Raw genomic sequence first — 72,089 nt, 5'->3', positions numbered from 1 at the left:
AAGGGCTGGTATTTGTGTTTTTTTTATATATATATATATATATATATATATATATATATACCTAGCGTCCCCAAAAGCCCTTTTAAGGGCTGGTAATTGAGTTGTTTCTTCTTATATATATATATATCTATATCTATCTAGTGTCCCCAAAAGCCCTTTTAAGGGCTGGTAATTGAGGATTTTTTTTATTTACATATATACATATATATATATATATATATATAGTGTCCCCAAAAGCCCTTTTAAGGGCTGGTAAGGTAATAGAGTTTTTTCTTTATATATATATATCTATATATATCTATTGTACACTGCAGTTGCCTGCCCGCTGTGTGTGAGAGGCCACAGACCTACCACAGACTGTACTGTGTGCACACCACACTCATTTCGGGTGGCACAGGCACAGTACCTGGCATTTTAAAAAATATTTTTTTTTCCTCTGTCATAATTGCAGTGAGTGCTGTGTCAGGTCCACCGAGTGTACTGTACCCACTGCAGTGCACTGCCCACCACTGATATATATACGGTGGCACAGCATCTTGTTGCAATAAATTGAAAAAAAAAAATATTTTTTATTATTGCAGTTGCCTGGGCTGCCAGTTACTGTCAGGTCCACAGAGTGTACTGTGCCCACTGCAGTGCCACTGTGTGCCCACCCACCACTGATATATAAGGTGGCACAGCAGCTTGCAAAGTAAAAAAAAATATATATATTTTTTAATTGCAGTTGCCTGGGTGCCAGTGACTGCTGTCAGGTCCACAGAGAGTGTACTGTGCCACTGCCCACCCACCACTGATATATAAGGTGGCACAGCAGCTTGCAAAGTAAAATAAAATATATTTTTTTAAAATTGCAGTTGCCTGGGTGCCAGTGACTGCTGTCAGGTCCACAGAGAGTGTACTGTGCCACTGCCCACCCACCACTGATATATAAGGTGGCACAGCAGCTTGCAAAGTAAAATAAAATATATATTTTTTAAAATTGCAGTTGCCTGGGTGCCAGTGACTGCTGTCAGGTCCACAGAGAGTGTACTGTGCCACTGCCCACCCACCACTGATATATAAGGTGGCACAGCAGCTTGCAAAGTAAAATAAAATATATATTTTTTAAAATTGCAGTTGCCTGGGTGCCAGTGACTGCTGTCAGGTCCACAGAGAGTGTACTGTGCCACTGCCCACCCACCACTGATATATAAGGTGGCACAGCAGCTTGCAAAGTAAAATAAAATATATATTTTTTAAAATTGCAGTTGCCTGGGTGCCAATGACTGCTGTCAGGTCCACAGAGAGTGTACTGTGCCACTGCCCACCCACCACTGATATATAAGGTGGCACAGCAGCTTGCCAAGTAAAAAAAATATATATATTTTTTAATTGCAGTTGCCTGAGTGCCAGTGACTGTCAGGTCCACAGAGTGTACTGTACCCACTGCCCAACACTCCTATAGGGTGGCACAGCACCTTGCACTCATAGTACACAACACATTAAAAAAGAAAATGACAGGCAGAGGCAGGCCACCCCGCAAGGGCCGTCGTGGTCGTGGTGCTGTGATTTCCTTAGGCCCTAGAATAATGCCCAGTGTTCAGAGGCCACCACAGACCCTGAACTCAAAAAATTCTGAGGCCATAGTTGACTGGCTTACACAAGACACCCAATCGTCTACAGCTTCCGCTCGGAACCCTAATGCACCATCCTCCTCCAGCTCAGCTTCGGGCACCTCTCAATTTACCACTCGCCAGCCCGCCGGCACCACCACCAACACTAGCACCACAGCCGCTTCACTTGATCCGTCAGAGTTATTTTCACATCAGTTGGAAGAAATAAGTGATGCGCAACTATTAGTGCCAGAGGATGTAGATAACGGGGATATGTCTCAGTCAGGCAGCATTATACACATGGACGTACATTGTGATGATGATGATGTTGTACCTGCTGCTGCTGCCTTTGCTGAGTTGTCAAGTGAAGCGGCTGATGATGACGATGTGTCTGTGGATGTCACCTGGGTGCCTGCTCGAAGAGCAGAAGAAGAGGGGGAAAGTTCAGATGGGGAGACAGAGAGGAGGAGGAGACGAGTTGGAAGCAGGGGGAGGAGGTCATCGCAAGGAGCTAGTGGCGCAGTCAGACAGCATGTAGATTCGGCACCCGGGGTCAGCCAGACAGCACGCCAATCAACGCAAGCTGTTGCCACCACCAGAATGCCGTCCTTGCAAAGCTCAGCAGTGTGGCATTTTTTTTGTGTGTCTGCCTCTGATATCAGCGATGCCATTTGTAACCTGTGCCAAAAGAAACTGAGTCGTGGGAAGTCCAACACCCACCTAGGTACAACTGCTTTGCGAAGGCACATGATCTCACATCACAAACGCCTATGGGATCAACACATGAGTAAAAGCAGCACACAAACTGAAAGCCACCATCCTCCTCCTGGTCCAGCATCTTCAGCCACGTCAACCACTGCTGTCCTCCATGCCCCCTATCAACAACCCGCCCCTCCGCCTCTCACCTTCAGCAGTTCCTGCTCGTCACCTGCCCACAGTCAGGTGTCTGTCAAGGAAATGTTTGAGCGTAAAAAGCCAATCTCGCAGAGTCACCCCCTTGCCCGGCGTCTGACAGCTGGCTTGTCGGAACTCTTAGCCCGCCAGCTTTTACCATACAAGCTGGTGGAGTCTGAGGCCTTCAAAAAATTTGTCGCTATTGGGACACCGCAGTGGAAGGTACCCGGCCGAAATTATTTTTCACAAAAGGCAATCCCCAACCTGTACTCTATTGTGGAAACGGAAATCATGTCACGTCTGGCACACAGTGTTGGGGCAAGGGTCCATCTGACCACTGATAGCTGGTCTGCAAAGCACGGTCAGGGCAGGTATATAACGTACACTGCGCATTGGGTAAACCTGCTGGCGGCTGCCAAGCATGGAATGCGTGGCTCTGCTGCAGAGGAGTTGGTGACACCGCCATGACTTGCAGGCAGGCCTGCTGCCACCTCCTCTACTCCTCCTACTCCATCCTCTTTGCTAACCTCCTCGGCTGAGTCCTCTTCTGCTGTTGCGTCTTGCTCCACACCAACTGCACCCCCCCAGCTCCCCAGGGGCTATTCCACATGCCGGATACGACAGTGTCACGCTGTCTTGGGGTTGACTTGCCTGAAAGCAGAGAGTCACACCGGACCAGCACTACTGTCCGCCCTGAACGCACAGGTGGATCAGTGGCTGACCCCGCACCAACTGGAGATCGGCAAAGTGGTGTGTGACAACGGGAAAAATTTGTTGGCGGCATTGAATTTGGGCAAGTTGACACATGTGCCGTGCATGGCACATGTGTTGAATCTGATTGTGCAACGTTTTGTGCAGAAGTACCCAGGCTTACAGGACGTCCTCAAGCAGGCCAGGAAGGTGTGTGGCCATTTCAGGCGTTCCTACACGGCCATGGCGCACTTTGCAGATATTCAGCGGCGAAACAACATGCCAGTGAGGCGCTTGATTTGTGACAGCCCGACACGTTGGAATTCAACACTGCTAATGTTCGACCGCCTGCTCCAACAAGAAAAAGCGGTCAACGAGTATTTGTATGACCGGGGTGCTAGGACAGCCTCTGCGGAGCTGGGTATTTTTTTGCCACGTTACTGGACGCTCATGCGCAATGCCTGTAGGCTCATGCGTCCTTTTGAGGAGGTGACAAACCTAGTGAGTCGCACTGAAGGCACCATCAGCGACATCATCCCATATGTTTTTTTCCTGGAGCGTGCCCTGCGAAGAGTGCTGGATCAGGCCGTAGATGAGCGTGAAGAGGAAGAGGAAGAGTTGTGGTCACCATCACCACCACCAGAAACAGCCTTACCATCGATTGCTGGACCTGCGGCAACACTGGAGGAGTGTGAGGAAGAGGAGTCAGAGGAGGAATGTGGCTTTGAGGAGGAGGAACACCAACCACAGCAGGCATCCCAGGGTGCTCGTTGTCACCTATCTGGTACCCGTGGTGTTGTACGTGGCTGGGGGGAAGAACACACCTTCAATGACATCAGTGAGGACGAGGAATTGGACATGAGTAGCTCGGCATCCAACCTTGTGCAAATGGGGTCTTTCATGCTGTCATGCCTGTTGAGAGACCCTCGTATAAAAAGGCTGAAGGAGAACGACCTGTACTGGGTGGCCACACTACTAGACCCCCGGTATAAGCAGAAAGTCTGTGATATGTTACCCAATTACCGGCAGTCGCAAAGGATGCAGCAGCTACAAAATAAGTTAAAAACTATGCTTTACACAGCGTATAAGGGTGATGTCACAGCACAACGGGAATCCAACAGGGGAAGAGGTGAAAGTAATCCTCCTCCTACCACCACAACCACGCCGGCAAGGACAGGACGCTTTACAGACGTCTTGTTGATGGAGGACATGCGGAGCTTTTTTAGTCCTATGCATCGCCACAGCCCTTCGGGGTCCACCCTCAGAGAACGACTCGACCGACAGGTAGCAGACTACCTTGCCTTAACTGCAGATATCGACACTCTGAGGAGCGATGAACCCCTTGACTACTGGGTGTGCAGGCTTGACCTGTGGCCTGAGCTATCCCAATTTGCCATTGAACTTCTGGCCTGCCCCGCTTCAAGTGTGCTGTCAGAAAGGACCTTCAGCGCAGCAGGAGGTATTGTCACTGAGAAGAGAAGTCGCCTAGGTCAAAAAAGTCTTGATTACCTCACGTTTATTAAGATGAATGAGGCATGGATCCCGAAGGGACTGACAGTGGGGGATGCATTTGACTAAAAAAGGCCTGGTGATGACTGAGATGCCTTGGCCTAAAAATGGTCCACACGCTGCTGTATATAATCATTCTCTGCATGCCGGATGACTTACGTGACGTCTCCGCCACCAACTACGGTTCAAGCCACAATGTTTTAGTGCACTTTCTGCCTTAAAACCTCAATTTTTCAGGCCGCTGCTACAGCAGCGGCTGCAACAATACCTACTTTTTCATGCATGTGTACATGCCTAATTTTTCTGGCCTCTGGTGCTACACTGTGGCTGCAAAAAAACAAAAAACAAAAAAAAAGGCACATACATGTGTCAATTCCCCTTCGTGATCATTACCTTGTCGTGGTGAAGGGGCTTGCGTATCACAATGAAGCGATCACCTCTAGGATTGTGTTGGCACACCCCAGATGATAAGGTCGTTGCTTCATTGTGTACAGACCAAAAGCGATCCGCAGGATAATTTTTCATAAAAAAAACCATTCATTTTCTTTCATTCTTTCTGCGGAGCTGGGTATTTTTTGGCCGCGTTACTGAATGCTCATGAACAATGGCTGTAGGCTCATGCGTCCTTTTGCGGAGATGACAACCCTGGTGGTCAGTCGAACCCAAGGCAACATCATCGACCTCATCCCATATGCGTTTTTTCTGGAGCGTGCCCTGCGAAGAGTACTGGATCAGGCTGTAGATGAGCATGAAGAGGAAGAGTTGTGGTCCTCATCACCACCAGAAGCAGCCTTGTCGTTGTCAATTGCTGGACCTGTGGCAACGCAGAGAGAGGAGTCTGAAGAAGAGAAGTCAGAGGAGGAAGGTGGCTTTGAGGAGGTGGAATACCAGCCACAGCAGGCGTCCCAGGGGGCTTGTTCTCACCTTTCGGGGACCCTTGGTGTTGTATGTGGCTGGGTGGAGGAAGAGACCTTCAATGATGTCAGTGAGGACAAGGAACGGGACATGGCTAGCTTGGTATCCAACCTTGTGCAAATGGGGAGTTTGCAGTTGTGCAAATGGACTGACTGACTGTTAAACGGGGAGTTTGGTCTGTCAGAGTTTGGTCTGTCACTGTGAAGCGGGCGACGGGCGTAACCCTTACACTACTTGACCGATAAAACATCATACCTGATCGTATTCACACACTGGATGTTTTAGTGCTGGTTTACACTGCCGCTACCACTAAAGTAGCGTCGCTTCCAGTAAGACTTTGGCGCGACTTAGCGCGACTTTGGCGCGACCTCATCGCGAGGCGACTTTTTATTTGGCCAATCACAATATCATGTTTTGTGACCGTCACCTAATTTCCTTTTCCTGTTTTTTGTTTTACATATTTCCCCATGTGTGCAGTGTTGTCTGTGTCATAGCTCAACTGATAGGCATGTTAGGCTAAATGCCTGCAAGAAAAAAAGCCAGCCGCAGAGAAGCCATATTCCTGAAAATATAAGAAAAATGCTGTTTTTTAGGGGTTCTGGACATGCTACAGAGCTGAAACTTGACAGGTACACTTTTTAGACCCCCCACCCAGACACTAAATACAAAAAATGACATGCCTGCCTAAAAAAATGCCCGCTAAATGCCTGCAAGAGAAAAAGCCAGCCGCAGAGAAGCCGTATTACTGAAAATATAAGATAAATGCTGTTTTTTAGGGGTTCTGGACATGCTACAGAGCTGAAACTTGACAGGTACACTTTTTAGACCCCCCAGACACTAAATACAAAAAATGACATGCCTGCCTAAAAAAATGCCCGATAAATGCCTGCAAGAGAAAAAGCCAGCCGCAGAGAAGCCGTATTCCTGGAAATATAATAAAAATGCTGTTTTTTAGGGGTTCTGGACATGCTACAGAGCTGAAACTTGACAGGTACACTTTTTAGACCCCCCAGACACTAAATACAAAAAATGACATGCCTGCCTAAAAAAATGCCCGATAAATGCCTGCAAGAGAAAAAGCCAGCCGCAGAGAAGCCGTATTCCTGAAAATATAAGAAAAATGCTGTTTTTTAGGGGTTCTGGACATGCTACAGAGCTGAAACTTGACAGGTACACTTTTTAGACCCCCCAGACACTAAATACAAAAAATGACATGCCTGCCTAAAAAAATGCCCGATAAATGCCTGCAAGAGAAAAAGCCAGCCGCAGAGAAGCCGTATTACTGAAAATATAATAAAAATGCTGTTTTTTAGGGGTTCTGGACATGCTACAGAGCTGAAACTTGACAGGTACACTTTTTAGACCCCCCAGACACTAAATACAAAAAATGACATGCCTGCCTAAAAAAATGCCCGCTAAATGCCTGCAAGAGAAAAAGCCAGCCGCAGAGAAGCCGTATTCCTGAAAATATAAGAAAAATGCTGTTTTTTAGGGGTTCTGGACATGCTACAGAGCTGAAACTTGACAGGTACACTTTTTAGACCCCCCAGACACTAAATACAAAAAATGACATGCCTGCCTAAAAAAATGCCCGATAAATGCCTGCAAGAGAAAAAGCCAGCCGCAGAGAAGCCGTATTACTGAAAATATAATAAAAATGCTGTTTTTTAGGGGTTCTGGACATGCTACAGAGCTGAAACTTGACAGGTACACTTTTTAGACCCCCCAGACACTAAATACAAAAAATGACATGCCTGCCTAAAAAAATGCCCGCTAAATGCCTGCAAGAGAAAAAGCCAGCCGCAGAGAAGCCGTATTCCTGAAAATATAAGAAAAATGCTGTTTTTTAGGGGTTCTGGACATGCTACAGAGCTGAAACTTGACAGGTACACTTTTTAGACCCCCCAGACACTAAATACAAAAAATGACATGCCTGCCTAAAAAAATGCCCGATAAATGCCTGCAAGAGAAAAAGCCAGCCGCAGAGAAGCCGTATTACTGAAAATATAATAAAAATGCTGTTTTTTAGGGGTTCTGGACATGCTACAGAGCTGAAACTTGACAGGTACACTTTTTAGACCCCCCAGACACTGAATACAAAAAAATGACATGCCTGCCTAAAAAAATGCCCGCTAAATGCCTGCAAGAAAAAAAGCCAGCCGCAGAGAAGCCATATTCCTGAAAATATAAGAAAAATGCTGTTTTTTAGGGGTTCTGGACATGCTACAGAGCTGAAACTTGACAGGTACACTTTTTAGACCCCCCAGACACTAAATACAAAAAATTACATGCCTGCCTAAAAAAATGCCCGCTAAATGCCTGCAAGAGAAAAAGCCAGCCGCAGAGAAGCCATATTCCTGAAAATATAATAAAAATGCTGTTTTTTAGGGGTTCTGGACATGCTACAGAGCTGAAACTTGACAGGTACACTTTTTAGACCCCCCAGACACTAAATGCAAAAAATGACATGCCTGCCTAAAAAAATGCCCGATAAATGCCTGCAAGAGAAAAAGCCAGCCGCAGAGAAGCCATATTCCTGAAAATATAATAAAAATGCTGTTTTTTAGGGGTTCTGGACATGCTACAGAGCTGAAACTTGACAGGTACACTTTTTAGACCCCCCAGACACTAAATACAAAAAATGACATGCCTGCCTAAAAAAATGCCCGATAAATGCCTGCAAGAGAAAAAGCCAGCCGCAGAGAAGCCGTATTACTGAAAATATAATAAAAATGCTGTTTTTTAGGGGTTCTGGACATGCTACAGAGCTGAAACTTGACAGGTACACTTTTTAGACCCCCCAGACACTAAATACAAAAAATGACATGCCTGCCTAAAAAAATGCCCGCTAAATGCCTGCAAGAGAAAAAGCCAGCCGCAGAGAAGCCGTATTCCTGAAAATATAATAAAAATGCTGTTTTTTCGGGGTTCTGGACATGCTACAGAGCTGAAACTTGACAGGTACACTTTTTAGACCCCCCAAACACTAAATACAAAAAATGACATGCCTGCCTAAAAAAATGCCCGATAAATGCCTGCAAGAGAAAAAGCCAGCCGCAGAGAAGCCGTATTACTGAAAATATAATAAAAATGCTGTTTTTTAGGGGTTCTGGACATGCTACAGAGCTGAAACTTGACAGGTACACTTTTTAGACCCCCCAGACACTAAATACAAAAAATTACATGCCTGCCTAAAAAAATGCCCGCTAAATGCCTGCAAGATAAAAAGCCAGCCGCAGAGAAGCCGTATTCCTGAAAATATAAGAAAAATGCTGTTTTTTAGGGGTTCTGGACATGCTACAGAGCTGAAACTTGACAGGTACACTTTTTAGACCCCCCAGACACTAAATACAAAAAATGACATGCCTGCCTAAAAAAATGCCCGATAAATGCCTGCAAGAGAAAAAGCCAGCCGCAGAGAAGCCGTATTACTGAAAATATAATAAAAATGCTGTTTTTTAGGGGTTCTGGACATGCTACAGAGCTGAAACTTGACAGGTACACTTTTTAGACCCCCCAGACACTGAATACAAAAAAATGACATGCCTGCCTAAAAAAATGCCCGCTAAATGCCTGCAAAAAAAAAAGCCAGCCGCAGAGAAGCCATATTCCTGAAAATATAAGAAAAATGCTGTTTTTTAGGGGTTCTGGACATGCTACAGAGCTGAAACTTGACAGGTACACTTTTTAGACCCCCCAGACACTAAATACAAAAAATTACATGCCTGCCTAAAAAAATGCCCGCTAAATGCCTGCAAGAGAAAAAGCCAGCCGCAGAGAAGCCATATTCCTGAAAATATAAGAAAAATGCTGTTTTTTAGGGGTTCTGGACATGCTACAGAGCTGAAACTTGACAGGTACACTTTTTAGACCCCCCCAGACACTAAATACAAAAAATGACATGCCTGCCTAAAAAAATGCCCGATAAATGCCTGCAAGAGAAAAAGCCAGCCGCAGAGAAGCCATATTCCTGAAAATATAATAAAAATGCTGTTTTTTAGGGGTTCTGGACATGCTACAGAGCTGAAACTTCACAGGTACACTTTTTAGACCCCCCAGATGCTAAATCCAAAGAAATTTTTTATTTTTATTTTTTTTTAATTTTTCCAATAATTGGCTCAAATTTTTAAGAACTTTTTTTTGCGTGATCCCCCTCCGGCATGCCACAGTCCAGGTGTTAGTCCCCTTGAAACAACTTTTCCATCACTATTGTGGCCAGAAAGAGTCCCTGTGTGTTTTAAAATTCGCCTGCCTATTGAAGTCTATGGCGGTTCGCCCGGTTCGCCGGTTCGCGAACATTTGCCGATGTTCGCGTTCGCCGTTCGCGAACGGCGAATTTTAGGTTCGCGACATCACTACTCATATAGTGTTTAATACAATACTGGAACTGGCTGCATACTCTTGCCACATGAATGTATTGTCTTGCACCAGGAGGAACCCAGGACCCACTGCACCAGCGTAGGGTCTGACAATGGGTCCAAGGATTTCATCCAGATACCTAATGGCATTAGGGTTGCCATTGTCTAGCCTGAAGAGGTCTGTGTGTCCCTCCATGGATATGCCTCCCAAGACCATCACTGACCCACCACCAAATTGTTCATGCTGAATGATGTTACAGACAGCATAACATTCTCCATGGCTTCTCCAGACCCTTTCACGTCGGTCACATGTGCTCAGGGTAAACCTGCTCTCATCTGTGAAAAGCACAGGGTGCCTGTGGAAGACCTGCCAATTCTGGTGTTCAATGGCAAATGCCAATCAAGCTCCAATGGTGCTAGGCAGTGAGCACAGGGACCACTAGAGGACATCGGACCCTCAGGCCAACCTCATGAAGTCTGTTTCTTTTTCAATTGTTTGGTCGGAGACATTCACGCCAGTGGCCTGCTGGAGGTCATTTTGTAGGGCTCTGGCAGTGCTCCTCCTGTTGCTCCTTGCAAAAAGGAGTAGATACCGGTCCTGCTGATGGGTTAAGGACTTTCTATGGTCCTGTCAAGCCCTCCTAGACTAACTGCCTGTGTCCTGGAATTTCCTCTATGCTTTTGAGACTGTGCTGGGAGTTACAGCAAACTTTCTGGCAAAGGCATGTATTAAAGTGCCATCCTGGAGGAGTTGGACTGCCTGTGCAACCTCTATAGAGTCCAGCTGTCACCTCATGCTACCAGTAGGTCCCTAGTGAAAAACAGTCAGAAAAGATGAGTAGATAAAAAAAAAATGTCAATGGCGTCCACCTGTAAAACCATTCCTGTTTTGGAGGTTGTCTCATTGTTGCCCATCTAGTGTACCAGTTGTTAATTTAATTCAAACCAAAGCAGCTGAAACTGATTAACAACCCCCTCTTCAACTTAACTGATTAGATGAATATCCCAGGAGTTTAATTGACTTGATGCTATACTCTGATTAAAAAGTGTTCCTTTAATCTGTTGGAGCAGTGTACAGTATAGACATCAATATAATTTCGGTCATGGAAATGCAAATCTTACATTTTTAATGGCTTAATCTGTCAGTTTCACAATGGTTCAGTCAACAAATTTGTTAGCTTGTTACGTGCTAGGTTCAGTTCTTATACTTATTTCAATTCCCACTGGGTCATGTGAGTCTTACTTTGCATGGGATTCTTAATCAAAGTTAAGGGGTCTAATCAGTAATACTGATATTTTATTTAAAAATATATGAGTCTGCTTCTTTCATAGAATATTAATATACTCTGCCAAGGGGTCTGATATTCCAAGAAATGCAGTATAACATGTTTGAGTAATATAAATAAAAACTGATTAATGCAGTCTGGCAGATGTATAAAACTGTGTGGTCTTAGTATCCACAACTTTCATTAGTGAGTCATTTCAATGAAGTACTGTATAATGCAACAATTTACATATATTTTTATACAGAGGAAATTTCAAATGCATATGTCTGGTTTTACAAAACAACATCCCCTTTTTCAATCCATTATCTTGGCTAATGCAAAATATTGCTTTTCTATGACATACATATTGACAAAGTGTAGGTAGTTAGGTAAACCGAGCATAGTATGTATTCTGGTAAATACTAACAATACAGTGAAAACTTCTCTTTCACAATGATTGATGCAAATGTTTTTACTGTATGTAGTCTACAAAGCCATCCACTGTATCTATTATACATTCCCCCTTGCCAGCTTCAGGATGCATCTCCAGTATACCTCCACTCCCCATTTCCAAAATGTCTTCGTTCCCATTCTGTAAAATTAAGGTTTTATTACATTTATTAAATATTACCAATGCGTAGTACGTCAATCTTTTGGACAGCCTGCATGAGAAACTGTGTGTCCTAGAGCTACAGAGGAAATACAAATGTCTATGGCTGTTTTATTTCCAGCAATAGAGACACTCATTGAACTGTTAACAAAGCAGTCAGTGAGAGCTGCACCAGATTTTGCACTCTCCAGTTAACCCCATAGGATATTTTTATTTAGCCCTTGTAATCAATTGATTCTGTGTGAGAGACGGCCAGCAGGGCTACCCAAGTATCACATTTCGGGCAGTCAGGAACTAGCTGAAATTTGTATAGTGTGTATGCATAGTATGTTAGAACAAAAGATGGCTGCCATACTATTGTAGCCCTTCAAAAAAAATATTCTTATTAAAAATAAAACAGCACAAAGGACAGTACTTACAGGCAATGTGGTGTGTTTATATATGCTGCTGGCTCCTGATTCAGTAGAGATCTTGCTCCTCTAATCTCCCCTCCAAAACCGCCATAATTTTGTGGAGAATATGCACTTTTCAAGTGTGCCAACTAAGTTTGCACTTTCAGCCCCTCTCCTCCATTCATAGAAGCTGTACTATAACTTCTATGAATTAAAAATGATCAATGAATGAAGGACATGTGGATAAATGGAAGGTTAGCCTCCTGTATTCATAGATCCCATTTGATTCATAAAAGCTATAATACAGCTTCTATTAAGGGCCTCTATTCATAGATCACATTTCGCTCATAGAAGCTATAGTACAGGGCCATGTTTTGGATGGCCTCGGGAGCAGACGTGTTGTGCTGACTCTCCTCACCAGGCCTGCCTTTTTAACTGCACCTGCAGAGACTTACCCCATGGAAATGGGGAAGCCCAAGAGGAATAAGGACCCCAAGATCCCGGGACACAACACCAGATCTTCCGCCGCTCCTCCGCCGCTCCTCCGCCGCTCCTCCACCGCTGATAACGGAGTATTTTTCTCACGGAGAGCTGGCAGAACAGCATGCAGCCAATATGGCGCCGGCTCCTTCCGGCGTGGCTCTCTCTCCTCCATTCACTCTGACAGGGACTTGAGCTAGATTGCTGAGGTATAGCTCTGAGAGGAATCTGTCCCTAGAGAGGAATCTGTCCCTAGGAATCTGTCCCAAAGACTTCCATGACACTAAGCAAGAACTCTCAATAATTCACAATCACCTCGCCTCACAGGCGACTCTTTGTGACTTTCAGCGTCGTCATTTTGAGGACCTGGACAGCAGGGGCATATGCAACAATATCAGGGTCCGGGGCCTCCCGGAGGCGACTCATGATGAAGACCTGCCTTCTACCCTACAAGCCATTTTCAATCATGTATTGGGTCGTCCGACTCACCAGAAAGTAAAATTAGGCCATGCCCACTGGGCTCTTCATCCTCATGGCCTGGCATCTAGACCACGAGATGTGATCTGCAGGGTCCATAACTACGCTCTCAAAGAAGAGATCATGTAAAAGGCACAGTTTATGTGCTCTATAAAATTTGATGGGGCTTCCTTACAACTCTTTCCTGACCTGTCATAGATCACGCTCCAGCAACACCGTTCTCTACAGCCAGTTCTTACTACATCACTGAATCATGATTTCCAATACCATTAGGGATTCCCTTTTAGTCTGACGGCCAAAAGAAATGGAAGATATCCAGAAGACCTCCAGTCCTTCTACAGAGATCTGGACATTTCTGTTCCGGCTACCCCAGGCTGTGAACCTCTGGAAGGAAGCACCCACAGCCACAGTAATCTGCTGTACCTTCCTCACCATCTGCTCATGGTTGATGGAGACTTGTGCTCTTTGTGTTTTTTCTACCCAATGGTAACCATATGATCCTATTCCCTGAACTCTCTCAGATCTGTGTTGCATGTTCTATGAATATTGTCCCAGGCTCCCACTATCCAGGGGCTATCCCTTTAGTTATACCCTCATAGACTTTCCAGAAGTTTCTATTATATGGGAATTATGAATTTGCAACTTCCCAATTCTGTTGACCTCCCCCTCCCCCTGGTGTCCCCCTTTTTATTTTCAGGTAGCAGTGTGGGGGACCTAATTGTGAACTAGCCCCATGGATTCCGAGCTTCCCCTCTTTCATTTTCAGTTGAGGAATGTGTTCTGTTCTTATTGGGCTACAGCTAGTTGAAAATTGCAGGTTTATTCTTAGCTACTTTAGTAGGCAGGCCTTGGAGTGGTATTGGCGCACCCTTGGTATAACTGCCATCTCCTCCTTTTTTGAGGTTCTCTGAAGGATTTTCTTTTATTTTTTTATCCTCTCCCTTGACTGGAGGGATTTATTTTTCCTTTTTTTTTCCCATGCCCTGGTCGTGAGGGACCACTCAGAGACCCTCAAACTGCCATTTTATTAAGGCAGGTTATATTGTGCAATGTTGAATGTCTTTGTTGTTTTTTTGTTTTCACTGGTTACATTTTCTTCTCTTTCTTCTCCTCCTTTTCTCTGGCTTTGATCTTCCCCTCCCTGTTCCCTCACATGCCACCTGGAAACCCACCACCCCCAGAGTTCTCCGCCTACCCAACTGATTCTGGTCAACCAGCTCAGGACCTCTTGTGGGACTCCCATTGACCGCCCTCGGAGTATCTGGCCTACTTCTGGACTGTTAAGTATCCTATTGGATGTTCTCTGACTGTCCACCATGATTGCGATACTGTCATTGAATGTGAAAGGTCTCAATTCTAATGCTAAGTGTAGCCTGCCTCTTCGCGAGTTCAAACGGCCTGCGGCAGACATTATTTTTGTTCAAGAGATGCATTTAGATAAATCTGGCACAGTGGCATTTGCCCTTAAAAATGTCCCTCAAATTTACCTTGCCTCCAACCCACGGAAGCGGGCGGGCGTGTCGATCCTCTTTAAACAAGGTTCCCTTTCCAACTACAATCCTTATATGCTGATGCAATGGGGCACTACCTCATTCTTCGGGGCTCTTGGAAAGGCTTTGATCTTACCCTTTGCAAAATCTACTCCCCGAATGTTAACCAAGTGTCTTTTCTATCTAAAGTGTATAAACGTTTGTTCGCCTCCCTCATCAATATTTGATTGTTGGGGGAGACTTCAACTTACCTTTTTCCTCTAGTCTAGACAAACACACTTTGGGTTGTGGAAGATCATCCCCGGCCCTAGACAGACAATCTACTTGTTTCCACCAACTGACTAGATGGTATGCTCTATTTGATGCATGGCGCACCACATCTCCATTGGCTAAGCAATTCACATTCTACTTCCACCCTCATAAATCTCATTCACGAATAGACTATTTCTTTGTAAATTCTCCTACTCTTAGAGCCTCCAATGGCTCTGACATCCAGGCGATATCCTGGTCTGATCATGTTCCAATCATGCTTTCTTTAGCTTTTACAATGGGGTCCCTTAGAGCTTGTCACTGGCGCATAAAAAAGAGTTTCTACTTAAACATACTCCTTCCAGAGTAGAGTTGGAGAACACCTTGAAATTATACTTTGTTGAAAATAGTTTCTCAGACCTTTCCCTTGCCTCCTAATGGGAGGGTCAGAAAGCTGTCAATATATATATCACTCTCTACCGCCCTAAAACAAAATGCTGGAGCGACTCGTCAGCTGCTAGAGGCTAAACTCCAATGGTTGGAATGGTTGGAAGCATGCTTGTTGTCCTCCCCCTCATTATCCACCCTCAGGGACATAATCAGCACCAGAGTGAGTCTACGGGATATTGCCCTTGGGGAAGTTGAGAAAGCCCTTCTTCGGCTCCGACAAACCTATTATGATAGGGCCAACAAACCACACACATTACTGGCTAGGCAACTCAGCGAGTGTACGGCCACTGCCTCACCCACTTTTCTTAAGGATATGACAGGTACCCTACATTCTCCTCCCACCAAATTTGCACAACTTTTCCAGGACTACTATTTGACTCTCTATAATGACCCGACTGTGCCACACAACCCTCCACCTCCTGACCTCCTTCAGTCTATTTACTCCTATCTGTCGGATAGCGATCTCCCCACCATCTCTTCCTCTGACTTAGCCTGTCTCAACTCTCCCATCTCGGACGTGGAAATATCTGACACAAATAAGTCACTACTGGCCAACAAGGCTCCGGGACCTGACGGCTTACCCTATCTCCACTATAAGACTTTCCTTCCCCTCCTCCTCCCATATATTACTCCTTTTTTTAACTCCTTTCTAGCTGATTCCCCTATTCCAGGAGACATTCAGACATCTTTTCTCACACTGATTTCCAAAGAGGGAAAAGACCCTACAGTGTGTTCCAATTATAGACAGATATCACTTCTCAACTCTGACCTAAAAATCTTTACAAAAAGTTTTGCGAATAGACTGAATGTTCTCCTCCTGTCAATATTTCATAAGGATAAAGTAGATAACACCAGGAAAGTTATCAATCTTATAGAGGTGTTAAATAAGAATAACTCTGAGGCATTGCTCCTCAGTCTGGATGCAGAAAAGGCCTTTTACAGGCTTGGCTGGTCCTTCTTGTTTGCTACCCTACATCAGGTAGGTATTCAGGGCCATTTTCTGTAAACCTTATACCACTTGTACTCATCTCCCTCTGCCTTAGTCAGAACTCAGTTTTACACCTCCCCCTCCTTTCCCATCACCAATGGGATGTGACAGGGATGCCCCCTGTCACCCCTTCTCTTCGCCCTATTGTATTGAACTCTTAGCAGCCCATATTAGACAAAACCCAAATATACATGTATACTGGTGCATACTAGAGATTTTAAAGTGTCTCTTTTTGCTGATGATGTACTACTTATGCATACACAACTACATATCTCTCTCCCTAACATTAAATAGGGAGCTGGATCACTATAGCTCTCTCTCAGGTTACAAAAAATGAATAACTCTAAAATCAAGACTCTCCCTCTTAACATGCCCCACCAAAAGCTATCTCTTCTCTCCCAATCTCATTCCTGTTCATGCCCAAAGTCCCAGACAGTTTGACCTCGCAAATGTTTCATCCTTGGAAGGAAAGGGCCTTGTTCCACTTTGGACAGTTGGTGGAACTCAGAACTAAAATATAACGTTCCTTTCAAGACCTGGAGGAAGCCTATGATCTGCCTAAACAGATCTTTTTTAGCTACTTACAAATACGACATTTCGTACAATCCTTTACGACTAACCTCCAATTTTTCGCACTAACCGAGTTTTTAAAAAATGTGCCTGGAGGGTCCAGCCTCCAAGGGTATGATCTCTCATATTTACCAGCTTTTAATTACAGATATGGCATCGCCCAGGCCTCGACACGCCTATATGTGAAAATTGGAGCAGGTCTTGGGTGAGGAGCTTCCTTTCTAAACATGGCAACTTATTTGGTCACAGGCACCAAAAAGCTTGATTTGCACCTAGTATAAAGAGAATCAATATAAGATCCTCTTTCATTGGTACCAAACCCCAGACGTACTCCATTCCATATACCCTTCTCCTGATCGCCGCTGCTGGCGTTGTAGTAAAGATATAGGTACATTGTATCACATCTATTGGTCTTGCCCAATGATCATCCTTTTTTGGTGAATGGACCATTCCCTCTCCACTCCATCTTCGGATCCTGGGTGCCTTTTCATCCCAAAACCTTCCTCCTAGGTCTCCTGCCCGCCACCTTTTCAAAATTGGCTGAAAAACTCCTTGCAACAATTTGGGGGGGTGGAGTAATGGCTGAGTGAGGACGCTCGCCAGGTGAACAGGTGTGTATACCATATATACCACACATACTGTGCATACAGTAGACCCGATGTGACTTTGTGAACCCCGGAGGTCGATGGGAGAAGACGGAGGTCAGAGGTAGGAGATCCGAAGTTTGTGCACCCTAGTGCACCCTAGCGTGGACATACAGCCGCAGTACAGAGTATAGTACCATACCAGGTCTTTGGAACTCTAGTGCACATACCGTGCATACCGCATAAACCCCAAAGTAGAATATCGTGGGATACGGAGAGCCCAGTGAGACTGTGTGGACGGAGCCTTTGCACCCTAATCCGCCTTAGTGCGGACGCGGTCAAGCCAGGGTGGAAAGACTATGAGAGGTGGCAAGTTGAAAAGAGGAAGAGGGACTGCCAGGATTACACGCTCAGTTGCAGCAGTGGCTGCAGCCAAGGAGATCAGCCGATTCTTCCAACAAGCCAACTCATTACCTATGATGGCCATGTCTACAGCGGCGACAACGGCGGAGATGCAGTGCTCCCCGGACGCTTCTCTGGTAAGCATTCCTGATAGATCAAACACCTCAGACACCTCAAATGCTTGTGACTTATTTGCATTGTCTGTAGGGGGGGTGCAAGTGGGGTTGGATACCGTAGAGCCCAGAGAGATTCAAGAGGGGCCAGGCAAGCTCCCTAAATCCGTATCCCAAACACAGACTCTCTCATCAGTAGACCCAGAGATCCGAGCGCTGTTGTTAGCACTCCCTACTAGGGCGGATATAGAGGTAATGATGGGGCGGATGGAAGAAAATCATCGGAGAGAATTACAGGAGCTCACCAAAGAGGTCCGCTCAGTATCTATTAGAGTGTCAGCTGGGGAATCCGCCATAGCAAATATGGAGGTACGAGTGAAGGCATTAGAATCAGCACAGAAAGCGCAGGCAATCTCAGCCATAGACCTACAATTGCATCTTGAGAGTGTTGAGGATCGGAGTAGGCGTAATAACCTACGGATCCGCGGGTTGCCAGAAACCGCAGAAGCAGACGATTTAACAGCAACTGCAACTGCTATTTTTCTTCAAATTACAGGCCCCGATATCCCTGAGGTAGTGCGGATTGATCGAATCCATCGAGTATCAGGCCCACGCTTATTGGACCCCAATAGGCCACGAGATATAATATGTAGGGTTCATCATTACCCACATAAAGAAAGCATAGTTCGAAAAGCATGGGACTTAGGAGATATTAATTTTAAGGGAGCTAATTTAAGGATACTCCCGGATCTATCGTGGGCTACACTGCAGAGGAGAGGAATGCTTAAGCCGCTATTGGAAAGAGCCAGAGCACAGGATGTTTCATATCGCTGGGGATATCCGTTCTCTGTAACTTTCCAGAGAGAACGCCGTTTTTGCACTTTGAGATCCCGAGAGGACCTACCAGCGGTCTTTGCCTTTTTAGAAGTCCCTGCTTTTGAGGTGCCTGACTGGTTAATTTTTCTCCCTCGCTCTTCAGGAGGCAATCTTAAGACAAAGAAAAGCAAAGCCCGGTTGGACCCTAAAGAGGGTAATAATGAATTAGGGTGATGAAGAGGTGAGGACCGCAGTAGCTGACGCGGAGTTTACTTTTCCTGACTTTGCATTTACTTTTTTTTTTTTTTTTTTTCTTTTTTTGACTAAACTGGCTGGATTAGATTTTTTTGCTTTTTTTGTCCCCTGAATTCTATTAAATTTTGGTTTTGGATGAGGGTCCTCCGTCCCTTTTTTTTTTTTTTTAATTAACTATTTCGTTGTGAGATGGTCAACTGTTTTTCTCTAAATTGCTCCCCGGGGTTTTTTTTTTTCTCCTTTTTTTTTTTTTTTCTTCTCCACTCTATAAGACTCTCAGATGGACTCTTCACAGACTCTGTGGTCCCAATATTTGGTTCTTATGCAGATAGGAGTATAGTATATAGAATTTCCTATTAGTGACCACCAGTGTTGGGGGTAACTAGTTACAAAGTAACTAATTACAGTAAATACATTACTTTTTTTGGTAACTAAGTAAAGTAACTAGTTACAATACTAATATTGGTAACTACACTACTTTACTAGGCTATAGGAAGTAACTACACTACTTTACTAGGCTATAGGAACGTGCTTTCCTGCGTTACCCAAGCCGTGCGATACAATCGTTATTTCGAAGAATAGAGAGGGATGAAGTTTATGGCTTTTTGTTGCACTTTATGTTTTATTCTGTTTTTTCAGGTTTTGTTCTCATGTTTCCCAAAGCCTGTGTTTATACAATAAACTCTATGCAGAAAGAGTGTCATGTATCTTCTTCTACACCACAGGTGTCAAACACAAGGCCCGCGGGCCAAATCCGGCCCTCCAGGCCATTTTATGTGGCCCTCGCACCTCTCCTGTAGCTGCAGGAGAGCTCCAGTCCTCCTCCAGACCTTATACTTTCTGCTTTCCAGCAATGCCTCCAGCTTCTTCCCAGCAGCACCACAAGGTAAGGGAGGTGCACTGTGATATAAGGGAGGGTGGGGGACTCAACTTTTAATGGTGGAGAGGCTATTGACGTCTTATATAAGGGTAGGGGATGCTCTTGACATCTAGTCTTACAGATCCAACCGGCCCTTTTGAGGGCAATCATAATGCTGATGCGGCCCGCGATTAAATTGAGTTTGACACCCCTGTTCTACATGGTCAATTAAGAAAGAGGAAAGTAAAGTAATAAGTAGTGAAGTTACTTTTCAAATGCAGTAACTAGTAAAGTAATCTCATTACAATTTACAGAAGTAACTAGTATCTAGTAACTAGTTACATTTTTTGAGTAACTACCCCAACACTGGTGACCACCCAATAAGACACTTAGATGGACCCCTCTTGGACTCTGTGGTTCCAATATATGTTTTTTTTTATGCAGACAGGAGTACTGATAGGTATATAGTATACAGAATTAAAGTATGCAGAAATGATAAAGGGTATAAGGGTATAACAACTATTAATAGGACTGAAGAAAAATAATGAAGTTAATGAATTGAAGGGTATGCATAAGTAAGGATCAAGGAGGGAATATATAGAGTCTTATGAGGATGAAGAGGGAGGATTAGGGTCTTAGAGGTAGAAATGTCAACGCTACTATGGTGCAGACGACATGTGGTGACAGGCGACATAAGAGACCGGTGTTGGAGAGGAAAGGGGGGGATGAAGGCTTTCCCTCCTTCCTTTATCCAACATATAGGGGTTATAAAGGGATTAATGTTGGTTAATCTTACACTGACAGATATAGCATAGAGTATGATCCCATTTCATATTTCAATAGCATTAGTTTTAGACTATGTCAGTGAAGATGGATATATATATATATATATATACACTTAAATGCCTACGATAGTTTGCTTCATACTTGTATTGGGGGTGATTCCTGGTATAGATAAGTGTAGCAAATGGGGAAAGTAAATTAAATAACCCTCTTGCCTCTTGACCTTTCGGGGAGAGGAAGAGAGAGGAAAGGGAAAGGGGGGAAGGAAAGGAAAGGGGGAAAAAAGAAAGAATCCCCCTTTTTTTTTTTTTTTCTTTCTCCCCCTTCCTTCCGAGTTGACCATTAGTAAGGAGACAGGGTATATTTGGAGATTACAGGGGAAACATAGCCCCTTTCCCTACTGTACTATCTATTTATGCTTAGTATAGGCAAAGGAGAAAGGGGGGAGAAGGGAGGGAGGAGGGATGAACTTGTACAGGGGAATATATATTGATACTGGGGAGGAGTAGGAGGGGGGCGCCCTCTAACGGCTATTTTTTCCAAACCCCCAAATAGGACAGTGCGCAAAGGGGGGGGACGCTTGATTGTAGCGCACAGTGCACGTTAGTGCTGACACTGTAGGGGGGATTAGCGGGGAATTGAGGGAGTAGATTTGGGCTTTGGGGTTTTTTTTTTTTTTTTTTTGCACTTTAGCCTGCACGTTGGTGTCCACCATGGAGGGGATTAGGGTACTATCACTGAATACTAAAGGACTTAACCAACCAGAAAAAAGACGTATGCTTTGGGAGGATTTGAGACGTATGAAAGTGGATATAGCTCTGATTCAAGATACTCATTTTAGAACTAATAAATACCCAATTTTACAATCCAGACATTTCCCTCATGTGTACCACTCCACTAACGAGGAATCTAAGTCCAGGGGAGCATCTATTCTTATTACAAACAGTTTACCCTGGATATACCGAGACTCTATGGTGGACCCTAGAGGTCGTTATGTCTTTGTAAAGGGTATGGTAGGGGAAGCCTTGATCACAGTAGTATCCCTATATGCACCAAACTATCAGCAAGATTTATATTTGTCTCAGATTTTGGACAAATTGACAGATTTTGCTGAGGGACAATTTATAATGGGGGGAGATCTAAACATCTCGCTGGTCCCTTCGATGGATGTTTCTTCGGGATCATCCACAACGGCACCTAGGGTGCATAAGGAAGTGTCCCGCGCCCTTAATCGAGCGCAACTAATAGATGTGTGGCGGCTCTTTCACCCGTCAGAACGGGATTTCACTCCACCACACCAGGTCTATTCGAGACTGGATTACTTCCTGATTCCACATGCACAACTCCACTCAGTAATTGATACCTCTATAGGCAATATCACATGGTCAGACCATGCCCCCGTGCTCCTTAGATATTCACTAGGGAGGATGTTATCAAACTCCTCAAAGGTGTGGAAATTGAATGAAAGTTTACTGGAAAGCCCTGGGGTGTTAGCAGAAGCAACAGAGGCACTTAGGGAATATTTTAGAATTAATGATACGGACAATTGCAATATCGGCCTACTATGGGAAGCCCATAAACCCGTTATACGCGGCATATTGATTAAATATGGGGCACGCATTAAAAGGGAGAGAGAGAGTACCCTCCAGTCGTTGCTGGCTAGGCTACAAAAAGCGGAAGCATGCCATAAACATGCCCAAACACCAAATAATACACAGGAGCTGGTCACTGTCCACCGACAGATTACGGACATACTCCATGATAGAGCAAAAAAGGTTATCCAAAGAGGAAGAAAAATAGGATACGAGGTTGGAGACAAATGTGGGAAGGCATTAGCAAATGCAGTACGTGACCTCAGGACTTCATCATATATTACACAGGTGAAGAATAAGCAGGGTAAAAAACTAGTGATGCCATCCCAGATGACGCAGGCTTTTCGTGAGTTCTTTAAAGACCTCTATAATCTCCCAGTGGCTACCCCGGATCTGGCCCAGGTGAAGGAATATATTGTGAACTCAGGGATGCCTCGGCTATCCTTAGAGGTGACGGAAAAACTTGAGACACCCATAACTCAATCAGAAATATTCCAAATTATTAAATCAATGAAACCGGGCAAGGCGCCTGGACCGGATGGGCTCACTCAGTTTTATTATACCTCTTTTTTTACAGAACTAGGCCCACATTTGGAAAAGCTTTTTAACTCCGCCAGAGAAGGTCCAGCCTTTCTTAAAGAAACCTTGAAAGCACATATCACTTTAATCCATAAGGAGGATAAGGACCCAGCAGATTGTAGTAGCTACAGACCGATCTCCCTTTTAAATTTTGATTTAAAATTTTTTACAAAGTTACTGGCAGCACGACTGTCCCAACATGTACAACTGCTGATACATTTAGACCAGGTTGGGTTTATACCTAAAAGAGAGGCTAGGGACAACACAATCAAGGTCCTTAACCTAATTCATATTGCCTCCAATGCCCGCAAACCGGGAATATTTTTAAGTACAGACGCTGAGAAGGCATTCGATCGGGTCAATTGGGATTTTATGACCGCAGTACTGAGGCATGTGGGCTTAGGAAATAATATGCAGAATTGGATTTCGGCATCCTATTCCATGCCATCTGCACAGGTTAAGGTAAATAGTTTTCTCTCAGATCCCTTCCCCATTAGCAATGGGACACGCCAAGGTTGCCCTTTGTCACCCCTTTTATTCGCGTTGGTTTTAGAACCCTTTTTATGTAAAATACGTAGCCACTCGGATATTTGGGGTATTCCGGTAGGTGGGGTACAACACAAGATCTCGGCATACGCGGACGATCTGCTGTTTTCACTAGCTAACCCGATGATATCACTACATAACTTATTACAGGAGTTTGATATATATGGGAAACTCTCTAATTTTAAAATTAATTTTACCAAGTCTGCAGTAATGGGAGTACACTTAACTATACCTATGCGAGAGTCGATTCAAAAGAACTTTAAATTTAAATGGCCGGAGCAAGCTATTCGCCATCTAGGAACTAATATACCAACTAAATTAAGTCAACTATTTACTTTGAATTTCCCTCCACTGATGGTTATGACACGGATATTGTTAGAGAAATGGCAGAAGGGACTACATTCGTGGTTCGGGAGGTGTAATCTTCTCAAAATGTGTATCCTCCCAAAGTTCCTATATTTATTTCAAACTCTACCAACTCAGATTCCATTGAAGTTTTTTAATCAGGTAAATACTCTATTTTTAAAGTTTATCTGGCCACATGGGAAACCACGGATATCAAAAAATTGGCTGAGCCTTCCGAAGAGAATGGGAGGGATCGCCTTACCTGATATTAGGAAGTACCATCAAGCCGTTCACCTAGGTAGAGTGGTAGACTGGGGTTGCCACTTTAACGCCAAAATCTCAGTTCAGATAGAGCAAGCACAGACCCCTGTGGCATTTAGTAGGACCCCCTGGATGTGGAAGGAATGCCCCTTGGTGTTGAAGACACATCCTCTGATAGGCGCGACACTGAGATCGTGTGAGGCAACTCGATTAAAACAGAGGTTATTCTCAAGGGACTCCCCACTCTACCCAATCTTAGGTAACCCTAAATTTGAGCCAGGACTTTCTTCTAGTCGCTTTATGAAGCTGCGCAGAACTGGTCTTTTCCAGGTAACACACTTTCTGATAGAGGATAGATGGCCTACGCTATTAGAACTGACAGAATCACAGGGTCTATACACTCTAGCGGTATGGCAGGCTTTACAATTGCGTCACTTTCTAGGTTCGCTCTCACCACCAAGTACTTATAACAGACCGCTTACGGAGTTTGAGGAATACTGTTCTAGTCAAGGCCAGAAGAAGGGCACTTTGTCATATATGTATGACCTATTGGTTACTCCTCAGACTCAACCGGCTTTACCCTGGATTCGTAAGTGGGAGATTGAGATGAGTAGAACATTCTCACCAGACCAAATTAAGAAGATGCTTGCACTAACATTAAAGTCCTCCAGATGTACTAAATTGCAGGAAACAAGTTATAAGATTATGTCAAGGTGGTATTATACTCCAGCTAAACTGCACAAATGTTACCCGGACGTGTCAGAGGCTTGCTGGCGTTGTAACAGTGCAGAGGGAACTATGCTCCATATTTTTTGGGCTTGCCCCCGACTAATACATTTTTGGTCGGAAGTCCGTAGGATTATTCAGAAATTTATTTTACATATAATCCCAAATGATCCTGCTTTCTTTTTATTGAATATGTCAGGTCTTCCGATGTCAGTATTTCAAAAAGGCATTATTGGCCATCTTCTTAGCGCAGCTAGGGCTTGCATACCCTCAAAATGGAAGCAAAGTATACCCCCTACGGTTCCAAGTTGGATACTTAAAGTGGAAGCAATCAGGAGGATGGAGGAGTTAGTATGGGCATCTAAATACAAGCAGGAGAAATTCACCTCATTATGGGGAGGTTGGGATGGATTTGTGACATCTGAGGAAGGAGCCTCACTATTGGGTAGTCGGTAGAGTGTGGTGTTCGGTTGGTGGACTGGTCCCCTCCATGGTGATCACAGTGCTAGATTTTAGGGGTATGAGGGGGTTCTTACTCACCCTTGGTTTTCCTCTTTTTTTTTTTTCTTTTTTCCTTTCTTCATAGGTAAGGGGGGGAGGGGGGTTTATAGCAGATATGATATAACATGTTCTTTCTAGTTGTATACATATAAGATTAGGAAGATGTTGATAATTGTATCTGTGTTGCCGAAATGTGCTTTTTTTTTTTTCTTTCCTCGCTCTTGCGGGTGATATTTTGTAACACATTGTTTGTAATTTTCAGCAACGATAAAATAAAAAAAATTTAAATAAAAAAAAAAAGAAAAACTCCTTGCACACGTGCTGACTGCTGCGCGATGCTTAGTTGCTCCTGGATTTTGACGCAGGTGGATGTTCTTAACTGCCCTCTCCCCTCCCTCTAACCCTTTCTCTCACCTCCTAGTTTCTCTACCCCCTTTTTTTTTCTATCATTATTAATATTTTTTTTTCCTTTTCTTCTCCTTTTGTGTGCTTCATATGGTGCAAATTTCTGATGGGTTATGCATGGCAGCGTAGCTGGAACCTGGTTCACATACAACGGTCTTGAGCAATAATCATTAACCACTTAAGCCCCGGAAGATTTTACCCCCATTCCGACCAGTGGGTATTTTGCGATTCGGCACTGCGTGACGTTAACGGACAATTGCGCGGTCGTGCGACGCTGTACCTAAACGAATTTGGCGTCCTTTTTTTCCCACAAACAGAGCTTTCTTTTGGTGGTATTTGATCACCTGTGCGATTTTTTGATCATGCGCTATAAACAAAAAAAGAGCGTCAATTTTGCAAAAATAACAATATTTTTCCCATTTTTTTATATGAAATTCCCCAAAAAAAAATTTAAAAATCAAAATTTTTTTACTTTTTCGGCCAATTTGTTTTATGCTACCTATGTTTGGTAAAAAAAATCGCAAAAAGCGTATTTTGATTGGTTTGCGCAAAAGTTATCGCGTTTACTAACAAAGGGAAAGATTTCTGTCATTTTTGTTGTTTTTTTTTTTAACGTGTAATGGCGGCGATCTGCAATTTTTTTTGCGGTACTGCGACATTGGGGCGGACAGATCGGACCCTTGACTGACATTTTTGACACTTTTGGGGTTACCAGTGACATTTCTACAGTAATCAGTGCTATATATATGCACTGTTACTGTAAAAATACACTGGTAGTGAAGGGGTTAACTTTATTTGGGAGGGAGGGGCTGTGTGTATCCCTAGGGGCGTGCTTTCTACTGTGATTGGCTGGGGCTTGAGCTGTATGGACACTGATCAATGGATCTACATACTAGATCCGAGTGATCAGTATCCTAACAGCAAGGAGAATGACAGGTGGCTTGTTGAATGACAGGTGGCTTGTTTACACAAGCTGCCTGACATTCTCCCTCTCCCCCGCCGATCGCCGAGTGACCGGCGGACATCGGGTCCGCCGGTCACACGCGCGGGGGGGTCCGTGACCACGCGGGAGCGGGAGCGCGCCTCCGGGGGCGCGCGCTCGCTCCCTAGACCCTCACAAGCTAGTGACGTAGCCCTACGTCACTTTGCCTGTGAGGGGCTGACTGCCGACGTAGATCGGCGTTAGGCAGTCGGCAAGTGGTTAAGCTTGATGTTGGCGAGTGATGCGTGTTTTTTCCTCAGGATTTATTCTCCTGAACTGAGCTTCATTGTCGTATGTCTTGTAAGGTGACATGTTTTGTGGCTTTTGTCAATCTAACTGTAATTTTTTTTTCTTATATTCCTTTGTTCTTACTTTGAAAATCAATGAAATTGACAGTTTTCAAAAAATAAGCTATACTGCAGCTTCTATGAATGGAGGTTCGGGGGCTGAAAGGGCAGGCATAGTTGAAACTCTTGATGAGTGTGTATGACAGGCTCATCATCCCTATTAACCCCTGATGCATTAGAAGAATACAGCAGAGAGGGTTGGGAGGAGGAAGATTTCAACTAAAGCAGGAGCCATCAGCACAAGGGAACTATAATATTAACTGTAAATACTTTTTTTTACTAAATTTAGACTTTAATGCTAAAAGTATCTGTCTGAGACCACACTTATTCCATGTGTGGGATTAAACAGTGCTGACAGCTATAATATAAAGTTTTACTTCATGCAATTTAATTCATGCAAATCTAATGTAATGCAAAATGAAGCTAGATATAGTACATCTGCACATTTTTCTTATCATTATCATCCAGCACTGATGCAGTGCCTAGCATAATTAGTATCACATTATTATATTAATGGTACAAATGATTTAAACTGAAGGCCAGTATTACCTGGATTAATTCACCCATTGTTTTTTACAAGTCGCTTTATGTTCCTGCACAAGTTTCCAGAATGCAATAAGTTCCGTTGGACCTATTTCATGAGAAGTAATAAGCCTATTATAGATACATGGATTAAACTGAACTCTAAAATTATTAAACAGAAAGCCATCAAGAGGTGGAGTTATTTGTATGCCTTCTTTGTCAAGACAGATTCCTACAAAAACATCTTCAAGGTAAACATATTTCACATTAAAAGAGGCCCTTAAAATCCTTGGTGCAACATCACCGGAAAACACATAGCCTGTTCCTGAGCAAAAGCTGGGGTAGACGTAATGTGGGTAAAGGGAATATGGCATGTGCCATTTACTATCCTTATTTCTGTGTGGCTGGTGATTCTCAAGCAAAAAACCAGTAAAATAGTTTTGCTTAATAGGTGCATTTGGTTCTAAGAAGTCCAGCAGAGTCTCAGTGTTGACAAACATATCGCAGTCTGTCTTCATGACATATTTTGCTCCTGGGCAATAGACAGAGACCCAGTCAATGCCCATCATAGTTTTAATAGTCAAGTTCTTATATGTATCCTGGAAGTTTTTCTGGATGATATCGTGGTATTTTTCACTTTCCTGCAAAATAACATTGTGGTCCACTGTTCTCTCAATGCCCAACATGAACAGACGGACAATAGGAATGCCAGCTCTCAGGGACTCATTTCCCCATGATTGTCTTATGGCTTCTCGCTTTTCAGTGTCTGCTGAACTTGATGCAATTATCAGAACTAAGAAAGGACTGACAGACTTGCATTTGTTTGGTTCATTAATAACATACGGATAGAAATTGATGTTTAAATATCCTTCAGCCGGTGGTGACATGGTGCTAGAAATGCTAAGAAGAGTTTTTCTAATCCATTCAAATGAAGCTTCAGTAGTTTCAGCCATTTCATGATTGTCAGAAATAATATCTTTCTTATCCACTGTTACTGTGGGATACTTTGAATGAGCTTGATGATAAACAAGATATACAACAAGAGCACTGCAAGAAACAATGAAGTATATTAAAAGCAAAACAAATGTCTTAATGGAACAGAATGAAATTTTCCTATGTAAAGCCATCATTAATTGTATGGTTATTCAACATGAAATTACGAAGGCAGGTCTGTCATTTTTTTCCCACTGATGTAGCTTTGTTTTGTGATAGTTATTTGCTCTTGAGTCTTGACCTGCAATAAATAAATATAAAACCTATTTAGTTTACTTGCAATAGTAGATGCCATGATGATGAAAATAGCAAATTAATACATTTAATTAGTTGTAGTCATAGTAGAACTAACCATAAAATAATTAATTAATATTATTGATAAAATCTGAAAGTATTACACACAATTTGAAAGAGTTCATTTGAGGATCCAAACCCTAACTGAGGCCCCTGGGAATGTCCTATTGGATGATACACATAGGGAAAAGTCTATGCTCTGACGTCTCACCCTATGTGAGTTTACCTAGCATTTTTTGACTGTATGCTGATGTTTTATCCATTGTATTGACAATGTTTATAACACAAATTACTACACTATGGTGGCATCTTGTCTGCCCTGCCTGTGAGCTCCATTGATACAACTTATGCTGGCTTTCGATCCTGATGTGTAGAGAGACTATAGATGTTTTTCCCAAGTTAAACAATTGTGGTTTGGACTATATGGAGGGAGTAATCTACTCAGAGAAATCAATCTGTGTCTGCTGTACATTGGGCAGCACATGTTTCTGGTGAGTGAGAAATTCACTAGGTGGTAGGGAGTGGCCAGTCATTGGAAGTTCTGTGTCAGAGTTGATTTTGGTGCTGGATTGCACAGTAGTTCTAGTTTTTTAACACTTGGATGGACTTCTCTACAGAACCTTTTTTGTTTGATATCATTATTTTATTTTGTACACACGTGACTGGATTAATTTGTGCACTTTTATTTAGTTATTGTTTAAACATTTTTAACTGTTCTTTATTGGATATGTTTGTTTATATATATATACTGTGAATTGTTAATTTTTCACTATAATTTGCTAGTTTCTGGCTCTGCAAACACATGTTTATATGGTTAGTTCAGGGTCTGTATGTCAACCCTTATTTTTGCAAGCAGCTTTTGTTTTAAAAACCCTAACTGGATGATGAGAAATCTGATAAAGTGCATGTATCATAGACAATTTTCATTTTCTTTTTACATACTGTTTCACTTTTTTTCCATCTCATGTTTCTCTTCTCCAAGCTCTTTCAGTGATTCCATGTCTATATGCACTCACTCAAGCATCAGCTGCACATCATGTTCCACATCAGGTGGAACATGTTTACTAAATGTGTTTGCGTTGCCAATTGTAATATTCACAAGGATATGGCAGGGTGACAATGCAATAGTGCAAATAGGAGACAGGGATCGGGTGTTGTCACCAATTAAGAGAAAAGTGGAGCTTCATAAAAACAACTTTTGTGAATGTTTCATTAATATATATAAAAATATATGAGATTTTAGTGATTCGGTTTTAGTTCTTCTGGAACAGAGAGCCTGATCCCGCCCGTGGCCTTTCCGGATGCCCCTGATGGGAACAAACTGTGTCGGGGGGGACGGGGGGGGGGACCGGGGGTGTCTCTCATTTCTCTATCATAGTTATATTAGGACTTTTCAAAAAAGAAATCATACACAGTCAATAAGGGTATTGTCCATGTTTCACCTTAAAGAGGATTGGGAACATGTGGAGCTAGCATGACACTGACAATGTTTATAGACTGGAAACATTACAATCGATTTGTATCAAATTTGGGTCCACACCTGGTCAAGGATCCTGATAGTGCCCCTGATTTTTCTGGACACCCCTAATGGGAGCATACTGTGTCTGGGAGGGGACATATGCCATCCTCGTCTCTCGGTGAGGCTCCGCTTACCCTCAAGGATAGTATTTGTTAGAAACAGAGTGTAGAGAAAATGGATTGTATCTGTTTAGAGAAGATTTTCCCAAACAAGTATGGGAGATATCGAGAGTAAAAGAACTTTAAACATTGAATGTCTTTTTGGTAAGCTAACTATCAGGTTGAGTTTAGTTTGTCTACAGCTTCTAATGTAGATATCTAGATGATGTGTTTTAAAGGTGAATGAACTATAATTGTGTCGCAATGGATAGCGATCAATTGTCATACATCATGTTATTGAGTCAAGATTTGACTTAAGATTTGTCAGTGAGGGCCAAGGTAGTTATGTGTCTGTGGAGGTTTGTGTGGATTTGGTTTGCGTTTTTATAATGGTGGGGTATGAGATACAAAGGGTAAGGCCAAATTAGAGTTTTAGATTTGGGGGGGGGGGGGTAGGTAGTGGGGAGAGAATACTTGGGGAAGGAGTAGAAAAGGAAAAAAGAGAAGGGGAATTATTTATGGCTAATTGTAGTCTGCCTCTTTTATGAGAGCGGGACCAAGGGATAGGGAATGTAATAGAAAGAGTGTAGGTAGGAAAGAGAGAGTAAGACTGAGATCTCCGCCTCTTGGGTGTCTTGGATTAAAGGATATAAGTTGGGATGAGTCGGTCTCAGTGAGAGGGGTTCTCATTTATAGAGGTGTATCGAACTGTTCGCCGGCGGACAGTTCCCGGCGAACTTAGCATGTTCGCGTTCGCCGATGCGGGCGAACATATGCGATGTTCGGTCCGCCCCTATAATACATCATTGAGGCAAACTTTGACCCTGAACTTCACAGTCAGCAGGCACATTTCCAGCCAATCAGCATACCTCCCTCCCACACCCTCCGACCTCATATAAATATAAATAAGCAAAGGCAGCATCCATCTTAGATCATTCTGAAGCAGTGTGTGTTAGTAAGATCAGGGAGAGCAGTGTCCCCAAAAGCCCTTTTAAGGGCTGGTAATTGAGGATTATTTATATATATATATATATATATATATATCTAGTGTCCCCAAAAGCCCTTTTAAGGGCTGGTAATTTAGTTTTTTCTTTATATATATATATATATATATATATATATATATATATATATATATATATATATATATATATAGTGTCCCCAAAATCCCTTTTAAGGGCTGGTAATTGAGGATTTTTATATATATATATATATATATCTAGTGTCCCCAAAAGCCCTTTTAAGGGCTGGTAATTGAGTTTTTTTCTATATATATATATATATATATATATATCTATTGTACACTGCAGTTGCCTGCCTGCTGTGTGTGAGAGGCCACAGACCCACCACAGACTGTACTGTGTGCACACCACACTCATTTCGGGTGGCACAGGCACAGTACCTTGCATTTTAAAAAATATTTTTTTTTTTCCTCTGTCATAATTGCAGTGAGTGCTGTGTCAGGTCCACAAAGTGTACTGTACCCACTGCAGTGCACTGCCCACCACTGATATATATACGGTGGCACAGCATTTTGTTGCAAATTGAAAAAAATATATATTTTTTATTATTGCAGTTGCCTGGGCTGCCAGTGACTGTCAGGTTCACAGAGTGTACTGTGCCCACTGTAGTGCCACTGCGTGCCCACCCACCACTGATATATATACGGTGGCACAGCAGCTTGCAAAGTAAAAATATATATATTTTTTTTATAATTGCAGTTGCCTGGGTGCCAGTGACTGTCAGGTCCACAGAGTGTACTGTGCCCACTGCAGTGCCACTGCCCACCCACCACTGATATATACGGTGGCAGGCCCAGAAAAAAAAGATCATATAGGTGTAAAAGGGGTTCCCACCATCCCTGCTCTACTGAAAAATGATCTTTTTTTCTAGTTCTGGACATGCTACAGAGCTGAAACTTCACAGGTACACTCTTCACAGGTACACTTTTTAGACCCCCTAGACACTAAATCACACAAAAAAGTTCTTAAAAATTGTCATTTTTGATAGAGAGCCAATTATTGGAAAAATTAAAAAAAAAAAAAACTAAAAAAAAAAAAATTCTTTGTATTTATTGTCTGGGGGGGTCTAAAAAACGTACCTGTGAAGTTTCAGCTCTGTAGCATGTCCAGAACCAGAAAAAAAGATCATATAGGTGTAAAAGGGGTTCCCACCATCCCTGCTCTACTGAAAAATGATCTTTTTTTCTGGTTCTGGACATGCTACAGAGCTGAAACTTCACAGGTACACTCTTCACAGGTACACTTTTTAGACCCCCTAGACACTAAATCACACAAAAAAGTTCTTAAAAATTGTCATTTTTGATAGCCAATTATTGGAAAAATTAAAAAAAAAAAAAAAAACTTAAAAAAAAAAAATTCTTTGTATTTATTGTCTGGGGGGTCTAAAAAGCGTACCTGTGAAGTTTCAGCTCTGTAGCATGTCCAGAACCAGAAAAAAAAAAGATCATATAGGTGTAAAAGGGGTTCCCACCATCCCTGCTCTACTGAAAAATGATATTTTTTTCTGCTTCTGGACATGCTACAGAGCTGAAACTTCACAGGTACACCTTTTAGACCCCCTAGACCCTAAATCACACAAAAAAGTTCTTAAAAATTGACATTTTTGATAGAGAGCCAATTATTGGAAAAATAAAAAAAAAAACGTAAAAAAAAAATTTCTTTGTATTTATTGTCTGGGGGGTCTAAAAAGCGTACCTATGAAGTTTCAGCTCTGTAGCATGTCCAGAACCAGAAAAAAAATAGAATTAGGGTTAGGACTAGGGTTAGGGCTAGGGTTAGGGTCAGGGCTAAGGTTAGGGTTATTTTTAGTGCTTGGGGTTAGAAGGTTAGAGTTAGAGGGGTAGGGGTAGGGCTACTAACTCTAACCCTAAGTATCTCACCGAAACCCTAACCCTAGCCCCTAACACTAAACCTAACCCTAACCCTCTAACCATAACCCTAACCCTCTAACCTTAACCCTAACCCTCTAAGCCTAGCCATAAAAATAACCCTAACCCTAACCCTAGCCCTAGCCCTAAGCCTAACCCTAGCCCTAACCCTAATTCGTAATTTTTATTTTTAAATCTTTTTTTAATTTTTCCAATCATTGGCTCTCTATCAAAAAGGACAATTTTTAATAACTTTTTTTGTGTGATTTAGTGTCTGGGGGGGGGTCTACAAAGTGAACCTGTGAAGTTTCAGCTCTGTAGCATGTCCAGAACCAGAAAAAAATAGAATTAGGGTTAGGGCTAGGGTTAGGGTTAGGGTTAGGGCTAGGGTTAGGGTCAGGGCTAAGGTTAGGGTTATTTTTAGTGCTTAGGGTTAGAGGGTTAGAGTTAGAGGGGTAGGGGTAGGGCTACTAACTCTAACCCTAAGTATCTCACCGTAACCTTAACCCTAGCCCCTAACATTAAACCTAACCCTAACACTCTAACCATAACCCTAACCCTCTAACCTTAACCCTAACCCTCTAAGCCTAGCCATAAAAATAACCCTAACCCTAAATCTAACCCTAGCCCTAACCCTAACCCTAACCCTAACCCTAGCCCTAAGCCTAACCCTAGCCCTAGCCCTAACCCTAATTCGTATTTTTTTCATGTTCTGGACATGCTAAAGAGCTGAAACTTCACAGGTACACTTTTTAGACCCCCCAGATGCTAAATCCAAAGAAATTTTTTATTTTTATTTTTTTTAATTTTTCCAATAATTGGCTCTCTAACAAAAAATTAACATTTTTAAGAACTTTTTTTGTGTGATTCAGTGTCTGGGGGTCTAAAAAGTGTACCTGTGAAGTTTCAGCTCTGTAGCATGTCCAGAACCAGAAAAAAAATTAGAATTAGGGTTAGGGCTAGGGTTAGGGTTATTTTTAGTGCTTAGGGTTAGACGGTTAGGGTTAGAGGCGTAGGGGTAGGGTTACTAACTCTAACCCTAAGTATCTCACCGTAACCCTAACCCTAGCCCCTAACACTAAACCTAACCCTAACCCTCTAACCATAACCCTAACCCTCTAACCTTAACCCTAACCCTCTAAGCCTAGCCATAAAAATAACCCTAACCCTAACCCTAGCCCTAACCCTAGCCCTAAGCCTAACCCTAGCCCTAACCCTAATTCGTAATTTTTATTTTTAAATCTTTTTTTAATTTTTCCAATCATTGGCTCTCTATCAAAAAGGACAATTTTTAATAACTTTTTTTGTGTGATTTAGTGTCTGGGGGGGGGTCTAAAAAGTGAACCTGTGAAGTTTCAGCTCTGTAGCATGTCCAGAACCAGAAAAAAAATAGAATTAGGGTTAGGGCTAGGGTTAGGGTTAGGGTTAGGGCTAGGGTTAGGGTCAGGGCTAAGGTTAGGGTTATTTTTAGTGCTTAGGGTTAGAGGGTTAGAGTTAGAGGGGTAGGGGTAGGGCTACTAACTCTAACCCTAAGTATCTCACCGTAACCCTAACCCTAGCCCCTAACACTAAACCTAACCCTAACACTCTAACCATAACCCTAACCCTCTAACCTTAACCCTAACCCTCTAAGCCTAGCCATAAAAATAACCCTAACCCTAAATCTAACCCTAGCCCTAACCCTAACCCTAACCCTAGCCCTAAGCCTAACCCTAGCCCTAACCCTAATTCGTATTTTTTTCATGTTCTGGACATGCTAAAGAGCTGAAAATTCACAGGTACACTTTTTAGACCCCCCAGATGCTAAATCCAAAGAAATTTTTTATTTTTATTTTTTTTAATTTTTCCAATAATTGGCTTTCTAACAAAAAATTAACATTTTTAAGAACTTTTTTTTGTGTGATTCAGTGTCTGGGGGTCTAAAAAGTGTACCTGTGAAGTTTCAGCTCTGTAACATGTCCAGAACCAGAAAAAAAATTAGAATTAGGGTTAGGGCTAGGGTTAGGGTTATTTTTAGTGCTTAGGGTTAGACGGTTAGGGTTAGAGGTGTAGGGGTAGGGTTACTAACTCTAACCCTAAGTATCTCACCGTAACCCTAACCCTAGCCCCTAACACTAAACCTAACCCTAACCCTAACCCTTAAAGCCCAGTTCCTGTCCCATTTTGGTCGGTTCTGGTCTGTTTGCGGTTGTTTGCGGTGCGTTAAACGGGGAGTTTGGTCTGTCACTGTGAAGCGGGCGTAACCCTTACACTACCTGATCGATACAACATCATACCTGATCGTATACACACACTGGATGTTTTAAAGCACGTTATTCCAAACAATTTAGGAATGTTAGGTGATTTATGCCCTTTATGGAATAAAACCCGACTCTGCGTCAACTACGTAATTTTCCATGGGAGTTTTGCCATGGATCCCCCTCCGGCATGCCACAGTCCAGGTGTTTGTCCCCTTGAAACAACTTTTCCATTACTATTGTGGCCAGAAAGAGTCCCTGTGGGTTTTAAAATTCGCCTGCCTATTAAAGTCTATGGCGGTTCGCAATGTTCGCCGGTGCGCGAACATTCGCCGATGTTCGCGTTCGCCATTCGCGAACGGCGAATTTTATGTTCGCGACATCACTACTCATTTATAAAGAATTTAAGTAGTGCATCCAGCATGATCATGTTTGTATAAATTTAGCTGGACTATCTCTGGCTTTGTGTTTTAGTTTTTCCTTTTCAGCTGTTTTTTTAACATATCGAAACCAACCCGATAAAGTAGGCAGTGTGATCATGCCCCACTTCATTGGGATGCACCGTTATGCTGCGTTTATTAGATGTAGGGCTAGTGATTTCCAATAAGAGAAGTGTGGAAGTGTTGAGTGGTGTAACAAATATTGTGCTGGAGTAAAGTCTACTGTGAACATGGTGATTTTGGTAATGTGTTTGTGTACCTCTATGTGGTGTTTTTTTTTTTTTTTTCTTTTTTTAATTGCATAGCAATTCACCTAGTGAAAGTGCATGTACATTTGTTCTGTGAAAATGGGAAAAAAATATATATTATTGGGATATTTTCAGTGCTGGTGTTTTCATTTATTTAGAACAAATGAACAGACTTGTCCACTAGATAGCAGTTAGTATCAAAAGGAATGTTTATATTTCCATAATATTGGCAAAAAAATATGAAGAATGTGAGGAAAAGGGGACATAGTTTTCAAGGCCCCCCTTTTCCTTATGGGATCAACGCAGCTGAGGGGTTTCAAGTCTCCCCCTCAGGTGAGGGCGTGGTCACTGGGGGAGCCTTGTACCTGATAGGTAGGGAAATTAGAAAGGGTAGAAGTTTCTGGAAACCCCTGGGGTGCTTATAAAAAGGGGTTCCTGACAGGATTTGGTGCCAGTCGTCGTGGGAAAAGACACAGTGCGGAGCTCAGGCAAAAGAGCTATTCTGTGAGCCCGCATCGCTACATCCCACGGTGACATGAAGACTTTGCTGAGGCAACTTATAGAGCGAGCTGAGGCGGAAGGCGGAGAAGCGTGGATACGGCTGTGTTTGAGCTTACCGGCTGGACAAGAAGATCCAAGAGGAGTCGCCGGAGGACCTTGTGAAGAGCAGCATGCTGCGGGAGTCAGAAGCAGAGGCGCCGTCAGTGAGCCAGAGTCCGCTGTAGATGAAGAGGAGCAGGAGGTGACGGAGCGGCTAGTAGGAGCGCCGAGAGGAGGAGTCGCGGAAGTCGCGAGGCCGGACCGGAGGCAGAGAGTCCCAAGGAAGCCATACAGCTCGCCAGCTCCGCCCCAAGCTTAAGAACAGAGAGGTGCAGTGGTGCATCGAAGAAACAGAAGAGGCGGTGATAGAAGAGAAGGGGCAGAGTGAAGACCAGGCACGTCCCGCCGGGAGGCGGGGACTCAGAGTAGGTCACCTGGACAGCAAGAGGAGCAAGCGGAACAGGGGGCAGAATGGCAGGAGCCCATGGGTTCTAACCCATGTCCTGGCAGGAGGAATGTTATGAGAACAGAAACAGCAAATGAGTCAGATGCAGTTGTGGAACAAGAAAGGTTAAGTACTGGTGAGTGTGGGCAGTTAAGGGTACTGTCTTCCTTGTCTTCAACATTACTACAGTTAGTTAATAGTCTTTCCGCAGTTCCCCCACAGAATATTAGCAGTCAAAGTAGTGAGGAGTTAGCATCTGTATGGGTGGGTAATACTGGGGCAGAACAATTGAAAAAAGAAGAAAGATTATCAATTGACTCACCAGTGGTAATGAATGTTAAAAAAAGATGTTATGTTTAAAGATTCAGCATCAGAAGTGTGAAGGGAGATTATACCCTGTATACTTTCTCCGCTAGGATTTCAGGTTAGCACGAGTATAAAAGAGAAAATCTGGCGGGGAGAGTATATTGAAATACTCTTGTTACTTCCCAATCAAAAGAATATTATTATAAATTATAAAAAGAGAAGAGTGAGGAGGATAGAAAGAAACCAGTCACAAGGTCTTTCAATAATTGGCTCCAAGCTTTTGTTACTTTCTCAAGCATTTTGTGTGAGAAATTTCCTGAACATAGTTCAGGCTTATTTCAACATATAGATATAATATTAGAGGCGTATAAGAACTTTGGTGGGCTGGCTTGGTATTTTTAAGATGAGGCAAAAGATTGCGGTGCAATCTAATATTAGATGGGGTAATAAGGATGTGGGTCTTTGGTTAAATTTATTTGTTCCCCAGAGACCTCCTCCCTCTCGTGTTCAGCGTCAAATAGTCAAATGATTATATATAGAAAAGGCATGTGTTTTGCATTTAATGACACACAATGTAAATGGGTGCAAGTAACCTAAATAGGAAAGGTTACCTATAGCGCTTAAAAGAGAAAAGGGAGGTGTGTGGCGCTGCCTATAAATCACTTAATAATAATTGGCGTGAACCCTATGCTATTTTGTTCAACAAAGTGCAACAGTGCAATAACCATAAAAAATATATATATAGAAAATATATAACTCCTTGGAGAATGGGTAAAATGTAAATGGTGATATGGGAATAAATCATGGTGTACAGTACAAATAATGATGTGCTAAAGTGCTCTATTTATAAGATCTGGTATCTCCAATAACCATGCTTAATGAGATTCTGTAAATCTCTGTGAAAAAAGTGTGATTGTATAAATCAATACTTGTGAATTTAATATTCTCAGGTGAAAAACCTATAGCTTAGTGCAGTAGTGCAATATAATATGAAGGGTAGATGTAAATAGTGCTCCTAAGTATATAAATATAAATGACACCACTAAAATTATAAAAAAGTGTATAAGTGAAAATCTTCTATAAAAGCAACTCCTGGGTTAGCTAAATAAAAAACAATCTAAAAGGTACGCAGTATAAAATCCGCAGGGAACCACATATAAAAATATGTAAAACCTAGTTGTAAAAAGTAGCAGAAATTTTGTATCAAAAATGTCCAAAATTATTATTGTAAAAATATATATATATAGTCCATAAACAGTCCAATAAATTTCTTTCAAGTATATCACAAACTTTTACAGTTTATCATAAGGTGCAAGGATGATGTAATATCCAAAAGTGACTTCAGTGCAGGATGATGTAATATCCAAAAGTGACTTCAGTGCAGGTGCCTTAATGTATCTTTTATGGGTGCCGGATACGGTGATCACTCTGTGCTCCCCGCACCCCCAGGACCGCACTTACCAGAAATAATTACCCCTACGGGGGTAACAAGCCTTGGTATAATATTGGCTCTTATGCTTTTCGGATCCCCCTTGGTCTCCCTGGACGGTCCTACAAGCTCTGGAGGCTGTCCTCTGGATGTCCTAGCTATAACCTGCCCGAGTCCGGTCTCTCTGCACCTTACATGTATATTCCACGGGTATATGTGGGGAAAAGAGGGCCTCACATAGAGTAGTATTGTATGGTAAAGTATGTTTATTTAATCCAAAATAATACTCACAATAGCAAAGATAATAAACAGCAGGTAAAAGTCAATAGCGGTCGCGCACTTCCGGGACTCCGTGCGTTCCACAGACCGGATATGCGTTCCAACTAGGCGGATGTGATGTGATGACGCTCTACGCGTATAATAAAGCAATAAGAAAAGCACTTTATGAAGACAAGAGCCCTGGGCCGGCCGGCTCCCTCAGAAGCCAGCTCTCGTGCACGGTGTCCACTCCAGAAGGAAGCTGTCCCCAAAGCGCTGTGTACGTGTGTCACCTTTCCTGTACTACCTCCAGTCCACACCCCCTCCCGTGTCGAGTTCTGCCTGAAGGCAGAGTCCTTATTATAGCGCTTGCTTAATAATATCTGAATAAAGTGCATAAATATTTAGTGTAAATGATACTAATATGCTTCAAAATAAATAAATAATAGTGCTTAAAGTAAAGTGCATAGGTGTTTAGTGCAAATCAATGTAAACAGGTTAAGATCAATCCCTATAATACATATAAACAAAAGATAATACCAATTCAGTAAAAATGCACACTGTAAATAAATTATTTCAAGTGCAGAAATTCAAGTTCATATAGAGTGCATGAAATGTATGATAATCTCATAAGTGCTCCACACAGTTCGTAAACAGAGGTGACTTCTTGTGAAACTGTTCAAAAGAAACATATATCTCTGTGCAGTGCAGGAGATAAGGTGCAGGTGCTCAGTGCCAGGCTTCCCAATCAGATATTGGTGTCACCCTTGGTTTCCACCGTGGCTAATAGTAAAATGGCTCACTCATCAGAACAATTGGGTCTTATTTGCCTTATTGCATTAAGACCACATAGGCTTAATTGGCCCCCAGGGCCAGGACGGGTTCCCTCCGGGTAGGTACCTCCGCTTACTCCAGTAGCAGCTATCGCTCCTCCGCTGCCCTTATCCAGCCGGGTATGTTAAAAGAAGGAATAGCTCCAGATAGTGCGGTATCGTTTAAAAATGTTTTATTGCACATACATAAATCCAAGAAGAATTACGCACGATCAAAGACAAGTAAAAACAAGTAAAAAAAATGCTGTCACGTATGGAGCTGTGGAGCGGAGAGCGGTTACTACCGGTTTGCGTTTCACCCAGCTCAGGTGACATCACAACGTGCGTTCCAGCTAAGGTGGAACGCACGTCGTGACCTGAGGTGGAACGCACGTCATGACGTCACATGAGCTGGGTGGAACGCAAACCGGTAGTTACTGCTCTCCACTCCACAGCTCCATATGTGACGGCATTTTTTTTTTACTTGTTTTTACTTGTCTTTGACCGTGCGTAATTTTTCTTAGATTTATGTATGTGCAATAAAATCGGGCATCGGCTAGAAATTATACGGAGTCTCTTGGTTTGGATAATAATCTATTTTCAATTTGCTGGCATGGTAAAAGGGGTATGGTTTGGGGGGATCTCCTCGCCGAGCTGGGTGTGATGGCATATATGCATCTCCAAACAGATGTGCATTTGGGTGGGAATGATATTGGGCATCAAAAAACATTGGATTTGATGTTCCAAATAAAGCATTACTTCAGGACCCTTAGGGCATTATACCCTAGCTCGGTTGTGGTCTTCTCCGAAATCATACCTAGACTAAGATGGTTAGGCCCAGCAACAATGCGTTCATTCGAGAAGATTAGAAAAAAAAAAAAAGCTTGGAAAAAAAAAAAAGAATTAATAGAGCTATGGAAAAATGTATGTCATTGGGTTATGGTTTTACTTTTAGGCATATAGAATTAGAGAGTGGTATTAAAGGGCTGTATAGAAGTGATGGAAGTCATTTGTCTGACATAGGTTTAGATATATTCAATAACAATCCCAAGACGTGCATTGAAAGGGCCGCGGTGTGGGGGTAGACAGGTGAGGTGCTAGGGGTACCTCTCGACAGGTGAGGTGCTACGGGCACCTCTCCTGTCTGTTTGGGGACAGTGTAATGAATATTGAGATGTGGTAATTCAGCTCGAGCTGTAATAGCTAAGTTGAAAAATGGTATTGAAGTTAAAGTTATAAGTGATATTGTTGTTCGTAGAAAGTTGAAGTTTTAATAAAAGTCTACATTGAAACCAATTAATAAAGGCCGCGGCCAAAATTTTGCCAATAGAAGGTCTGTTGTGTGTTATTGTGCATGTCTGGAGGTTGTTAGAAGGCATATGCTGCATGTGATCCTATACCATTTTCCAACATTTTAAAGAATCAACTATGAGCTGTCCACTGTGAGTGTGTGTGTGTAATTCATTGGCCCGTTACATTTCTATGAACAGTTCCTAAATTAAGTAAATACAATAAACTGTAAATTCAATTATTAAAAGGTTCCTATAGCCTTTAATAAGCAGATAAGTAGATAAGATATCTAACTAAATGAATAAGAAACTAAATAGGCTGTGATGATTATAAATACTCAAATGCGTGAAGTCTTAAAGCGGTAGTATCCCGCTTTTTGACACTTTTACCTACAGGAAAGCCTATAATAAGGCTTACCTGTAGGTACAAATAATATCTCCTAAACCGGCATGGTTTAGGAGATATTTACAGTGCATTCAGCCGCTCGCGCGAGCGGCGCATGCGCTCTGAAGGTCCGGGGGGACCTTCAATTAGTTTGCCGGGAGCTTGCTGGAAAATCACTCCCGCGCGCATGCGCGGGAGTGACGTCATCGCGGCTCCGGCCAATCATCGCGCCGGAGCCGTCTCTTCCAGCCAATCACCGCGCCGGAGCCGCCGAACCCGGAAGAGACGGCGAGGGATCATGGCAGCGCCCGCAGCGATGTCCGGGGGTCCGTGTTGGGGCTTCGTTCTAAGGTAAGTTACACATAATGGGCTAGTATGCGATGCATACTAGCTCATTATGACTTTGTCTTGCAGGTTTTTTTTTTATTTTTTTTTATTTTTTAGGGTTTACAACCGCTTTAAGCTTTATCATGTAGGTTACTGCAATGCCATGAACAAACTTAAATATCTTGACATTTTTTTTCTGTTTCGAAATATTTCCTGACACAACTGCCTAATTTTACAACACAGCTTCCTTTTTTTTATTATTATTAAACATTGTTTCTGTTGAGCCACAGCTTAAGAAGTGTGTGCTTTGACCACAGCCTCATGGGTTGCGGTTACTTCCTCTGTTTCTCTTTCTAACAGATTTCTCTGATAACTGAAATGCACACATATAGCAACAAAGACATATGCACATTAGTTAAATGTTTAAACAGTCTGCTAAATCATCTGAAGCCTCCCACTGGGGCCAGCTGTACAGCTTAGACCCCGCTGCTCTTTTCTTTTATTTCCTAACAAGACCAACTGTGTGGCTGCCCTTTAGATATCTTACAGAAGTTCCAATATTCATTAACTAATAACTGCAGCTGTTTAATAGGTTCCATCGTATGTTCACCTTTCCAACCCATGGCAAGACCACTTACTGTTATCTTACATATATATTCTTATTATTATAGCCAAATTTACCACCCTAACTCCTCCCACAGTTTTTACACTCCATAGACAGTAATATACCGAAATGTGCGGATTGTTCCCGATTGGTGTGCTATTACTTTGTGGAACGTTTCGCCGCATGGTTCAATAAATATCTGCGTTTTTGTGGCAAAATTGGTCCCATAGGAATGAATGGCGGAATGTTCAAAACTAGAGTGGGAGCTGAAAAATCAGAACATGATTTCTTTTTCTTTTTAAACGGTTTTTATTGAAGGCAAAAGAAACATGGTACAGCAATATGCAGTGAAAATAGTAGGTACATGCCTAGACAAATCAAGGCGCATTGAGATACAAAACTGCTGCATATAACATTCAAACAACATGTAGCAATGCAATACGCATATGGGATCGACCCGGCGTCCCGTCTGGGATGCAATGAGGGTACGCTCACGCTGCGGGGATGGACCCCCACACAGAAGGGGTCTCAACCAAAACCAAGGTATAGCTCTTAAGTGGGTACGCCAGGTAGAACATGATTTCTAAACTGCCATCACTCCCTCATTTTCACCTACACAAATCTTATATGAAAACATTCAGCTATCCCTGCTGCCACTAAAAATGTCCACGGCTAAGCCATAGTCCTGATAGTTTTCACAATTTCTAAACTGCTGCCACTCCCACACACACACACCCACAACACACACACCACACCACACACACCACAACACACACACCACAACACACACACCACAACACACACACCACAACAGACACACCACACCACACACACCACACACACCACACACACACATCACACACACTCACACACACACACAGCACACCCACACATCACACCCACCACACACACACACCCACACCACACACACCACACACACACCACACTCACCACACACCACACTTCACACACACACATATACCACACACACCACACACACACCACACACACACATCATCAAGTGGTTAAATGTGTACCTAGGGGCGTGTGTCTAACTGTATGGGGGCAGGACTTGTGAAATGATCACAGAGACCTGTGGTCCTACATAGAAGGATCACGGGTGCTCTGTGATCATTCCAGAGAGAAGAACGTTCAGCTGTGTTTACAAAAGCTGACCGTCCTTCTCTCTCAGCGGGAAGCGATCGCGGGTGTCAGGCGGCAATCGGAGCCACCTGCCCCGTGCATCAGAGTCACCGCTGATGAGTGGGGGGCAGGGGCACGCGAATAGTGGCACGCACTCGCCCCCTAGCTGGAGGCACGTGACCGACGTAGACCTACGTCGGTTCGCGCAGGAGGGGCTGCCTGCCGCAGTAAAATTGCAGCGGGCGGTTTGGAAGTAGTTTAAGTATAATACTGTTATATACACTGCATTTCACGTTTCCGGGGTTACAAAACTTCTTTCAATAAGTAAAACGATTCCACTCTGAATTTGTTGTTCCATTTTTTTTGCAGAAATTTCCATTGTTTCACAAAAAAATGGGGAAAAGGCATTTTTTTCTTATGGTTTAAAGTTGCTGAAATCACTCCACTAAAATATGCACTGTTACTGTAATAATGACACTGACAGGGAAGGGGTTAACGCTCAAAGAGTTAAGTGTATGCCTAGGGGGTGTTTTGTTGTGAGGGGGATGGGCAGACCGCTGTTCTCTCTCCATTGGGAGTGATTGCGGGTGCCTGGCAGCAATCGCAGCCGCCGGGACCTCGTGAATCAGCTTCCCCGCTGGCTAATGGGGGCGCGCCCCCAGGATCGTTCCCGTGGATCGCCATACCTGTACAGTATATCTGTGGTGGGCAGTCAGCAAGTGGAGACTCTATTTGGTGCCTAATTATTTCAGCCTAGCAGTGGACCCATCGATCACTTTCTGTCTAAAATAAATATGTTTACCTTACCTTTCGGGACATAAAGACAATATTTTATGCCCTAGCAGCCAATGGACATCCAGAGCCACTGGTGTGTGTTGCAAATATAACCATTATAGTCTTTTGTTACCAAAATGCATGCAGTTGTTTCTTGCCCTTTGCCCATCATCAGTGCAGAGTATGAAAACCATGGCTTCAGCGTAGCAAGGCTTAGAACTCAGCAAGACCTGTGTGGTTGTACTTCCTCGTTATTATATAAAAACAGAGTAAACAGTTATTTGTTTGAAAGTGATGTATACAAATCCATCTTCTGTGCAGGATGCTAGAACATTTTGCCACTTTCAAATGTTATCACTATAGGCTTTTATAGGATTTTTTATGGTTACAAAGTTCCATAGTCAGGTTTAAATTCAGTTCAGCTAATCTTTCCTCATAGCTGAGCTTCTGCATGCCTTCTCGAGTTCTCTAATATTCATCAGACTGAAAAAAAATTAAAAAAAATTGTAGGCATATATTTTGCCTCACTGAAGTGTATCTTCTGCTCGGGAGACCACATATATGCATACCTGTGTTTGTGCTGGGAGCGTGCTGCACAGAATACTCCCAGCACAGGGACTGGTCTATGAGAGCCATGGATCCTATACTTATGATCAGGAACTGGAAAGCCCAGTTCCCAGTTCCCAATCACCTGAACCCTACAATAAGCTCCTGATGAAATACTCAATTTGTCCTACCCCCCCCCCCCCCCCAAAAAAAAAAAAACAATGTATACTTCACCTGGATACAGGAAGTAGATTTGATGATGTGTACAGTTTTGCAGACACATGTCAAAGTTTCTAAATTGTGTTCAGGCTTTAAGATTTGTTTTGCCCTCCATCATGAAGGGGCTAACAGAAAAAAGAATAGGGTTAGCACCAATTTTATCTAGTAGGCACAAAAGGTAATGCTAAATGTAGTGTGTATTTAACAGCACCACCAAAGCTGCCGGTCTCATAAGCAAAATCTGCTCGGTGAAAACTGCTGCAAGCTGGATGAAAAGTATAGGTTGATAGTGACTTAGTTTACACTCCCTACAGAAGCTTTATTTCAGGATTCTCTTCAAAGATGTATGCCTGCTAGGCAGGTGAAGTCTCATTCCCAAGTTGAGTACTAGTCAAATTATCACCCACTGTTCTTCCTATTGCAAGAGATCTCAACATTTCTAATTTTTCTTCTTTTCTTTGTGTCTTCCTTCATGAATAGACCAGAAATAAAGTAGCAAGTCAGGCTCCAAAGCTGATTTTCTTCTAGTAGTTTTGCATTTATAAAGAACTGACTGAGACTGTCAATGGCACGGCTTTCCCAGTAATAAACCTGGTCACCTTCCTGTTTCTCCTCTCCTAAGGCTCCATTCACACCTGGGCGTTTTCAGCTCCAAAAACGCTCAAAAGAAACGCTTCCAAAATGCCCAACAAGTAAAACCCCATTCATTTAAATGGCCCCTGTTCACATCTGAGCGTTTTGCAAAACGCCTGTAACTGAAAAAAGTACATGAGCTTCTTTTTGGGCTGATTACCAGCGTTTTTGATAGATGTCAATGAAAAACGCCTGAAAAAATCGCGGTAAAATCGCGGTAAAAATCGCGGTAAAAAACGCTACGCTCAAGTGTGAATGCAGCCTAAAAACCAGTGCCACTTAAGCCTCGTACACACGTACCGATCGTCGGCCGAACGATTGGCCATCTTTTGTCCGGTGCTGTCCTGTCGGTTGAAAACTGCAAAAGACTGCACACAAATTTTGTCGGCCAACAACAGCTGACTCCAGAAGTGATGTCATGTGATGGTTAACTTTCCTTGTCTTTTTTCTTATTCTGAGCATGCCCAGTCTTGCTAATCTGCTGTCTGTCGGCCGAAATCTGTACTGACTGGCGAACAATCGGCCGTTCTGGTGTTGGCCAACAAAAATTTTAATGCTTGCACGACAGATTCTGTTCGGCCGAAAATGCGCTGTCGGTTGTCGGAAGCATCATACTAACAAGCCTACAATCGGCCGATCGGTCGTCGGCCGAATATTTACGGCCAACAATCGGTACGTGTGTACGGGGCATTACGCTTACACAGAAGCAGCTTCCCTAGGGAGTTTGAACTGCCACTAGTACTTTCCCAATGCCCATGGCATTTTTATTTTGGGTGGAACTTCTTTTTTGGTGATTCTGATGACATGATTTTTTTCCTGGGTAGCTCATTTCTAGAAACTAACATTTTTTTTTCAGTAGGACCTCTACTGAAGAAGTCAAATGCCCAAAAGTGCATGACGACACGCGTATAGGGGGCGGGGACTTCAGATGGACGTGACCCGGCAGCAGCACAGGAGAGCTTCCTGTGTTTCCCTTCGTTCATTACAGTGACTTCTCCAGCCTGCACAGCTCCTGTGCATATATATGTGAGTGTATTCCTGCTTTATTTCGAATAAAATATATATAAACAGAGAGCATTAGATCACCCTATTCTTTCCTTCTTGGCCATACGATGGGACCTAGATCATTGATCGGGAAGACAGAGTTAATTATTAGCCTGCACAGTGTCTTAGGAATCCCTGGCTTGGTGACACGACCTGGCATACCTCCCTAAGATACTGAGCGTTTTTTGACCCAGTAGTGAAACACGGGTTAGAACCTAAGGTGAGAGGCCACCTGACTTTGGCTGTGGGAACATGAGCACCAACAGCATCTATTTTGGCATGTGTGCACTTTATGGTCACTGAAGAGACTGTGTGATTGCACTCAGTAACAGTGTTAAAGAGGAAGTAAACCCTCTTCAGGAAGTTGTACCTATAGGTAAGCCTATGATAAGGCTTACCTATAGGTACTGTAAATATCTCCTAAACATGTACGGTTTAGGAGATATTTACCTTTAATGCAGCCAGTGACGTCATTGGCGCATGCGCTCTGAAGGAACGGCTGATCGTGCCGTTCCTTCAGAGCCCCGTGCCGTGACCGTCGGCTCCCGCGCGCGTGCGCGGGAGTGACGTCACCGCGGCTCCGGCCAATCAGATGGCCGGATGCCGCGATCCCGGAAGACGGGCGACTGAACATGTCGCTCGTCATACAGGTAAGAGAGCGGCACGGCGGGGTCTCGTTCTAAGGTAAGTATTTCATAATGAGCTAGTATGCGATGCATACTAGCTCATTATGTCTTTCTCTTGCAGGTTGTAAAAAAAAAACATTTTTTTGAACGAGTTTACAACCTCTTTAATATACTATCCATTTTTCATCCACTGGATAAGCACTGAGCACTTTGTTTCTCTTTTTGTATGGACTTTTGTCTTTATGCCACTTGTACCGCATTATATATTATCAGGTTTTTTTTTTTGTCAATTTGCACAAATAATTTGATGTGGTCACGTAAGATACACACAAGTTATTGAGGTCAGCACTTATATTTGTTTAGTATTTATGTTTTTTGTTTTTGCTAATTTGCACATTTTATTTGATGCGTTTATGTAAGATATACATCAGTTATTGATGGGAGCACTTTATATATATCTGATAATTATTTGCATTTGGATTGCAATAGCATATTTAGCACTTATTTTCACATTTGCACACTTCCTTTTGCTATTTGCACTATATTGAGATCAGTTTCGCTGTATCCCCTTACTTATTTATTTACTTTTTGTATGTGCAGTGATTCACATGTTTTGATATTGCTGCCACGATCATTATTATTTCTCTAATCGGTCACTAGTGTGCGATTTTATACAAAGTCTCCCTGATATTCATACCTTTTTTAGATTGTTTCATTCATGACAGCTTGCTCACTATTCTGATGCTGTGATGTGGCATGTCAGGGGGTCAGCAGTATTTAAAGCGGAAGTTCCACTTTTGGGTGTTACTTCACTTTAAATAGACACAGAGAAAGTGTTAGTATGGCATTAGACCAGCAACACTTCAGATAGCGATCTTCTTATATGATACTAGGAAGCCTTCTTTATTTTATGCTTATGTTATCAATCAGAATTTGTATTCCTATATGACCATCCCTGCACATTGTAAGACACAGTTTATTCAATAATTACAATTGTGATAAGACTAATAAATACAATTTGGTCTTTCTTTGAAATTCTGTTGCCATGTATACAACTAGCCAACAACAAAATGGTTTTGAGATTAGGGTCTGTGGAGAAAAGTCCATGTATGTGCAGTACTCAAATAAAAAGAGAAAACAGGGCGCCAGGTCAGTGCGAGTAAAAACAACAACACTTTATTCCAATATCCACTTACATCCGAATAACTTGCAGACTGCATGTAGAGGTGCTGTGGTATTGTGTGTGGTGATCAAAGATGGACTGAAGGGCTGCTGAAGATGTCTGGGCCTGCTGAAGATGACAACTGGGGCTAATCACGTTAGCAAACTCCAAGGCTTCCACCGCAGTGATACTGAAGATAAAAGGGCCCAATAGGGAGACCATCACTCACACAAGTCTAGACCCGCCACATGAGAAAGCAGGAGAACGGCAGCGTTATGGGCTCTCACGCACCACTCCTGGCTGCAACAAGACAGGGCACGTAGGTTGGGGAGGGTGCGGGCAGCAACTAGTTTCTTCAGGCTCTGAAGTCACCAGCTTATAGTGAGCAACATATATGAAATGGAGGGAATGAGAGGGGCTAGTTTGCCCCATCAAAACTGACTTTTTTTCTTAATAATTTCTAGAAAAAAAATGGTTTGAGAAAAATGTCCCTTAACCACTTGCCGACCGCCGCACGACTATCTACGGCGGCGGTCAGCCCCTCACAGGCAAAGTGACGTAGGTCTACGTCGCTCGCCTGTGAGGGTTTAGGGAGCGAGCGCGCGCCGCCGGAGGCGCGCTCCCGCTCCCGCGTGGTCACGGACCCCCCGCGCGTGTGACCGGCGGACCCGATCGCCGCCGGCCACTCTGCGATCGGCGGGGGAGAGGGAGAAAGTCAGGCAACTTGTGTAAACAAGCTGCCTGTCATTCTCCTCTCTGTATGAGAGATGATCACATGGATCTACTATGTAGATCCATTGATCACTCTGCATACAGTTGAAGCCACAGCCAATCACAGTTAGAATCACGCCCCTAGGGACACACACAGCCCCTCCCTCTCAAATAAAGTTAACCCCTTCACTACCAGTGTATTTTTACAGTAACAGTGCATATATATAGCACTGATTACTGTAGAAATGTCACTGGTAACCCCAAAAGTGTCACAAATGTCAGTCAAGGGTCCGATCTGTCCGCCGCAATGTCGCAGTACCGCAAAAAAAATCGCAGATCGCCGCCATTACGCGTTAAAAAAAAAAACAACAAAAATGACAAAAATCTTTCCCTTTGTTAGTAAACGCAATAACTTTTGCGCAAACCAATCAAAATACGCTTTTTGCGATTTTTTTTTACCAAACATATGTAGCATAAAACAAATTGGCCGAAAATATTAAAAAATTTTGATTTTTACATTTTTTTTTGGGGGAATTTCATATGAAAAAAAGGGAAAAATATTGCTATTTTTGCAAAATTTACGCTCTTTTTTTGTTTATAGCGCGTGATCAAAAAATCGCACAGGTGATCAAATACCGCCAAAAGAAAGCTCTGTTTGTGGGAAAAAAAGGACGCCAAATTCGTTTAGGTACAGCGTCGCACGACCGCGCAATTGTCCGTTAAAGTCACGCAGTGCCGAATCGCAAAATACCCTCTGGTCGTTTAGCAGCCAAATCCTCCGGGGCTTAAGTGGTTAAGTCACTAAAAAAGGAAGGACCGAAATACATTTTTATTTAAACATCCAGGTCCTTTCCACTAAATTTACCAGCCACTCAGTAACTTCCCATTTCTAGAGAAACAAATATGTAAAAGAACAAAGAAACATTAAGGGAGGAGAACAGAAGTAGGCAATGACAGACTGTAAAATTGAGTAAGATTGGGATTTTAACTTTCGATCATGATATTTTAGACTTCTATAAATTTAGTTTAAATTAGTAAAGAGATAATAGCATATGATATTTTGAGAACTGTACTATCTACTTTTTTGTAAAAAAATAATGCCAGTCATATATTCTGAGGCATAAAAAATAAAAAGGAAAGTACATACAATACTTGAACTCTGGTTACTTCATAAGGCTATGTGCTTTTTTAGATCAGTAATCATTATGTGTAATAAATAATTAAATATATTTAATATTTGTCTTAATCTTCACTGCAAATTAATATATATAAAAAACACCAATGGTTAATGTTCTGTCCCTTGTATGTGCATGAACATTGTAACGAAACCTCAACCCGCACTGTACTTGTGGTCTTCCGTCAGTATACAGCTTCCTCGCAGTCATGAACATAGATATCAAATCCTAGCCACCCCCATACAAAGCTAGCCAACAACTTAGCTTGTACAAGTTAAGGAACCTTCTCCTTTATTGAACAGTTTCACTCTCAATTTATACACACATGAGAACATCCCCCACCTGATCAAATTACTCCATCAGGTCAGGGGCTGCCTGATTACATTATCATATGTAGATGAAATTGTATACAGAAATAGAATTAACCTGAACTAATTATCTAGCTGTCTAGACAGAATACACATCCCACCTCATTACACAAACAATAGGGAGAGCCTGTCTGACACTGAAGTACAAAATACATTAGCATAAGTGTAAATACAGACCCCATTTGAAGCAATCCAAATCATTAAGTATCTGTCTTTCACTCCCAGTGATGGGGAGTACCGTCACAAACATATACCACTAGAAGATCTGGTAGACTCCAGCTAACATGTACATTTTCTAAATTCCAAAAGTCAGAGCGTACATATTTCTACATTATAGGTAGCTTGAATGAAGATGTATTATTTATGAAATCAGAGGTTTAAAACACAGTTTGATATTCCACAAGTCCTTTAAAGCTGAGGTCCAGGCAGAAATAAAGGGCACATGTTCACGCTCTCTACATATCAATACACTTGTAAGGACCAGGCCTATTTCTGAAACTTGTTGTTTACAAGTTAAAATCAGTATTTTGTGCTAGAAAATGATTTAGAACCCCCATACATTATATATTTTTTTAGCAAAGACTCTGGGGAATAAAATGGCAGTCCTTGCAATATTTTTTGTCACACGGTATTTGCGCAGCGGCCTTTTAAATGCAAATTTTTGGGGAAAAAATACATTTCATTGCATTTAAAAAAACTAAAAAGAAGTTAGCCCAACTTTTTTTCTATAATGTGAAAGATTACGTTATGCTGAGTAAATAGATACCCAACAGGTCATGCTTCAAAATTGCGACAAAAAAAAATGACGACAAACATTGGTACTTAGAAATCTCCATAGGTGAAGCTTTAAAAATTTCTGCAGGTTACCACTTTAGAGTTACAGAGGAGGTCTAGGGCTAGAGTTCTTGCTCTTTCTCTAACGATACCTCACATGTGTGGTTTGAACACCGTTTACATATGTGGGTGCGACTTGCGTATGCGTTCGCTTCCGCGCGCAAACTCGGAGGGACAGCGCTTTAATTTTTTTTTTCTTATTTATTTTACCTATTATTTTTTTATTTTTACACCGTCCCTTTAAAAAAAATGTTTTTGATCACTTTTATTCCTATTACAAGGAATGTAAACATCCCTTGTAATAGAAATAAGCAGAACAGGTCCTCATTTTTTTTACTCATGAAGAAAAATGGGCCCTTTAGGGTCATTGGGAGGAAGCGACATATGACGTTGCTCCGGTCCTCCAAGGGCATAGAGTCGAGTGGGGGCCAGCTTGTCCTCACTTGACTTCCTGCCTAGAAGGGGAAATACCGGATCGTTTTCCCCGCTACCGACAGCTCTGGTAAGCGGGTAAAACGACCCGGAAGCAGAGGGAGGGGGGCACCTCTCCCGCTGCCCCAAAAAAACTATCCTGCGGCGAATCTGGCACTGGGACCACTTTTTTGCGAAAGAAGACCGCCTGCCCAGTAAAAAAATAGCAGGGGTTATGGCAGCTGTCTGCTGCCATAACCCCGGTATTTAATGTCAAAATAGCGATGTATAACTGCGGCGGGCGATCCAGAAGTGGTACATTTATTTTTAATACAACAGTGTAAGCACTGGAATTTGATTGGATATCCAGCTTTTGCAGCCCCTGTAAAGCAAGAGCTCAGACTGGGGGAGGGAGAGGCAGCACAAGGAGCCTATCAGTTGTGCTGTAGTACAATGAGCATTACCGATAGGTAGAGAGAGCAGAATATCACAATATGAGTTTGCTGTTTCTCCTTTTACAATCTATAGGTTTCATCTTACTGCAACAGAGGAAATCAGATTTTTGTGAGTTTAGACTTTTTTTTCTGCCTTTAAACTTCCCTAATGTTATCCTATGTGTGTATGCACACATGGACATTTTTAGCAGTTTAATATCAGGGGAGTTTAGAGGATGTTTTACGAATGCCCTAAAATCATGTTCAGGAGAGAGAATTTTGACCACAAAATGCTGAACGCTATTAAACGTGTGTAAATGCTGTTAAACGTGCCTAAACGCACCTAAACGCTAGGCACATTCAGCACTTCAGGGTTTATTTTAATGGCCAGAAAATGTTATTTTAATTCTGGCTAATTAAATAAATAAGCACAACACCAGACAACTAAAATGATCCCTTGTAGTGAGGCTGTGTCTGCACTGCAAGGTCAATTGCTCCTTTAGGTCTAGGGGGAAAAAAAAAGAAGACTAAAGCCCCGTACACACGTACCGATTTTCGGGCGTAAATATTCGGCCGATTGTAGGCTTGTTAGTATGATGCTTCCGACAGCCGACAGCGCACTTTCGGCCGAAAAGAATCAGTCATGTAGGCATTAACATTTTTATTGGCCAACACCAGAACGGCCAATTGTTTGCCAGTCAGTACAGAATTCGGCCGACAATCAGCAGATTTGCAAGACTGGGCATGCTCAGAAAAGAAAAAACACACGGAAAGTTAACCATCACATGACATCACTTCTACAGTTGGCTGTTGTTGGCCGACAAAATTTGTGTGCAGTCTTTTGCAGTTTTCAACAGACACGACAGCCCTGGACAAAAGACGGCCGATCGTTTGGCCGACGATCGGTACGTGTGTACGAGGCTTTACTTACCCAATCCTCTCAAGATTCATGTGGTATGCAAAGCCTTCACTTCTCATCCATGAGGGTCCTGAATCCATTGAGGAACTCTCCTTGATACAGTTAAGCCCCGTACACACGTACCAATCGTCGGCCGAACGATCGGCCGTCTTTTGTCCAGGGCTGTCGTGTCTGTTGAAAACTGCAAAAGACTGCACACAAATTTTGTCGCCCAACAACAGCCGACTGCAGAAGTGATGTCATGTGATGGTTAACTTACCGTGTGTTTTTTCTTCTCTGAGCATGCCCAGTCTTGCAAATCTGCTGATTGTTGGCCGAATTCTGTACTGACTGGCGAACAATCGGCCGTTCTGGTGTTGGCCAACAAAAATTTTAATGTCTGCACGACAGATTATTTTCGGCCGAAAATGCGCTGTCGGAAGCATCATGCTAACAAGCCTACAATCGGCCGATCGGTCGTCGGCCGAATATTTACGGCCGACAATCGGTACGTGTGTACAGGGCTTTAGAGTTGACAGGGCATTGTGGGGTATTTCCCGCCCTCTGTAATGTAATAATGTAAAGAGGGACATTATTATTAAAGCACTGCCTATTAAGGGGGTGTAGTACTTCCTTATTTATTTATTTCATTATTCACACAGTAGGCAGATGATCCTTCCCCACAATCTCCTGAATATTCTGATTCTAAACAGAAGAGGGATCACCATTGGGTCTTGAACAACCACAAACTAGATCTCCATAAATTAGAAGGGACTGTGCAATTCCTGTAAATAACACATACTGTACTTGGAATGGTAGGTCGTACCATGGGCATCCACAGAACTTTTTTCAGGGGGGCGTAATTTTAAGATCACCCATGCTCCGCCCCTTTTTGACAATGTCATGAATGGGAGGGGCTTAGTCATTATCACATAACGCACAGGCATCCAAAGGTTTGAGAAAACTGATGCAAAAGCTTAATAGAAGAATCAAGCTGCCATAATCTGTTTTTATGTTCACACTACTGACACTATTAAATGCACGCTGAATGTTCACTGATCTCCCTTTCTTCCATCTGTTGGTACCTGCCATGCCAGTTCCAGGTCTGCCAATGGGTGCATGGAGCCCAGAAAACATGGCTGAGATGTGTGTGTATATAACGCATGAATTATAATCCAATCAATAATATAATTTTATATATATATATATATATATATATATATATATATATATATATATATATGTGTGTGTATATAGGTATATATATATATATATATATATATACACATATATACATATATATATATATATATATATATATATATATATACATATATATGTATATATATATATATATATATGCATATATATATATATATATATATATATATATATATATAACATAAAATGTGTTATGTGTTTTGTGCAACGTTTTTTTTTTTTTTTTTGAATTTCCCTCCCTAGTTCCGCTCCGCAGGGAACGGAACTAGGAAGTCCTCCTACCAACAGACGAGCGGCGGAGATCTCGGCTGGCGGTCACAGCAATGAGAGCTCATCGCTGGATCACCAGGATAAGGTAAGAGACGCTCCGCTGCGCTGTCTGCATTGCTCTGCCATTCACCCCAAGCGTGACTCGGGGATACCGATAATAGCAGAAAATTCCTACCCCGAGTCATGCTCGGGTTTACCGCTAGCGGGGTTAATGCCTCCACTGTCAGCATACCTTTCTGGGCCTGTCAACTCTCTCACTGATTTTACCAGCCTGCACAACATCAACATTGTGACCAGCAGAGGACATTTCCATACCTCCCAACTTTTTGAGATGGGAACGAGGGACACAGACACCTATTAGCAAAAGTATATAAACCAAAATAGAGAGTGCCACTCACAGGTCTTGAAAGGTGAACACACAGTGACGGTTTTAATCAACGTTTAGACGAGGCACAAGCTCGTCTTCCTAAGGATCAATTTTTTTAATGTAATTACAACAGTTTTTGTTGGAGAAGTGTTGAAAATAATCATGTAAACCATTCTGAATTCTTAAAAAAGGTTATTTATATTGCAGAGTGGTACTATACACTCACAGGCCACTTTATTAGGTACAGCTGTTCAATTGCTTGGTAAGACAAACTGCTAATCAGCCAATCACATGGCAGCAACTCAATGCATTAAGGCATCTAGACGTGGTGAAGACGACCTGCTGAAGTTCAGGCCAAGCATCAGAATGGGGAAAAAAGGGGATTTAAGTAGTTTCGAACATGGCATGGTTGTTGGTGACAGACAGGCTGGTTTGAGTATTTCAAAAAACTGCTGATCTACTGGGATTTTCACAAACAACTATCTCTAGGGTTTACAGAGAATGGTCCGAAAAAGAGAAAATATCCAGTGAGTGGCAGTTATGTGGAGGAAAATGCCTTGTTGAAATCAGAGGTCAGAGTAGAATGGGCAGACTGGTTTGAGATGATAGAAAGGCAACTGTAACTCAAATGACCACTCGTTAAAACCAAGGTATGCAGAATACTGTCTCTGAACGCACAACACATTGAACCTTGAAGCAGATTGGCTACAGCAGCAGAAGACCACACCGGGTGCCACTCCTGTCAGCTAAGAACAGGGAATTGAGGCTACAATTTGCACAGGATCACCACAATTGAACAACAGAAGATTGGAAAAACATTGCCTGGTCTGATGAGTCTCGATTTCAGCTGCAACGTTCAGATGGCAGAGTCAGAATTTGGCATAAACAACATAAAAGCATGGATCCATCCTGCCTTGTATCAACAGATCAGACTGGTGGAGGTGTAATGGTGTGGGGGGATATTTTCTTGGCATACTTTGGGCCCCTTAGTACCAATTGAGCATTGTTTAATTCCATGGCCTACCTAAGTATTGCTGCTGACCATGTCCATCCCTTTTATGACTACAGTGTACCCATCTTCGGATTGCTATTTCCAGCAGGATAATGCACCATGTCACAAAACTCAGATGATCTCAAACTCCAATGGCCTCCACAATCACCAGATTTCAATCCAATAGAGCACCTTTGAGATGTGGTAGAACGGGAGATTTGCATAATGGATATGCAGCCCACGCATTTTCAGAAAATGTGTGATATGAAAACATGTCAATATGGATCAAAATTTCTGAGGAATGTTTCCAACACCTTGTCGAATCTATGCCATGAAAAATGAAAGCAGTTCTGAAGGCAAAAGGGGGTTCAACGCGGTACTAGCAAGGTGTACCTAATAAACGGTAGGTGTATATCCCTGAAGAAGATACAAATTGACCTGTTTAAAACGCATTGGATATCTCCAGCTCACAAACTATCAATAATTAAAGCTAAACAGCCATAGGGTTTGACAAGCAAAAAGCTGGAAATTCAACTTTGTATTATGCGACTGTATATACTGTATGTTACATGTGATATATGTTGTTTAAAGTTCATCGAATCCCATATATGATTATGGTTGAACATTGAAAATTTGTTTGAAGGAATACTAAATAATAATCTTTTATGAGTTTTTATAAAATAAATAAATAATGTAAAGTTTTTATGGGGATTTTGGTTGTACTGGTTGCCCTTAAAGTCCCAACAAAAACATGTTTTGCAATATGGTATCTAATGCAGGTATGGTGGCAACCACACAACTTTTTTTGTATAAGGCCTGACTTCTCTCTGCCTCCTCTGTCATGCATTTTCACTGTGTTTTGCTCTTTAATGTGCATTTTAGTGCATTTTTCATGTGTTTTTGATTCATTTTTATACTTCTATACATTTTTATGGATCAGAAAACACAGGTAAATGCATATAAATGTTGTCAAGCCTTATTTTTCCCAACACAAAGCAAAGCAGCGCAAATATGTGAACGATCTAATTGGAATCAATGTATTTTCATTACACATGTATTTTTATGAGCTGCAAAACGCACATAAAAGTGCACAGATGTGAAACAGGAGTAAATGTTTTTAACACCGACACTTTCATATATGAAGAGAGGAGATTCAGAGTTTGGTATCCATATAGCTTTTCAATATGTTACTTGGCAAATTTCTGATCCTGCTAATACTCTGTGGTTACTTCCTCTTTGGAGTGTTTGTTTCCTCTGTGTTTGTGCTTGGTTTTCTGTTTCTGTTGCTAATTTATTCCCATTGTATCTTGTTAATCAACTAGAATCCATGTTCAGTCTTGTCTAAAGCCCCGTACACACGATCAGATTATCGAAAGATCTGTCGACCGTTTTTTGTGGCATGCTAGTCTGATGTGAAGAGGTTTTTTTTTCATACGAATTTTCCCGTACGACAGAATTCTACTTCAGAAGTGATGTCATGTGTTGGATTGCTTTGTATGTGTTCTTTCGTCTCTGAGCATGCCTAGTCTTGCTCTTAAAGAGGAAGTAAACCCTCCTCAGGAAGTTGTACCTATAGGTAAGCCTATGATAAGGCTTACCTATAGGTACTGTAAATATCTCCTAAACATGTATGGTTTAGGAGATATTTACCTTTAATGCAGCCAGTGACGTCACTGGCGCATGCGCTCTGAAGGAACGGCTGATCGTGCCGTTCCTTCAGAGCCCCGTGCCGTGACCGTCGGCTCCCGCGCGCGTGCGCAGGAGTGACGTCACCGCGGCTCCGGCCAATCAGATGGCCGGATGCCGCGATCCCGGAAGACGGGCGACTGAACATGTCGCTCGTCATACAGGTAAGAGAGCGGCACGGCGGGGGCTTGTTCTAAGGTAAGTATTTCATAATGAGCTAGTATGCGATGCATACTAGCTCATTATGTCTTTCTCTTACAGGTTGTAAAAAAAAAAAATTTTTGAACGAGTTTACAACCTCTTTAAGATTTTTTTCCTGTCGAAATCTGTACTAATGAGACGAAAATCGGACGTTGTATTACGGACAACAAAAATTTTATAGCCTGCACATCAGGATTTTGTCAGCCGAAAAGTCGGAGTCGGCTGTCGAAAGCACCATACTAACAATCCAAAAATCAGCAGATCGGTCGTCGGACGAAATTTCCCTTCAGATTTTCTTATCGTGTGTACGGGCCTTTAGGTTCCATGTGAGATTTGTCTGATCTGGCATATTGTGCCTTGTGCCTCAGTCTTGGGCTTTCTGCAAGTTTATACGTACCAGGGGGTCTCTGAACTTTTCATCACAAGGGTCACAGTGTATATTTTACAAATATGTGTGGGCCTAAAATGAACAGTTTTATAAATTAACTGATAAAATGTAAATTAATTAATACATTCTACTTGGATTTTTTTTTATAAATAGCATGACTTGATTTAGAAAAAATATGTATAACAAAGCAATAAAAAATCCCCCACCTAAAAAAACTGAGCCCATGAGAGTCCTCCCTCATATCAGGGTCCCCATCGTAGTCCCCCTTTACAGCAGAGTCCCTATCAAAGTCCTCCCTACATCAGGGTTCCCATCAAGCCCACCTTACATCAGAGAGTCCCCACTTGCATGAGATTTTCCCATAAAAGTCCTCCTTACATCAGAGTCCCATTTGACATGAGATTCCTCATCAGAGGCCCAATCAGAGTTTATCATACACCATGGGTGCTCAACCTGTGGCCCTCCAGCTGTTGCTTGTAACTGTCAACCTTGCAATGCCTCTTGTGACTTGTAGTTAAGCAACAGCTGGAGGGCCAGGGGTTGAGCACCAATGTCTTACACCAAAGGGCCAGATACAATCTTGCAATGGGCCTGATTTAGTCCCTGGGCCACTGTTTGGAAATGCATATACATGGAAGGCATTATCTGATTTGACAAGGTGGAGGGGCAAGGCAGTGACGTCCCGCTCTCCACCTCATCCAGTCAGAGAATGCTTTTCTAAGCAGCCAACCTCCTGTATTCACAATGCATCAGGCCACCCACTCGTCATGGGTCCCAGGAGCAAACGGAGATCACTGGAGTATCAGTGTCTAATTTAGTGATTTACAGCTATCAGGGGCATCAGCCAGGTATGGTACATACCTAGATTCATTAGTTTAAGCTGGACCAACCTAACTATCGTATTTTTCGCTGTATTTATGCGACAAATACACATTTTGCCTGCATTAAAACTGCCCCTAACTTTGTGTGGTGCTTGCTCGCAGTCCTCTTTTTATGCTGTGTGTGCTGCAGGCTGGATTTGTGGCATGTACTGCGGGCTGTGGAGACTTCTCTGACCCTCCCTGCACGGCCAGGCTGTGTGTGTTCGGGCTTCCCTCTCCCTCCTATAGCGCGCCTTGTCCCCCCCTCTCTAACCACGTGCTGCCCGGGCACCATGTCAACACTCTGCTGAGCTTACCGGTACCTTTCCCTCCATCAGTGCGGGCTGTGCCTCCTCATGTCTCCCCGGGCAGTCTCACTCCTTGCTGGGCAGTGTGGGCACAATTCTGTGCATATCTCCCGGGCACTGTATCAATCTATGCTGCCCTGAAATGTCCGCACGTCTGCCCCTCCTGCTCCATACGTTCCGCCTCCTCCGGACAATGTTTACTGTGTGCTGTCCATGCTCTGCTCCGCCCCGCTCCTACTTGATTTGATGCCCGTGATTGATGGGCAAAAGAATTGATCTGCCAAAGCTCCGCCGCCCGAATCCCAGGGAGAAGATACCGCCCTCCCTACCTCATACTGCTGCTCCTGCTCTGACCCCACTTTGCCTACTACTCTATTTGATGCCCATGTATGATGGACAGAAGAATGGCTCCACCCCCAAATCATGAGGAGAAGACATGGTTGACATAAAACTGTTCTGCTGTTAACTTTATACAGTTGATATAAAAAATTTTACTACAGTATTTGGTTCAGAATCTTTTTTTTCTAGATTTTCCTCCTTTAAAATTGGGTGCGTCTTATATTCCGGAGCGTCTTATACGGCGAAAAATGCGGTATGTAAAAACATACCATGCGTGGAAATTACATTTAGGCCTTTTTACCTGGCAGGAGAAAAGCTGCATAAAAAAATCGCCTAAAGCTGCATTCTGCACATGAATTTACAATACACCCTTTGACACGTTCAGGTACGTGAAGTATTTGAGCAATAATGTTTTTTGGTAATGACTGTATACATTGGAAAATTTCTTGTTGGGAGAACAGGGAATTTAGATCGCTCAGCTGGGTTTCAGTAAGGGCAGGGAGCTGGATATTGAATAAAAATTATTGGATTATTTCCTGAGTAGGTTGGGGTGTAGATTGATCATCTTTTAGGTTGTAGAGGGATTCGTAGTATGTGCTGAAAGCATTGGCTATATCTTGGGCATTTATTATCTTTTCTTTGGTATAGGGATGGTGGATGAAGGGAATTGAGGCCTTGTTGTGATAACCACGTAAAAGGAGGGCCATGGCCTTCCCGCTTTGTTGGAAGTGGAGTATGTAGAGCCTACGGTGGGTCTTTTTTGAACGAGTCTAGGAGCAATGCTCTCAGTCATTGTTGAAGAGCAAGTAGTTTAATTTTGAGAGTATGAGTTGGATGTTTTTTGTTTAGTATATCGGTTTTGGAGATTTGGAGAAAAGGAGCACCCTCCTTTTTTTAGCAAAAGAATTCATTTGAATCAGAATTCCTCTGATGTACATCTTGTGGGTCAACCAAAGAGAGCAAGTTTGGGATACTGATCCAGAGTTATGCATGAAAAAGCCTTTATTTGTTTACATTTTGGCGTGGAGTTCCCCTTTAAATGCACACCAGACCCCAACACCCGGCAATGTTTTTTTTTTTTATTCAGCTGTCAGTGGGGATGCCCATTGACAGCTGACGACTCATCCATTGTTAAGGATGCCCGCTCCTTAACAACCAACTATTCACTGGGCATAGAGTACACTGCTGCCGGGCGCCCTGCAAGTTTGACTGTTTGCCAAATGGACGAACAGGCAATGTTTGGGCCAAACTTTTGCTCAGCTCAAACTGTTCACCCACCCAACTCTATTCAGAATTATCAATTAAAACATTCCTATACTATGACTAATGTAAGCCCTCCTTTGGTTACATTGGATTCTAGACATTAGGGGAGATTTACTAATACTGATGCACTTTTTTTTGTCAAAGCTTAATTAAACAAACTGAAGTTGCATATAGTTACATAGTTAGTCAGGTTGAAAAAAGACACAAGTCCATCTAGCTCAACCAATAAAAAACAAAAAACAGTTGTAAGCTGATTGGCTGCTATACACAGCTGCACCTCATTCTGTGTGCACCAGTTTCAATAAATCTCCCCAACTAAATTGACATCATCAGCAGACGATAGTTTTCTTTAATTTTTGCAAAATAGAAGGCTATTCTGACCTTAAGGTGATTGTAAACTAAAAAAATAACAAACATGTTATACTTACCTGCTCTGTGCAGTTGGTATTGCACAGAGAGGCCTGGCTCCTCCTCTACTTGGGTCCCACTTCAGTGCTATTGGTCCCTCCCTCCTGTTGAGTGCCCACACAGAAAGCAGCTCCCTATGGCCATTCTGACACAGAGACGTGACCCGGCCCCACCCCCCTTTCTCGATTGGCTGACTGACTTTGATTGACAGCAGTGGAAGCCAGTCATGCCACGCTGCTGTCTCAGCCAATGAGGAGGGGAGTCCCGGACAGCTGAGAAACTCCTGCAACATTGCTGGATAAAGACTGGCTCAGGTAAGTATTAGGAGGGCCGAGGGGAGGCTGCTGCAAACAGAAGGTTTTTTTTTATCTTAATGCATAGAATGCTTTAAGATAAATAAATCTACTGCCTTTACAATCCTTTTAAACTAAAGGCTTTCACCAATCAAAACTGAAGCTGATTAATAGTCATGGGTGGCTTCCAGCAGTCTGAAACACTTTCAAAGTTTTTATCTTTCTCTTTTACATGGGTTCTCTCTGCCATGGCCATTAGGATGTGTGTCATACTCTAACTAAGAAACAGATAACGGAACAATTGTGTAAACCTTTTGCTGCTTCTAACAGTCCTTGATATAGGGAAGTACAAATGTGCAATCATTGATTATATACCTGAAATCTTTGGTTTTCTTATCTTCACATCCAACCTTGAGGGCACATATAGCAATGCAAGTACAATGTCTTGATCTACTGTAATATTATGTAATTAGAGTCTATTTATTTTTAGATGTACATTTTTTTCCTTTAGATTATTGTGTTCCTTCTTTTGGTCTGCTTTTCAATCATGTAAACATGTAATCATGTAAACATGTAAACTAGATGTGATTTCTGTTATTTTATGTTACTGTAAGAGTGGGTGAGCTGAGGTTTTCAGCACAATTTATGCACATTTTATGCTCAATTTCAGGTGCTTTCTCATTGACTTCTTTCTCAAAGTGCACTATAAACAAAAAAACTGCGACAATTTTGAAAAAAAAAAAAAAATATTTTTCACTTTCTGCTATAAAACACATAAAAATGCATCTCCAAATTATGGTATATATTGATGACATTTTTCTTTCTTACTAGTAATGGTGGCAATCAGCGATTTTTAGTAGGACTGCGACTTTGCGGCGGACAAATCGGACATCTGACACTTTTGACACTTTTTTGGGGAAGAGTGACACTAATACAGTGATCAGTGCTAAAAATGTGCACTGGCAATGTACTAATTGGCAGGAAAGGGGTTAACATCAGGGGCGATCAAAGAGTTAACTGTGTGTCTAGCTGGTGCTTGCTAACTGCGGGGGAGGTGCTCTGGCTGGATGAAGACAGAGATCTGTGTTCCTGCTTAGCAGGAACACAAGATCTCTATCTTCTCCCTTGTCAGAATGGGGATCTGCCCTGTTTACCTAGGATCAACTGCCGTTCTGCCTCTCCGGGGAATGATTGCAGGTGTCCGGCGGACATCCCTGTGTCCACTCAGTGCGCAATCCCGCCTCCGGCGGGGTGTGCACACCCCCTATTGTTTATTGCATGAAATGACATACAGGTACATTTTTTTGCGCAATAGAGACGACCTGCCGCAGTAAAATTGTGGTAGGTGGTCGGCAAGTGGTTAATAGAAGTTAATAGGAGTGGACTTAAAACCACATGTAAAATGTGGATGAATCATGCTGCACCCAAACTGCAGCAATCCAGTGTGAACCCGGCCTAAAACTTCTTTCACATGGGGAAATTACATCCTGCCCTGTGCAGGGCTAAGTTTACCTGCACAGGGATGCACAGGTGTCCCATTCATGTCTATTGAGACACAGTAGCTGCATGGGCACAGATGCTGTATCCCAATATGACATCTATGTGTTTTGCGAATGCATGTCCCCGAAGTCAACCTAGGCTTGGGTGCATTTGGGGCCTGTGTACCCTCAAAGGTTGTCACATTGGGAGCAGCTGTGTCCATGTAGCTGTTATGTACCAATAGACAGCTATGGAACTGCGGTTCAGGCATGCCTGCAACACCTGTGCATCCTCATTTTGCTAAAACACAGATCTGCATGGGGCACGGATGTAATTGCACTGCATGAATGAGGCCCAAAACTGATATATGGTTTTATATGACCACAACCAAAGTTTGGGGTGAAAGAGGCAATCTAATTGCCATTTTATCTCTTTTAAGCATTTTGTTAAATTTTTATATAGCGAAAACAATACATAATAGACAGTTGTATTATAAGGCTTCCGGGGGCTCACAAGGAAAATTAAAACACTTATGTGCTACAGTGCAGGGTGTGTCTGAGCAAGTCACACTTCAGTCACATACTTCATCCCCCATTTTCATTTTGCATACGTTCCACTTCACTGCATGAAGTGTTTATGTTAGAATGTCTACATGCTGGAACATCTATGTGTTTCAATGCCTTTGTTGATAGCTTTTTATGCCACTCAGAACAGCTCTAGACTGGAATGTAAGACTAACATTCTTTTTTATGTAAAACATCCATGTCATACACTTACAGTATCTCACAAAAGTTTTTACACCCCTCACATTTTTGTAAATATTTTATTATATCTATTCATGTGACAATACTGAAGGAATGACACTTTGCTACAATGTAAAGTAGTGAGTGTACAGCTTGTATAACAGTGTAAATTTGCTCTCCCCTCAAAAAAACTCAACACACAGCCATTAATGTCTAAACCGCTGGCAACTAAAGTGATTACACCCCTAAGTGAAATGTCCAAATTGGGCCAAAAGTGTCAATATTTTGTGTGGCCACCATTAGTTTCCTGTACTGCCTTAACCCTCTTCAGCATGGAATTTGCCAAAACTCCACAGGTTGCCACTGGAGTCCTCTTCCACTGCTTCATGAAGACATCACGGAGCTGGTGGATGTTAGAGACTTTGCGCTCCTCCACCTTCCATTTGATGATGCCCCACAGATGCCCAATAGGGTTTAGGTCTGCAGACATGCTTGGCCAGTCCATTACCTTTACCCTCAGCTTCTTTAGCAAGGCAGTGGTCGTCTTGGATGTGTGTTTGGAGTTGTTATCATGTTGAAATATTGCCCTGCAGCCCAGTCTCCAAAGGGAGGGGATTATGCTCTGCCTCAGTATGTCACAGCACATGTTGGCATTCATGATTCCCTAAATGAACTGTAGCTCCCCAGTGCCAGCAGCATTCATGTAGCCCCAGACTATGACACTCCCACCATCATGCTTGACTGTAGGCAAGACACACTTGTTTTTATACTCCTCACATGGTTGCCGCCACACACGCTTGACATCATCTGAACCAAATACGTTTATCTTGGTCTCATTTGACCACAGGACATGGTTCCAGTAATCCATCTCCTTATTCTGCTTGTCTTCAGCAAACTGTTTACGGGCTTTCTTGTGCATCATCTTTAGAAGAGCCTTCCTTCTGGGATGACAGCCATGCAGACCTATTTGATGCAATGTGCACTGACAGGCTGACCCACACCCCTTCAACTTCTGCAGCAATGCTGGCAGCACTCCTATGTCTAATTCCCAAAGACAACCTCTGGATATGATGCTTCGCACGTGCACTCAATTTCTTTGGTCGACCATGGTGAGGCCTGTTCTGAGTGGAAACTGTCATGTTAAACTGCTGTATAGTCTTGGCCACCATGCTGCAGCTCAGTTTCAGGGTCTTGACATTTTTATTATAGCCTAGGCCATCTTAATGTAGAGCAACAATTATATTTTTCAGATCCTCAGAGAGTTCTTTGCCATAAGGTGCCATGCTGAACTTCCAGTGACCAGTATGAGAGAGTGAGAGCGATAACACAAAATTTAACACACCTGCTCCCCATTTACACCAGAGACCTTGTAACACTAACGAGTAATATGACACCGGGGAGGGAAAATGGCTAATTGGGCTGAATTTAGGCATTTTCACTTTTGGGTGTACTCACTTTTGTTGCCAGCGGCTTAGACATTAATAGCTGTATGTTAAGGTATGTTGAGGGGACAGAAAATTTATACTGTTATACAAGCTGTACACTCACTACTTCACATTGTAGCAAAGTGTAATTTCTTCAGTGTAGTCACATGAAAAGATATAATAAAATATTTACAAAAATGTGAGGGGTGTACTCACTTTTGTGAGATACAGCAACTGGAAACAAGCTTTTGCCAAGGTGTGCAGCAAGGCACTGCTGAGCAAATGCTAGCTGCAGGTGAAGGAATGTGCCAGCAATGGTCATGGACCTTGATGGCTGTACAACTTGAGGAATCAACAAAGAACATAATAAAATGCAGACTATTAAATCCTACAGTTATTGTAAGAGACAAATACTGGAAGTAAAGTAAAATTGTATTAACCTTTTTAAATTGTGTGAGATGGAGACTTAAAGTTTAAAAATATTAAGTAGAACTCAAGAGTAAGGGAGGGTTATAACTACTTCCAATTTTTTCTTTTTGTCATCTATGTCCCATTATGGAAATTCTCTTACCCCGCCAAACAACAGGGGGGTGAGAGGAAATCCATCCAAAGTGAGGGAATCCCTGGTTATCAGCAGAACTAAAGCCTTGTATACAGGATCAGATTATAGTACAAATTTTCTTTAGTTTTTTGCTGCATGCTAGTCTCATATGGAAAGTGAAGATGTTACTTTCATGCGAAAACAGAATTCAACTTCAGAAGCGACGTCATGTGTTGAATTGTTTTGTATGTATTCTTTCGTTTCCGAGCATGCCTAGTCTTGCTCTTATGATTTTTTTCAGCCGAAAACTGTACTAATTAAACAAAAATCGGATGTTGTTTTCACGTACGATAAAATTTTATAGCCTGCACATCCAGTTTTTGTCGTACAAAAATTCGTAATCGGATGTCGAAAGCACTATACTAAGAATCCGAAAATCGGCAGATCGTTCGTCGGACGAAATTTTAATTCCAATTTTCTTATCGTGTGTACGGGCCTTTAAACTCTGATTACAACTTTGCAACACAACACTGTGAAATTGAGGAGTACACAAAACAAGCCCCAAAGATGCAAATGCTAAACAACCTGTAGTTGTATGTACTCTACAAACACAGGATATTAAAAAAAACACACTACAAATAGATTATTTTTAAAAGCATAAAAGGCCAACTCACATAAATATCTACACAAACATGTGGATAAACTTCACACAAAATCCTAAAACCTAAAAGTCCTTAGGGAATAGGGGAAATTCCCTTTTAGACAGTTTTTACAGGAACACGTGTCCCTATGCGCATGTGCCATTTTAGTTATGTGTAGCAATGGTGGCCAAATGTGGCCAATATTAAGATATGGGAGTAGCATAATGGTGTGGCCCAGCAACCTTTATTTCCTGGATGCAATAAACCATTAAACCACCTTGGAATTTTACAGGTCTTCTGTAATATGGAAAAGCCACAATGCAGAAACAGTAGCAGATTTTGGGTCACTGCCATTTCACCTTAGCCCAAAGAAGCTACCACACATGCATTGCTCATCACTAATGAGCACCTTGCCTCTGATCACCTATGCATCTGCACACTACTCTACTACTGAACCTGCACAATTAATTTCTATAATAAGCCTGTTCAATACACTGGCACATTTTTGCTAGTCAAATACTGTAATAAGAGAAAAAGAAATACTAAAGACAAAAAGAAGCTGAGATAATAAGGCAAGAAAAATAAGGCTGGGAGGGAACAGAGCTGATGTGTAGGGTTAAACTCAAGTAAAGTCTGATACATAAAATTTTGATTCACAAGTTACATCGTTACAGAGCCACTTCCTCGATTTGACAGCATGCCCTCATTCAGCCCAAGTACACTTCCATGTAAGCAACAGAGACTGTGGCAAAATCCCTTTTTTACACTTTTACAATTATTTAAACTTTCAGTTAAATATAGTAACTACATTTAGGTTTGCATGTTGAAATTAAGGAAATTTCTTATCCAGTAAGCTACTTCTTTCCTTAATCTAGGATGCTGATTGCATTTGACATGCACACAACCTCTGGAGAAGGGCTCATCGTTAAATTATTGAACAGCAAGTATGCAAAAATGTGAAAGTCACACCAAATAAACTTTACAAGAATAAATGATTTACTCATGGACAGTAAATTATACATTTATTTATGTGGACTGGCATTGGATATTTCTTATTTTATGCAGGATTTATCTTTTTATATAGTCCTGAAATACACATTAAAACAAGTTTAGTTTTTATGTAAAACACATCTACCGCAATGATTACACATTTGTAGATGTCCCCTATGGGGTTCTGCTATGCATTGGACATTAGAAGGAAGAGACCAGCCTGCAGGAAGTAAACATTGTAGTGGACTGCAGCTGCAAGAGCTAGATAAGAATGGAGCTGACCAGGGTGAGGTGGGTTAGTTAAAATCCAGAATAAACAACAAACTCAGCTTAGCTTTTCTGCAGTACATATAACAACTAAAAGACATTTCTGTTACAAATGTATAATGTATGTAATTTTAAGCTGGCATAGCTGTAGGATGGTCTTTGGCAGAGTTGAGGTCTGGAAGGAATAAATATATATAACATATCAGGATTAAAGTGAATTTTCACCTCTATTATATCTTTAGATATCTCTATTACATCCTACTCCTGACGTAAGTGGGCACAGAACCACAAAATGCATTGAGTTATATGGATGCCAAGATATCATATTTTTAATGCCATATCAGATGCCAACAATACTATGTACCATCAAAAATATATATTTTGCTCGATCCAGGAATGAATTTCCTCGCATGTCTCTAATCTCTACATATCTACCTGTTTTAATTGTAATTTGACCTACCTAAATTATGGTGTATTCCTTAAAATGTATAATCATTATTATTTTCTATTCTTTATTTTTTTTTTTGTATATTTATTTATTATGAATTGAAGTAGACCTTTTCTACTGGTTTATAATCTACTTTTGTTACAATGGATGGCCAATAATGCTCTAATTTTATTAAAATATTAAAATGTTTATTTCATATCATCAAGGACCAATTTGCCTCACTTAAAGCGGAGTTCCGGGCACAGAAGTCATTTTTCAACAAACATACCCCCGGGACAGTCAGGGCCAGCACATTCCACAATGGATAGCCTCTGAACTGTCCCGGTTCGCACTTAACTTTTAGAAGAAATACTCACTTATAAAATTTCTTCCACAGCGTTTCCATCTCTCTTGCGGGCAGCTGAAGCCGGCGCGGTCCTCTTCGGCGTCTTCTTCCGTGTCTTCTTCTCCTAGAATGCGCCTGCACCGGCCCCTCTCGTCACTTCCGGTGCAGCTCCGCATTCCTCCACAGCTTCTGGGCATGCCCAGAAGCTGTTTAGCAGGGGAATGCGGCGTCGCCCGGAAGTGACGAGCGGTGCCGGTGCCATCGCATTGATTCCTGGGAGCGATGACGTTCAGCTCCCAGGAATCAGTGCAAGCCCGGAAGAGACGACTGAGCCTCGGCACAGAGGGAGGAAGTGAAGACTAGGTGAGTATCTTCGATCTTCAATTACAAGGTGAGTAAATAAAAAAGAAAAAACCTAACTATCCAATTCCTTTTCAGGTGAAGGTGTAGAAGCGGACGGGCACAAAAAAAAAATATTGATTTTGTGCCCGGAACTCCGCTTTAAAGTCACGCAAACCTATGAAAAGTATTTTTGAATTTTCACCTCCGCCTGGGGAAACCAGCTCCTCTTACTCTATGTTTGAAACGCCATGTCATTGCATAGTTTATATCTTATTATAACCCTATTGATGTTGTTGTTGAATTTTCTTCATCTACCCGTTATGCTTCACTAGGCGGAACCACAGCTGTGTAAGGCTTTGTACTTTTTTCTATGTGTTAAAACTCAATAAAGAAATATTAAACACTAAAGTAAATTTTCACTTTTTCAGCCAAAGTGGGATAACACCTACTTTATATTTGTTCATGTTGTTATTAACATTGTTGCCTAAAATATTTGTCACCTTTTTTTTTTTTTAGTTGCTTAGAAATCCTAATGCCTGTTACTACTATTTATTTTTATTTTTTTTTCATTCAACCCAGCTGGTTGAATGAAAAAAAGCTGACAGCTATGTCTGGAGCCTCTATACTAATGATCCAACGTTAATACAGAAATCTCCCCCACTGAGCAATGCAAAGCTGGCAAAGCAGCCGCCTTCTGTCTGATCAAGTGCCTTACACATGGGCGAATGTCGGCCGGTTTGTATTGAACAGACCGATTTTGCCTGACATTCGGCCGTGTGTGCGGGACTTTACATGTGCTCTGTGCGGAGTAATGAAGATAGAACATAATTATTCTGTCTGTACTGTTTTCTCAGTTCTTCATTATCACCCTCCTGCATTTAATATATTAATTCTTCATGTTAATGAGGAATCACTCAGTCTGTGTGGGGACAAAGACAATGTGAGACGGTCCATAAATCCTTAGCATAATAGATCAAAGAGAACCAAACCCAAAAAAAATCCTTACTGTGTTTCATGGAAAATAAGACCAGTTCTTATATTCATTTTGGATAAAAACAAAATTATATAGTGTGTAGTGTGTCTTCTTGTGTAATTTTATTGTGGAAAATACCTTATTTACAATGCCACTGACTGTTTACGTGATAATAATAATGTTACATAAAGACACACACTGCACATTATATAATATCTTTACAGAACGGGTTTACATGATTTTGCAAGGACATCAACAATGGCTTTTTTTCAGGGTAGGACTTATATTACAGACATCCCAGAAACTTACGCTAGATCTTATTTTCGGGGTAGTGCTTATGTTCAAGGAAAAAATGGTAGGAGTCTAAATTCTTTATTGATCAACTGGTTGCAAAAAGCAGGGAAAATACATGCAATGGATTTCGGGGGCCACAGTTAGTGCATCTTTTCTGCCGCCTCAAATCCGGCATGTCAATGAAAAGAGAATCCATGGGGCTGTGCTGGAAACTACACTTCCCAGTGTGCAGCATGGCTCACGAAGCCCTCCATAGAGATAACTGGGGAGGCGGCTTGTCTAAAGCCAAGCAGACCCGCCCCTCGCCCGAGCCGGCCCGACCCGGCCCGACCCGAGTGGATCTGCCACCACCTGAGCTGAGCTGGAACACTTGCCCTCCATTAAATTCCTCTCGCCAAATGCGAACAGGCGAGTGGAAATTTTAAGGGCTGATATACACCATATTACCAAAAATATTGGGATGCCTGCCTTTACACGCTTATCAACTTTAATGGCATCTTAGTCTTAGTCCGTAAGGTTCAATATTGAGTTGTCCCACCCTTTGCAGCTATGACAGCTTCATCTCTTCTAGAAAGGCTGTCCACAAGGTTTTGGAGTGTGTCTATGGGAATGTTTAACCATTCTTCCAGAAGCGCATTTGTGAGGTCAGACACTAATGTGGATGAGAAGGCCTGGCTCCCAGTCTCCGCTCTGATCCATCCCAAAGGTGTTCTATCGGGTTGAGGTTAGGACCAGTCAAGTTCCTCCACCCCAAACTCGCTCATTAATGTCTTTATGGACCTTGCTTGCTTGAACTGGTGCTCAGTCATGTTGAAACAGAAAGGGCCAACCCCAAACTGTTCCCACAAAACTGGGGGCCTGGAATTGTCCAGCATGTCTTGGTATGCTGACTCCTCAAGAGTTCCCTTCACTGGAATTAAGGGGCCAAGCCTAACCCCTGAAAAACAATCCCACACCTTAATCCCCCCTCCATTTGGTTTGGTAATATAGTGTACAGTGGGGATTGAAAGTTTGGGCACCCCAGGTAAAAATTTGTGCATAAAGAAGCCAAGGAAAGATGGAAAAATCTCAAAAAGGCATCAAATTACAGATTAGACATTCTTATAATATGTCAAAAAAGTTAGATTTTATTTCCATCATTGACACTTTCAAAATGACAGAAAACAAAAAAATGGCGTCTGCAAAGGTTTGGGCACCCTGCAGAGTTAATATCTTGTACTACCCCCTTTGGCAAGTATCACAGCTTGTAAATGCTTTTTGTAGCCAGCCAAGAGTCTTTCAATTCTTGTTTGAGGTATCTTTGCCCATTCTTCCTTACAAAAGTCTTCCAGTTCTTTGAGATTTCTAGGGCTGTCTGTCACACGTTCAGGAGAGGGAGGTTTAACCTC

At 42.3% G+C, this 72,089-nt stretch overlaps 1 protein-coding gene across 1 annotated transcript; it reads right to left on the bottom strand.

The window, feature by feature from the left end:
• Positions 1–27,338: 27,338 nt before the first annotated feature.
• Positions 27,339–28,767, bottom strand: LOC309561997 (beta-1,3-galactosyltransferase 2-like). Its single transcript, XM_082266092.1, has one exon. It carries the CDS (start codon positions 28,675–28,677, stop codon positions 27,580–27,582), a length of 1,098 nt encoding a protein of 365 aa, XP_082122218.1. The 5' UTR covers positions 28,678–28,767; the 3' UTR covers positions 27,339–27,579.
• Positions 28,768–72,089: the final 43,322 nt, after the last annotated feature.

This window comes from Pelophylax lessonae, assembly GCF_965119305.1.
Source record: "Pelophylax lessonae genome assembly, chromosome: 8".
Classification (NCBI taxonomy): domain Eukaryota; kingdom Metazoa; phylum Chordata; class Amphibia; order Anura; family Ranidae; genus Pelophylax; species Pelophylax lessonae.
This window is presented reverse-complemented; position numbering and strand designations above follow the sequence as displayed.

Bases quoted from the DNA above. Each gene is read 5' to 3' on its own strand.
- LOC309561997 (XM_082266092.1), bottom strand. From the start codon at position 28,677: ATGATGGCTTTACATAGGAAAATTTCATTCTGTTCCATTAAGACATTT.